The sequence below is a fragment of the Daphnia pulicaria genome, chromosome 1 (assembly GCF_021234035.1).
Source record: "Daphnia pulicaria isolate SC F1-1A chromosome 1, SC_F0-13Bv2, whole genome shotgun sequence".
NCBI classification, from domain to species: Eukaryota; Metazoa; Arthropoda; class Branchiopoda; order Diplostraca; family Daphniidae; genus Daphnia; species Daphnia pulicaria.
In genome coordinates this window covers 454,773-513,226 of record NC_060913.1, presented here as the reverse complement: position 1 = coordinate 513,226, position 58,454 = coordinate 454,773, and the positions used below count along the sequence as shown (strand labels likewise).

Below are 58,454 nucleotides of genomic sequence, written 5' to 3'. Positions count from 1 at the left end.
TCTTCTATTTTTGTTGAATAGAGAATTCTTTTTTTTATTATTTTTCTAGGAGATTCGAATTTCTATTTTAAAAAAAAGAGAGGGGGGAATGTTCGTTCATTAACTATTGTGTGTCTATTTCGCTGACTAATGGTCCGGCCTTGGTGCTGTGCATATTCAAAAATACAAAAACGTTTTTTTATTTTATTTGATAAGACTTTATAATAATATAATTTAGTTTGACTGGACAGCTTTGGATAACATCATTTCACCTCGGGACTTGATTCAGTCGCGATCCTAGTTTTGTATTGTTCCTATAGCGCATGCTATGTATATAATAACGATTGCTGTTTATTCTTTTTTTTTGGGGGGGGGGGGGGGGGTTTGTTGCGAATGTTTTCGATTCCTTATGCATGTACATCTATTATGCATAGACATCGTTAAAAATGGAAATAGCCTGCAGCCGTTGGATGACATGTCGAGATCAAACGGCGGCAACCCAAAAAACCAAAGAGAGGGGGGGGGGTTGCATGGAGAAAAGAATGAATTGAACTGAAACATATTTCTAGCTCTCTCACTCTCTCATCCACAGATGGATCTTATCGATCCCATTGTTCTATTACAACACGCTCTCTCTCTCTCCTATATAGCTATCTTCTTTTCTCCTTTTGAAATAATAATAATGTCTAACAGCAAAATCTGATTTCTTATAGATTCTTCTCTCTTGGTCGCATCTCGGCGTTTGAATTTCCCGCCGCCTAAATATTTACATTCCTCCCAGTTTTCTATCTCTCCCCCTCAATTTTTATTTTTACGTGTTGGACGGTTATAAATATATTTTCCGAAAACGTCTTGTGTGCGCCATTTCTATTGACGTCACTTGTATAAGAGTATCAGATGATGAACGAGATTGCCTCACACTATTATACGTATGCCGAAAGAATCGAATGAATCATTTCTGGCGTGACAAATATCAATTTATACATTCCATCGCGCGACGGTGTTTAAAAGTTTAAAATGAAAATCGAAAATATATTTCACAGGACGCCATTGGAAAAATCGATTGGTCGAAAATATAGCCTTACAAAATAAATAGACAGTTATTTGGCCGTTATTTGATATATCCCCCCTTATATAATAAGAAAATTCTTGGTGGTTTTTCTATTTATTTTTGAAATTCAAGTAGTTTGATTTTTTCCGTAATATTACGTCTAAACCACCCAGAACTTGATTGTAATTCAATATACACCTTGGCCGTTCTCTAAAAAAAAAGAAAAAAGAATTATATAATGACTTGATGGTCAGCATCGAATGCGGTTAGAACATCAAATGATGAGATTCGTTAATCCGCACCGGCTTGGCAGCAGATGTTGTGCACTATATATCCATTCTTTCTTCTTTTCTTTTCTTTTTTTCCATTCTTAACACATGGGGGATGTGGATAAGATAGACAGGCATCAATAAACAGGCCCAAGTTCTATATTTGCTGGACTCGCGTGTATATACACAAAAATCAGAGAGGAAAAACATACACAGTCTAATATATAGAGAGCAGCTCTCTTGAATGAAATAAAAAGGGGGTTATCAGTGTGATCCTTCATTCTCTATCCGTTCGTATAATAGAAGAAGATGAAGAAGAAGAAGAATCAAAGGATATAGAACTTTTTATTTTTTAGCCCTCTCCGCGTTCTTCTGTGCACATGCAGCAATAGCCGGGCATCATTATTCCAATCTGACAATATACTCATTGATGAGGAAATCTCGCTCGTATACACACACATTCGGCCTGGGTGTAAATACAAAGAGGAGCAACCCCCTCGGGCTATTCATTTTTTTTTTGATCCAGTAAAAAAAAAAAAAAAATTCTCCCCCTTATATAAGAAGAAGAGGGTTGCGCAACATCAGGGGGGTGCACCCTCTCGATCTTAGGGCTGATTGAAACCGCTTTTTTTTCACCCCCAACTTATTCCACCAGTTTTTTTTTTTTTTTTATTTCGAGATGGCCTGCCCATCATAGGAGGACCGCGCCCCATATATACAATCTATTCCCATGATGATGTACACGTCATGTAAGCCTTTTTTTATATATATAAAAATATATAATGCCGCAGCAGCATTTGATGTGTAGTATATAAGGAAAAGGGGGGAATTTCAGAGCCACCCCCACAGCACAGCACAACTTGATCGCCATCGCAACCGACGAAAAAATCTATTTCGTTTTTTTTTTAGACATTTACGTACGTCTATGTAACCCCCGCATCGAATAAAAGGGGTGTGTACAAGAGTGGGGGGCAGCTGTGTGTGGATCAAATTGTAGTGATCCTAGCTGTTATATATTATTATTATATATTTTTCGGAAAAAAAAATATTGTGGATTATATATCATAACGTGATGGCCGATCCCCTTTAGAAGAAAGATGAAAAACTGGACAAATATCTATATTTATATTAGAGCGCGTCGATGGGATTTATATAACTCGTCGTCGGCCGCCATGTCTGTCATCTGCCGTCGCTCTTTGTGTTTATCTAAAGGTGTTTGCTGTGTCGCTAATTGCCTAGTTTCTCTCTATAGAGGATGGCCTATACGCGGCTGCTAGTCATCCATCACACTGATCATCATCTATGCTGCTGCTGCTGTATAGCTCGGCTGTGATTTATTTTAAGACATTTGGAAATTTATTCGAATCGCTAGACGTCGCCACTGACGGACAATATTAATAATAACCCGTTGATTTGTCTTTTAACACATCCCTGGAGGCCGAAAATCCCGCGGCCGCTGCCATCATCATCATTGCTATGCGCTTATAATCGCTGCCGACAGTTATATAATGGAGAATCCGGAAGCTGCTGGCTGGCTGGCTGCTGTCTATATAGCAGGGATTTGGATTATTATTATATATACCAAAGGACCATCTGTTGTTCATTGCAGCCCTTTCATCACCATCAGCTGTTATTCGCAGCATTCACTTTTGATGATCACGTCCATTAATATTTTAAAATAAAACAAATTTTCTTTTCTTATTTCTCATCCGACGGCAGCACAGCATTCTTTTTAGTCATATGTTTTCCGACCTATTAAATGACCCCGACCCACATTTTTATCGCTTATTATACAAGGCCCCGTTATTACACACATACTAGACACTTAACAAAGAGGAGGAAGAAGCGGTTCTAATGTAGAAAAATTGTGTAATTTTTTTAAAAAGTGGCTATACAGTCGTGGCTGAAAGTTTGTATACCTTGTGCTCAAATATACGCCTTTTTACTCTGTATCGGCGGGTAGTGTGAGCCTATCACAAGAGAAAGGGGTTGTTATTTGTCCGCATTTTTCCTTGTTAACCCAAACCCCTGTACCCCCTCTTTTCTTAACTCTACCCTTTAACATCACTAACTATTTTACCGCGAAACGGGAGACGGTTAAGCAACCCTTTTACGGAACGCAAAATTAAGTTTACGAACGCTTGATTAGCAAGAGTTCTAGAATTAAACGGTGGCGTGACAGAATAGTGGCAATTAATAGAATCTGTCTATCAGCCTTATTTTCTATTCATTTAGCGTCAGGTAAAAGGGTTGCATAACCGTCTCCCGTTTCGCGGTAAAATAGTTAGTGATGTTAAAAATAATAAAGGGTAGAGTTAAGAAAAGAGGAGGGTAGAGGGGTTTGGGTTAACAAGGAAAAATGCGCACAAATAACAACCCCTTTCTCTTGTGATAGGCTGACACTACCCGCCAATACAGAGTAAAAAGGCGTATATTTGAGCACAAGGTATACAAACTTTCAGCCACGACTGTATATCTCTGTAGTAGTAGTAGCTATAGCTATAGTCTATTTAGTCTATGTTTTTTAATAATAAAAAGTAAAAAGGTGGGTTTTTTCTTTTCTTTTCCCCCCCTTCTCTATATGGCAGAAGAGGGGGTTGGGTATACATTGATACAGAGGGTGGGGTGGGTTATAGAAAAAGGGGGGAAGATATACACGGGAGGAATACAATATCAAGGGGGGTCGGGCTGCGACCAATTAAATCGCTCCGCTCGCCATCTTGCCACCTTTTGTCATCGGCTTCCTCATTGGTTGCGCTTTAGCTCCGCCCAGGCGTCGCCGGGTGGAACTCTGTCCCTCCCACACTGCCTCGATGTCGTCTATACTACTGCACTCTGTATACTCTCTGATGTTGATGGTCATTTATATATGTATGGGTTATGCAACCATTTCGCGCACCTTTTGCAAAATTCAAATCGGTTAATTCTTTAAGCCAAAAATTATTTCTAATAAAATTTTTCTAAATTATTTTCGACAAGAAAATTGAACAAATCATTTTTATCATTTTGGCAGACTATTTTCAAATGAAATATTAAAATGGAAGAGCAAAAAATTGAAAATGATTTGATTTTCATTTGATTTTATAAATTTCGATTGGAATAAAATTTTGATTCCATGTACTCGATTGACGCCTCCTTTTATATCTTTATAGGGGATCGACGTATAAGTAATAGCTGATTAGAAAGGGCTAATGAATCTCCCCTTCCCTCCTCCGTATAACATCGCAGTGTCAAATGCCAAAATGTGATACCTATAAATAAAATTTCGCCAGAATTCTACGGATTTTATTATTTACGATCGTAAATACCAGACGACATTCGCGCGCGCTGCTGCCGATGCGCTGCTGCGCTACGAGGCTTGATAAAGTGGGCGGTACCCTCTGCTGGGTATATAGCGAAAGAAAAACGGAAAATGAAAGAGAGGTGGTGGGGGAAAAAGAAAGAGGGAGGAAAGAGGGTGGGAGAGGCTGGGGAGGAGTTGCCGAGTTCCGTGACCGGCGCGGCAACAGTTGCGTCTGCGATCGTGTCGTGAACGGATGGAGGCCCCGATACGCGGCGGCGGCATTTCTCTTTTATATTTCATCGAAATTTAAAAAAAAATTTAATTTAAACTAAAAAGAAAAAGAAACAAAAACAAGGAGTATATATACATTTTATTTGTTTAATATTTAAAGAAATAAAGACAAATTCAAATCATCTCGACCCGGTAAGTTTGAAAAAACAAAATTTTTCTTTTTAATTGTTTAGCCTAGAACCAATTTAAACCCCAAAAAATGGTTGAAATGGGAATTTTATTTTGCGGTTTTGTGAGTGTGCTGTGTGTGAACGTTTTCAAGTGAATTTTTTCATCGGAAGAAAGAACAAAAATCGAGGCCGTTCCATCGATTTCCCAGCAATTCCGTCTGTTTTATATATTTTATTTTATTTTCTTCTTCTTCTTTTCGATTTCATTTATTTTAAAATGGCCGGCTCTTTGTCGTTTTATTAGTCGCCTCTATATAGCGAAAGAAAGAAAGAAAGGGACCCGCCTTTATTGGATTTCTTTGACGCTCTTTCCTAGAAACAAAACAAAAAAAAAGGAGGATTTTCATTCTCTTGTGTGTTAATAATTAGCAGGATTGAATGATCGCGCCCTTTTTAATTTGCTGGCTCCTCGGCGACAATTCTTTTCTCCATTCCTTGCATCATATATGGAAAACAAAAAAAGTAGCTCATACAAATTTCGTGTGGGTGTATACCCTACTACGTCAAATTCTCTCTTTCGACTGATGTCGTGTGGGCTAATTATAATCTGCGTATATTAGTCAATGCGTGCTGTATACATATAGATCCCGCCAGTGTTTTTCTAAGGTTTTTTGTTCTTTCTCAACCAACAAACAAATCCCGCAGGACATTTTTTTTTTTTAATCCCCAGCTTGTTTTTTTTTCAGGCTATTACGATTATACGATTATTTTATTTTCCAAAGCTTGTTATACAAGGAAATGTTGATGAAAAGAATTGGCTCGATATATATATGTATACGTCATGCAGGCCTACTTATATATAAGCTACCACCATCTTTTTATGATAGGCCTATTAAACCTAAAATGATTTAAAAGAGAAGCCTAATAATACATAATAAAAAAGGGAATTTTTGGAGGTTTTTTTTTCTATTTGAATGAATTTTAAAAAAGGGGGCATGAAAAAAAATGTTTTTCGTCGCGGTTCTGAATGCAATCAACCATCCGGAAATGAGAAACAATAATTTAAAAAGAAAAGTTAGAAAAAAAAGGAACTTTTTTATTTTATTTTATTTTATTTTCCAAAATGGCGCTGACCGCCGCCAGCCACAAGACATTAATTGCCGCATAGAACACCTTTTCTCTCTCATCCTTTTTGCCTCTCTATCATAATCATCAGGCCTTATAAGAAAGAAAATAAAAGGGGAACCAATTGCATTCCATGACCATTTCAAGAAAAGACCCCCCTCTTATATAATACATATATACGCCCGGGCCCGAAAATATCTAATAATATAATATAAAAGATAGTCTTTAATGAGGTGTGGAAAATGGTTATCATATACTATACACGTCGTCGTCGTTTGTTCAAATCCCGCCGGATATACGATGGATTTCATTTTTCTTTCTTTATGTATTTGTAATATGTGTTGGTTGACCCCAAAACTGTTCTGTTTGTTCAAACACAGCAGCAGCAGCATAAATGGTTAGTCCTTTTTTTATCTCATCTGTACAGCCACCAAAAAATTGAAACCGCACAAAAGCCGCGATGACGATGATGCGGTTCGTTAGTAGCGAAACGCGCCGTCTTTTCCGACAAGATTTAGGCGACGGATATTGCGACAATCGAGTCAGAGGTTATAATAATCATCTCTAACGCAATCTGTGTCCTGCGCTGCTGCTGGGGGGTCTCATTCTATATATACTATATATACTCTCCCCGTCATCTATGCATTATTGCATTAGATTTATTAGATGCAGCATCCGGCTTTTATACAGATCAATTTACCGGCATTATAAATTGAGTAAAAAATAGAAATAAGTTCTTTTTTCTTATTATATCATATCGTTATATTCCATTTATATTACATCAAAACTTTCTTGTAATATATTTCCCACCTGCGTCAAGTTGCCAAGTGTTAACAACTTTTTTTTCTTAGATTTTGTGTGTGTAGCCCTGTGTTTAAATTGCAGTGTATTATAAAGCCTCGCCTGTATATACACCCCATCATTAATTCCTGACTACATAAAGATATAGCTCGGGCCTATAACTGCCATCTTGTTTTAATGTATAGGCTACGTGCTATTACACAACACACGAGAGACTTTGTTGGTTCACAATCTCTATAGCTCTCTCTCTCTCTCTCTTTTGATGATTAGTTATATGGCAGATTTGTCTTCTTTCGATGGCGTTTTTTATAGACGCAATCGGAGAAACCCCCTTGATTATAGACGAGGTACAAGGTGAGCAGGGAATTATTTTCGATTTTGTGTTAACCGATGATTTTTCGGGGCTCTCTGCTGTGTGCATGTGTGTGTGTGTGTGCTGGGGGTCTGTCGTTATGGAAGGGAAATTTCTATTTCTGAACTTTTTGGTGTGTGTGCAAGACGAGAAGAAGAAGAAGAACAGTTGGGGGCGGGATAGGACGCTCAAGAAAGTTCATCTTCTTCCTTTTGAAATGGGCGCGGTGCTGATGGTATATAGGACTATATGGACTCCCGCTGCTTTCTCACAAATGATTTTTTTCTTTCGATTGTTTGGTTTATATAACTATACGTATATGTAGAGTTATACGAAATTGAATTTTTGTGTGTTGTTTCCTTTGGTGTTTTATATCGAGTTGATGGAGTGCGTCCAATCATAAATTCGGATAAGGACGAAACCCAAAAAATTGGGATTTCCCCACAGCGCAGCGCAGCACACAGGAAACGGAATGTTTTAAGTGATTGAGTTCCAAGGGTGGGGGTAATAAAAGTTAATTGGGAAGAAAAGGTTCTCTCTCTCTATATATATGTACTCGGCCGATAATGGCTAATACACAAACAGCCCCCACGCTGAGGATTTTTTGAAAAAGGAAAAGAAAAAATCCTCCGACGCAACGCGGCACCCCCACCAGCACACACAGCACAACTGTTATATACAACAGGTGTCGATGGTGTCAAGTTACGCCCCTCCTGTCTCTCTCCCACCCCCCGTTTGTTCTTACCTTCTTCTTATTCCTTTGAGCACAAAAGATACAAGACATTTATTTCATTTTGTTCCAGGTTATATAGCCTATATACACAGCACAACGAAATCCAACTGTAATTTTCGCAGCTGTAATGATGCAACTTTTCAGCTCGAATTTTTTTCAATTTTTTAATTGAATGTATAGTTTAAATTATATGGAGGCTACTGGTATACTGGTGGTGTAAATTTATAGTTATATGGAGCTTTATAGGCCTCGGGGCTATCTTGGATATCAGTTGTCGTTCTCGTAGATTGAATAACATCCGCAACGAAATAAAACGATCGGGTTCTTGTTATATTATTCGGTGAAATGCGATCAAATTCTATCCTACTGGAGCCCAAAAATTTTATTTTTTTTTCTCTACTGGGCGGATCTTTGCCAGTGGAGAATGTGGCCGTTGTGGGCGCTGCGCCGGTTTCTTTTCTTTTAAATATTTTCACGCGTGAGAGATGATGACGTCAGAGCTGGTCCCCCGCAGAGAGTTTATTTCTCTCGCGCCCCCTGACCCCGACAGCCCAGCAGCGCAGCAGCTAGACTCATTTGTAGCCTCTTCTTCTTCTCCTGGAATATAAGAAAAATTTTCAAGTGTTGTCTATTCCACCTACTCAGCACAGCAGTCCAGGGGAAAAACCTTTTTTTCTTCTTATTCCTTCGAGTTACATAGAAACGGCCATCATAGGGCGAAAATGAATGTATACGCACACTCTCAGTTTTCAGGGGATATTCTAACCCTCTACGACGGATATTCCAGCTTCGAATACCCTTGCTTAGAATAGGTCTAGAATAGGTTCAACCCTATTCGAAAGCTTCGAATACCCACAGTAGAACCCTTATGCGATTCGATTTTCCTTCGAATACCCCAGTATTCGAAGAATCGAATACCTTACCCCATATTCGAATAGAATACCTGGGTGGGCGAATGTTTCATTTGCACATACGGCGTCGGTGTATCGAGTTGCCTCCCAGCACACTTTTTTTAATTTTCAGATTGAAAATTTATCCGTCCCAACAAAGTCCCAACTCCAAAAGTATCAAAACGTATAAATAACTTTATCGATAATACAGAAAATTGATACAGTCAGAACAGCCGTATGGAAGAAGCTCTGATTAGAATGCGGGAGACCCGAGTTCAATACCCAGACGCTCCACACATTTTTTCTAAACTTACACCTCCCAGCAAAACTCTTAGAATAGGCATGGAATAGGGGGTATTCGGGGGATATTCGAACCCCTATTCTAGAACAGGTATGCTACTAATAGAATACCCCCCCTATACTATTAGTAGCAAAAACCAAAACGCTACTAGTTCGAATACCCTCGAATACCCCCAAAAAACTGAGAGTGCATAGCTCCTTGTGTAATATCTCGCGCTAGCATACACACAGGATATCTTAAAGCTTCTAAACTCTCTATAGAGAGACGACATTTTTCTGTCTGGTCACGATGTTTTCCTTCACACAACTGAAAAGAAGTGTTGGCTGCTATAGCTGCCCTTGATGACGAGATGCTTTTTCCTTCCCTTTTGGCTGCTGTTGGAGCATCTTCTTCTTCTTCTTTTCATAATATACAACAACATTCAGGGCAGCAAGCAGCAGCACAGCTGGCCGCCCAGGCACTTGACCGTTTTCTTTCTTTTCTTTTTCTTCCATGAGAAATCGGTTCCCCTCTCTCTCTCCTCTATACAGCGCACATTTTCTGTGTGTCTTTCTATTTCCTTTTCTTTGGTGTTGCGCTAAGAAATCAAATATTAGACAGCACTTATTATTTATGAAAATAGTGCCGACTCATTTTCTTCTTTTTTTTCCCTTCTCAAACAGCTTTTTATATTATATTAGATAGAGAATTATATTTTTCTATACACAGCAACAGCAGCACAAATCTTATATAAATATATTTTTCGACGAAAATGCTGATGCCGGGGCTTTATAAATGTAATGTAATTTCCTATAGCTTAAAATATTTCTTTTTTCTCTACTCTGCTGGGAATATATTTATATGTTTAAAGGTGATTATTATTTAGACTTTGAAATGTTCTTATTGCTCGAAAAGATAATAACAACGAAAAAATAAATTCAAATGTCAATAAAGTTTGGGAAGTTTGAGCGACGTTATCGCAATCGGATGATCCAATGTACAACAAAACGAAAAATCAATGACAGCAGCAACCAAAAAGAAATAAAAAAATAAAGTTTCCAAAAGTTTTTTAAAAGATTAAAAGCCAAATATCACGAGGCCTAAACTGTATAGACTCCGTCTACATCACAGACGACTGAAAAGTTTTCTCTGCAGCGTGAAAAGAGGTGACTGGTATGTCTGGGCGTGGTCTGTGAAATAAATCAATACTTTTTGGCTCTCGTCTCTAAACTCTACTCTATGCTCTATACTACACAGCAGCAGCAGAGAGCCCCTTTTTACATTAACATAAAACCCCTCCGGCTATACACTATATATATACTGATTCCAGCAACTTAATTTTTGGTTCAATTTAATTTTAACAGCGTTCCGGTTCGAAAAATGATTAGATTCTCTTTTATACATGTAGCCGCTTTTGAAAACGGCGCGTTAATTCTTTTTTTTTTAGGCCTCTGCACAGCACAATAGATAATAAAAGTCACTCCATCTTTCAAAAGTTTTTCGAAGAAAAAATATTAAAAATATTTTAGACACATAAAAGAAATGGTTCAAAGCTTCTGTTTTTCCAGGAGCTTCTTTTTTTCTTTTTGTTACTAATTATTTATCCTAAGCGGCTTGTTTCTTATTCTTCTGCATAATGATTTGTTATGTATAAATAAATCGCCATCACGTTTATTATATTAGTTGATTAAATCAACTTATCTCTCTCTTAACAGGAACGGCTCGATAGGCCTATACTTATAGCTAATATGTGCATCTATTATTTTTAATACATTTTATATGGATGCGTGATGTATAAGAAGAAGGTGAAACTTTGTTGGTCGGGTGGATATAAGTGAAATGATTTATTGATGCCTAGGGCGGCGTGTCTATTGAACGATCGGCAGCGCCATCTTTGGTCTCTACTCAATTTTTCATTTCATTTTATTTTTTAAATAATAAGAAAAAAAGGAATAAGAAAACCCCGAAACGCCTTTCTATGCACAATCGTGTGTGTCGATGATGCCGAATGATTTTTCATTTTCTTCACCGGCGTTTCGTACATGTAGCCTATAATAAAAGATTTTAATCACCTAAAGAGATATAGCCTATATATTCGTTTCGTTTTCCTTTTTTCTGTCTGTGAGCCGCCTGCTGTTGTTCACAGCACATTTTATGTATTTCAACTATCGATCGATGACGTCGGCAACAAATAATAAAAATAAATAAAAAATAAAAAAACGACGGACGCGGCAGAAACTGGATCCGGTGACGCGGCCCGGCCGGCAGCGATTTTTTTTTTCTTCTTTTCTCTGCCGGCCGAATGTTGACACATAAACAGAGGCCCGTCGAGTCAACAAAAAAAAAAAAACCGTTGCCTTGTGTGTGTGTGTTTGTTAAGGTTTTAGATTGGATTTCTCTCCGCGTTTGGAAAAATATATAAACGTCGGACTTTTTTGATTTGTACAAATATAGCGCGGGGATTTTTTCTTCAAATGATTTAGACTTGATTGTGATGCGATTAAACAGTCAACATTGCGCACACGGGTATTTAGTGACGGGAAAAAAGAAATCAAACGAATTAAGTTTTTTGATGATATGCATCACGAGAAGTGGGCGGAGAAATATTTTTCAGGGGAAAAAAAAAGTGGGCGGGGTCATTTTATGAGGGGAACAGCGCCGACGCCATAGTCTCCATTCCGTCGACGTTAATATTATATATATATATAAAGTATATATATATATATTTCTCTCGCGTGTGTGTGTCTCGCCCCGAGTGTATGAGAGCTCGGCGCGCCGGTATAGAGGTGAAAAGTTGTTTTCTTTTTTCTAATATATTTTATGCTGTGTCTAAATAAAATATTTTCTCCATTTTTATTTTGTTAAAAAGGAAACGAAAAAATTCTCGTTGCGTCATCATCAGCCGCCAGCAGCAGCAGCCGCTTTAGTTTGATCGATGGATAAAATTCTACTACTACGAATACAAAAGTTTGTATGGTTTGGTTGCTGTGTGCTGTGCTTTTCTATGTATGTGTGAACCACGTGGAAATCTACACAGCAGCACAAGAGATGGAAGCTTTTTTTATATATATACGTCTGAAATCTAGTGTCGTGGGGGTGGGGGATGGACTGGGTATTGTGTGTGATGGTCGCCGATGGATGATGGATCATCTCTATATGATCGGAGACGAGTGTCGCTTCTGAAAATTCTTCAATCAACTGATGTGGATGCCGCGGATGGATATGATGGGTGTGACATTGTGTGTGTCGCCGCTTATATTCTGCTGCATTATATAATAGCTCCCAATGTTTTTGATTGTTGCTCAGAAAGCCGTGCCATTTCACATTTTTGGCTGACGTCAAAAAATCACAACTGGCTTTCGAGAAATAATCAGAATCACAAAAGAGCCTCGAATCGACCGTGTCTAATATTTGTGTCTATTTGATTTTAAATGTTCTATTTGATCGATTTGTGTTGAAATTATATTTATGAAAGTATTCAAAATTAATGTTTCTATATTTTTTCCCATTGCAGTTAAACATTTGGACTGGTTGTCTACTTACAACAAAGTATAGCGCATACAGAAAAGATAAAAAGGAACAAAATTGACAGTCACATGCACTGCAGCAATGGTGGAAAATCCCGTCCGAACAAAGTCGACCGATAATCCACGACGATTGACTTATTGACACAAATAGGAAGAGATTGCGCTTATCTGATTATCTCTTATTTATTATATAGCCGAGTGCATGTTGCGCAACAACTATTTAGGCCATCAGCACTCGACGCCAAATATTTTAAAGGAGTTTCAGATATTCGAACCTAAAAAACGCGGAAATTGAAATGAGAGGAATATTCACACGATATTCTTCTTTCCATATAGTCTCGTATTATTATTGCCATCGCTCGGTGATGTAATAATGTGAAAACGCCATTTTGGTGGTGTCTATATCGAATTGGAATATGATGGGAAATGCGAGTTGATTAACGTGCCAATAATGAAACAAACGATATCGCAGCAGGCGCCATTTGTATGGAAATCTTCCAGCACGAGACCCGAGAGAAAACTGTATACTCGTCAAAAGACCATGCCGCTAATGGACATCACGCGGGCGCCGGAATCACGAAATGGATTGTCGATGCCGAGCTCGTGTATAGTGTGGGTGCCGTGTTTGCACAAATTGCTTTTTAATGAAACGTTTTTATTTTTTAATTTCTTCTCATCTTCTTTTTCTCTCTCCCCGACTAATAACGAAGCGCGTGAGAAATGAATGTTAAAAGAAGAAAACCGGAAAATGCCGTCACCAACGCCATCTATTTACAGCTCCAAGTAAATTCTTCAACGCCATCTAGTAATCAAAACTACAAATTCAATCGAATTTCTCAACCAATTCGGGAATTATAAAAAGAAACAAATCGAAATGAATTAAAAATTGACTTTCTAATTTACAGAATGCTGATCAACAATCTCCGATTTAAAAAACAAATCTTACTCTGATTAAATGTATTTAACAAAAACAAAACAATAGCGTCTAAAACGTTGTCCTACATTTCCCAGGGTGATAATAAAAAAGAAAAATCTCAGAGTCTAATAATAATCTTTAGGATGAAGCCACCCGTTAAGTTTTGAAGAAAAAAAAGAAAATGTATTAGGGCTGAAAGGGACTTTGTTTCCTTTCATCCGAGAAAAATGACGATGTAGAGTTGATTCATGTTCAGCCAAGCGCGCGGTGCTGTGTGCTGGGCCATTCATTATCAATGTCTTTAAATAGGATTATATATCAAAGTTGTGAATTCACACTTTGTAAAGCTTCTGAAGTCGGTGGTGGTGGTAGACAGCAGCAGTCACGCCTTAAGCCTCTCCACAGACATGACCAAAAAAGAGCACGACCCAACAAATCATTTCGCTCCGCGTGTACACATATTATGTATTACGGCAGCAGCAGGAGCAGCATAGAGCGGGCCAGCAGCAAGTAGGGCGTGAAATGTCGACCGCCTGTATATATACGTGTAGCATTAAAGACGTGGAACGGCCAACATTATTCCACTTGAAAAGGAGATAGCCTGGCTGACACCTGCAAGGCTAACCAGGTAATCAATTAAAACCGGGACCTTGTGCACAGCACACAGTCTTGAACGTCAGACCGTCTATAGATCCGTATTGCCAAAACATATATATATCTGCTTTGCATAATGTGTGCAAACTAGTGCTACTACTACATATCCACTCGGATGGTTTTTCGTATATGATGTGAAGCCAAAATTCGTTGCACAACCCGTCAGATAAAGCAAACAGGTTTTTCCTATTTATCACAAACAAACAGCGCTCTGTTTTGATGCACAGCATAAAGGTCTCGCCTTAATTGTATTTACTGTAGTTATAGCTACATGCACGACTGGCTTGTAGTTGTCTTACTTATGGATTTATATAATTGTTCGTTTTTTCTTATATTGCGAAAGAAGAAGAAACCTTGGAAATGTCGCCGTTGTCGCACACTCTGACTTGTGTCCTTTGATGATTTCAGAAGAATTTATTATTTATCCCAGCTCGGTGAATTCCGGTGAATTCTTATTCTACTTTGTAAAGAGTTCAATGTTGTGTCTAGTGAAAGGATAATTGAAAAGTACAATGACGTAATAAGTGATAGAGTAAGTCTGAAATATTGTCGATGGTAAGATTCTGTGACAAATGTCCGCCAAATTAAAAAAAATGTGAAATGACTTTTAAAAAATTAATTATCATAGACCACCATCAACACCCATGTACGGAAGGTATTGAATGTCACGTCAGCGAACAAGAAAATACTAATAAATTCAATGAATGACACATAACGTAAACGGAAGAAAATAAAATAATAATAATTTAATTTCTGTCACGCTATGATTATAGGATAACTACTATAATTATTATAAAACGATAAGGTGCTTGTCAGAAATGTTGACCTTTAGAATGGGAAAGAAAAAACCGTCTAGTCATCGGCCATTTTGTGATGTTCAAGAAGAAAAGAAGTCGGATAATAAAAGAATTTACTTGGAAGTCGAAGAATCATGGTCATGGAATTGCTATTGATGTTCTCCAACGATGGTAAACCTGACCTGAAAAGAATTTGAAAGGTGGTCATTGTTATGCATGCTCACTGCGATTATATGAAAATCAAAGGAGCGCCAAACCATTGCGCTCCTATCGTCTTTCCCAGAACTTCCAATAGATGGCCAAACTACCCCGTAGCATTCAAAAATGAAAGAACTACAATATGAAAAGAAGAAAAAGAATCCTTGAACGAAATCCAAAGAACCCAATGACACCATTAACAATACATGCATAAGTAAGTAATCATCAGACTATAACGGATGGATTTCTGAAATCATCAAAGCAGTACTATACACGTTGTTGGATGAATATGAATGCTTCACGTTGAACTTTGAAAAAGTGTCTGCGGATGTTTCCAGGAACAAAATGAGGTTTATAATAAATACTTTCATTTTCCAGTATAGCGCCGTATTCAAAATCTTTGATGTTTTTTTGTTTTTTCTTATTTCGCCCAACTTGATTGAACGTTGACGAGCTGCTGCAATAGTTTGACGTTCGCGGTATATCAATTCATTTCGGTCTCCCGCGCTCGGCGACAAATTGAGTCTTTCAAGATGTCGCTGCACGTCACTTGAGTTCTCTTTTTCGATCGCTGCAAGTCGCATGAATAATTTATAACATGCAAATATAGTCCAATGTTATGGAGAGAGATGTGTTGATTTCTCTTTTTTTGATTCGGTTCACAATGTTATTTGTATCATAAGTCACGTTTTGGATTTGTGAATAATATCTACGCGATTCAAAAGTTCAAGAGGCTGAACGATATAGTTGTGATGTGTACACCTTGCATCATTTACTGTGCGATTTGTGTCGACTTCAATCTCTCCCAATCCGTGGCAAAGTTAGAGCGGACAAACTTTCATTAGCTTTCCTGTGTAGTACTATTGCAAATATACGTCGAGACCTGAAATTTCTGTTTGAAAATCAAATCCCTTTTTCTATCTGAGAATTATATAGTTGGATTTTCCGTTTTTTTTTTAACGATACTCAAAATCCGAGGGTTTTTCCACTTGGTATTTGGGTGAACGAATTAAAAAATAAAAATGTATTTTTTTTTTATTTTTTAATTTGCCCTTAGGCTATTTTTTCATATTTTTTACTAGAAAAATGGGGGTTCGTATTTTTTTAAGTTGAAAAAGATTGACAACCCGCCGGTTCAACACTTAACTTTTCTTTTACAAATTGAAAAAATTCATTACTATTAATTTTATAGAAGAAGAAATTTTTTTTGAAAAACTATTATAGAAATAAGTCAAATAACTCAATTTCCAGCTTAATTTTTGTTTGATTCGATTTTAACGAACCCGGGTAGTTTTTCACTTTAAGCTCCGCCTTTTCTCAATTTCCTTCCATGGGGACTTTTGAGCTGTATAGAACCCTTTTTGGAGGCCCTCGGTAGGCTAAAAGCCTTAGCCTCAGGGATAATTAAGAGTTAACCGCACTTCCATTCGAAAGGAAACAGTTGTTTTCTCGAAAGGAAATAGCTGTTTATTTGGCCAAGAGTCGACGTGGTGTTGGATCCAGCATCAGTCGAGTTGTCAACACTATTAACAAGACGGGGACCCGGGCCCGGCCGTCGTCCAGCGATCAAAAGGTAGGCCTACAGTCCTACAGCCATTCTGATCCGATTATTCGAAAGAAGAGATGCAAACGGAACGACACTCGATGATATCACCGACTGCTGGCAATAGCAGACGTATTAGTAGAAGAAGCGCGTTATTGTTTGGTTTCCTGCTGCTGCTGGTGGCGATTATGGCAGCGGCAGTCAACACTATTCGGCATCAGGCGATCCAGTATCCAGATTTTGGAAACCAACTGTTGGATGAGCTGGAACAGCAGCAGCAGCCGCCTCTCTGTGTGGGCAATCTGTTGAATGGACGGGCCTACGACGGGGTAGCCGATGAGGGTAATGTCAGCATCAGTCGACAATCGCTGCTCAAGAGTCGTGACGACGGAACGATCTGCCGCCTCATGCGCTACACGGCCCAGCCCATCGCCACCTGTTTGGACACTCTGTTTCATCATCAGGCCCAGCAAGCCACCGCCAACATCAGCAGCCCAGCACTGATGCCGGGCGAATTAATTTTCGTCTTTATGGGCGACTCGAGAATTCGCCAACAGTTTTTCAACTTTGTCAAGGTACTGATTTATGCTATACACACATTTCAATTGTGCTCCTGTATAGGCCTACTATAGATGATTTTTCTGCAATTATTGGTGAGATTTATGATGGTTACTGCCCCTGCTGTGTTAGATCATTCCAAACTACGATCGGGTAACGGTGCCCAGTCCCATTCCCGCCAAATATCACGGCGACATTGAAATGACCAGTCGCATCCTCAGACTGCGCGTCTCTTTCAAATGGCAACCGCTCGTAAACGACGAGTTGATCAAAACCCTGCGCCACATACGCGAAACGGCCGCATCTCATCCAAGGAGACGACCCCAATTTATTCTTTTGAGTATTGAGTATATAATAACATTCAGCAGAGTCATTTAAACTATATCTAGAAACTATACGGTATGATTTGATTGGGCCATATTATGTGCTCAATAAAAAGGTATGGCGGTGTGGCATATGCTCAGGGAACACGGGGCCGACATCGGCCTCTACCAGAGAAGAATGACCCAGCTGGGACCCATCCTGGCCTCCATGTCGGACCATTGCGGCCGCATCATTTGGCTTCGCCAGTACACCTCAGTCGACTCTTACGGCGACAACAACAAGTCCAACACGCTGGTCGTGTCCGACAAGCTCCGCAACTACAACCGAATCGCCGTCCAGCGTTTAGTCATCCAGTCGGATGCCGATTCCAGTCTCAGCAGCCGTCAGCGCGGAGTCTACCTGTGGGATTCCAGCGATCCATTTGCCGACGAATACGTCCGCGCTTGCGCCATCCTCAAACGCTACGAGCATTCCGGTTACAACACCCAGGAATATGTCACGGCCTACGCCAACTGCTACGACTACGTTCACACGGGCTACTCGGCCCTTTCGCAGGCCACTCAGCTCTTATTCAACGACCTTTGCAACGCTCACCTGTCGTAATACACAATTCATCATTCCCCCAATTTATATGAGTCAAGAATATCTATATGCATTATACAGTCATGCCTGAAAGTTTCTTGAACAGGCAAATGGCTCTCTATGTTTTCAGTTTAATTTGACGGAAGGGATACTACGGTGCCTACCGTACCCCCGATATTTTACGCCCTTTTCTCTTTTTCTTTATATTCTTCTCTTCCTTTACCTACGAAAGAAAAAGAGAAAAAGGCGCAAAATACTGGGGGTACGGTAGGCACCGTAGTATCCCTTCCGTCAAATTAAACTGAGAACATAGAGAGCCATTTGCCTGTTCAAGAAACTTTCAGGCATGACTGTATAACGGACATGCGACTGGCTTTGACCCCAAAGTACTTTCCCGCAAATCGATTGATGTTTTCATCTCCATACTTCGCAACATGTCACACTACTTCATCAGAATGCTATACCAACCGCTCGATATAGCCAAGAGAGCCTAGAACTTGATCGTCCGAGTCCATTTTATATTCCCCTCGGTTGAGCAGTCAGGAGCAGGTGGAAGAATTTTACTCAAAGTGTAGGTGATAGCGTATAGTTGTGTGTGTAAACTTTGCATTTGCTGTGCGATTCGTGTCGAACGTTTTGCTTTCGGAATAATTCAAACATATTCTGTCAAGTCACTGAACTTTCGACAGCAGAGGTGGTTAGGTCGTGTGGCGGCTTGATGCCTAACAATCATATACCGTTCTGAATTTCCATAAAGTCATGATGGATTGCCAAGCTGTGATGCATGCACATTTTCTTGCATCTGCTGTTTGGCTGATGCCGAGCTTTCGAAGGAGAAGTCAATTGTCTATATAATACAACTGCTGTTACTACAATGGATTAATTTTCAACCATATACGACTCCCGTACGGGAGGTAAAAAGTTTGGATTAAAAATGAACGACTGCTGTAGTAAATTGTGAATGCTGTCAATTAAAAATACGATATAATAATAAATTTGCATTTTTTTTATTGCCCGTATTGCTAGAAGAGGCTTCTCAATATTTCAATCGACGGGCGTTTTTTGGCATGTCAATATTTTTTTGTCAGAGTTGATGACAGAAATTGTTATTTTCGTCTGCTACAGAAAATGTGTACGTGATATGGTGGACGTTGAAATTTAACGATGCATCAACGTTGGTGGACGAGTCAAATAATATTCCACTCGTTATCACAAGTTTTGTAACTAGAAACTAGAGCAATCAAAAACAAAACAAATACTGCCTGGTGTGATATTCCAGCGTAAAATGCTAATGTCGTTGTTTAGTATCGAAGGTGTTGGTGAAGAGGTCATTCTCATCACACTCGCCTGTGTGATCGCTCTCGTTCTTTTTGGATACTACATGATGAGGTTTGTTGATTAAAAGTAACAGAGTTTTCCTTTGCTCGTGGTGTTTGATGTGTTGGCACTTTGGTTATCAAGATCTGAGAGACGAGAACAAACTGTCCATCCTGAGGAGAGGGAAAATGTGAATTTACTTCGTGAAACCATGAGAGGTACCAAAAGTTTCCTTGTCTATTAATAACAATGAAATTTACGCCAAGTGTGACATGCATGTAATTCATAAAGTCCAACCGAGAAGAAGGTACGGTCAACAGAATCAATGTCCTGTCTGCCTCAATGACATTGAGTATGAAGTGGAGACCAACTGTGGCCATATCTTTTGCTGTAAGTGTGAAACCTTCATGTCAAGTCAACATTTTTCTTCTTTTTTGGTTAAAATTATTAAAGACAGACCTGTTGTTATTTCCAGGTAGGTGTTGGCTTGCCTACAGGGCCCATGGCAGTTTTTTGGGGGCAGTCCGTTGCCCTGTTTGCAGACAGCAGGTGAATATAGTCACACAGATGCTGCCAGATGGGATGCAGTTGAGTTACAGATGTCTTTTCATTTCAGGTTACGATCCTCTTTCAAGGTTTTAGCGAGAATGAATTGAATCCCGCCAGCGGGTCAGATGAAGAGCCAGATTTAACCACTTTCATCCGTGAAATCAATAGCTACAATCGTCGCTACAGTGGCGAGCCCAGACCGGTATATTTCATTTGAAATCATTATTATTTTAAAATAACACGTCTTAATAATATCTAATCGTTTCCCAACAGTTCTGGGAGAATATTCGCGAGCTTCCTGTTCTATTCCGTCACATTTTAAGCGAAGTCTTTTCAGAAGGAGGTTTCCTTTACCTGTATCGCCTTCGTGTCAGCCTTCTCGTGATTGGCTGTGTGATTTACCTCCTTTCACCGCTCGATATCATACCGGAAGCAGCCTTCGGCCTGTTGGGCCTTGTCGACGATCTTTTAGTCCTCCTCGTCGTCGCCGTGTTCATCACCAATGTTTACCGCACTTACATCGCCAATGGCGGCAATATTTTCGGCAGTTATAATCAACCGCCAGCTGCAGCAGCACCGTCAGCAGATGCCTCGTCCAATTGAAAAAATGTCAAATTAAAAAAAAAAGTGCCGTTCCTAATTTTAAAATTAAACTTTTTCCAAAAAATAATTAATTATGCACTGTATAATCTAGCTAATTAATAATATTTTACGTGCTTGCTGCTTGCTCTATTTGCCAGGGCTTTTAAAAAAAAACTCAATTCAAGTCCTACCCCCTGGACACTCATCACTTAATCGTTTGTTTGTTTCTTCGTCCATCCAAGAGAAAGGAATTTTGTATTTATAGAAAAATACCGACACTCGAAATAGACATGTAAAGGAAATAAAACTGCGGCAGCCATTATTTCAGCCAGTCAGCTGACGTATAAGGTGGGAGAAAGGATGGTGGTGGTGGGGCAGTTACAAATGGTTTCTTCTTTCTATGTATATGTATATATATAAATCCTGGGTTTTTCTTTTTTTTTTAAATAATGTCCGTGCTGTTTGTGGTTTTTTTCTTTTGGAAACTGGGTTTGATGTAGAGCTAGGCAGTGCGGAAACGTGAAGATTTTTGTTTCGGTTTTTCTTCTTTTATTTTTGCGTCAGGATTATTTATAAATTGTTTTTTTGTTTGCCGATCTCGGTCGTTATTAAGTCAATAAAGGAGAGGTGGGAGGGAGGGGTTGAAATTAAGGAAACACAACCACGTCAAAAATAGGGAGTAAAATATAATTATAAGAGTGAAGTTTTACACACACCAACACACACACAAAAAAAAACATAATTTTTCGCTTCTTTCCAAGATTTCTTTTTTTTTTTAGGATTTGTCCTTGGTACTAGATATATAAACACAACATACTGTATATAATAATAAATCAATCGAGGAGGAGAAGGGGTGGAAAAAAGGCCATCTAAATCGAAGAGAAAAAAGAGGCACTTTTTCTTTTTGCAAGAGAAACAGAAACACCTTCACTGTTTTTTCTTTTGCGGAAATGGATATAGATATATATAAATAATGAATCAGGAGTGCAAGTTGTCTGTCATATATTCAAAGGGTGGTAAAGTGATGATCCATTCGTAGAAATAAAATAAAGAAAAGTTGAATTTCAATTGAGGGAAAGAGAAAAAAAAATAATTAAACAGCCACACACACACGAACACTTTTTTCGTATATAGTATTTCACTCGGCTGGATCACTCTGAAACACACCCAAAAGAAGAAAGAAAAAAAAAATTGTTTTTAATATATAAATGTGGTATAATATATGCACACATTTCACATCGATCCAGTTTTTTTTACAGACAAGCAGGAGGCTCGATTGTCGGGTGGGAGGAAAAAAAATCAATCGAAATGTCTTTTCTTCATTATTTGAAAGTAGAAACAAAAAAACTGTACGTGGGAGGTGTTCGGGACAACTTGTAAATGTTATTAATGGCCGGCTGGAGAGCGCGACTGCGTTCGATGGTTGCCCGGCAATGGAGAGGAAGACGACTGTTGGCCTCGGGGACTTGGGCTAGCCATTGCTCCGCCTATTCATTTCCAAAGAAAAACACATTTAAGTGACGGATGTGAGAGAAAAACTCGCGGGTGAGAATACCGGTTTTTTCATGATTATTTACGTCATAATAGGTGCGGTTTAAGAATTAGTTGTGTTCCATTTTTTTTCTTACCGAATTGCCCGTTGTACTCTGTCGAATCCATGCGGAGGATGTAGGGAATGACCGAGTCGATGTGGACGGTGCCGATCAGAGCGGCGAAAAAGAGCTCCTCCATCAGTCCCGGCTGGAGTGAGCGGAGCGGCGGAAGCCGCAACAGGAGCCGTGGGAATCGGTCCTCAGCCTCTTCGTTCCACGTTTGCGTCACGTACGTCCGCAATTCTTTGACAGCCTTGTCCTGGAAACGCTCCACCTGACGGCCAGTCGACCCCGCGTGATCTACAGATTTGAAAAATAAGACGATGACACAAATGAAAAATTCTCTTTTGATATCAAAATCGTTTTTCTTTTCTTTACCTGGACTAAAGAGGGCAATGGCTTTCAAGTAAGCGTATTCGTGCTCGTCGACCTGTAGCTTGGACATGGTGTTGACGTAATCTTGCAACTGCAAAACGTGCTCCGTCACCTGGGCAAACAATGGAGAGATGAACGGTCGTTAATAATTCTTCTGGTGAAAGGTTTTTTTCTTCTTTTTCTCGGTTCAAGGAGAGAAGAAAAAAGAGGAGCCTGTACATACCAATTTGACTCGCTGTGCAGAGACTTTGTCCTGGGCGACGGAGGCTTGAAGGTGGGTGATGATGGCCGTCAGAATGGCCGGCAGGGACATGATGTGAGAGCACTGGGCCATGCCCAGGGCAAAGAGTTCGGACCAGCAGCCGCGAACGAGTTCGATTTGAGTGTCGGACGAGAGCAGCTGGAAGGCGCCGATGGATCGTGCCCAGTGTACCGAGAGGAACAGGAGCCGCGAGGCACTCTCGCAGATGAAATGAGCATTGAGGAAGACGGGCATAGGTGACGGCGTAGTCAGCTGGAACGAGACGTTGCCGTCAGACAGTAGGGGACCATCCAACTCGTAAAGGCCGTCATCTTCGTAATCGGCTCCCGTGCTCGACGTGTCCCCACCATTCATGTTCTATGGGCCAATCATGTTAAAAAAGAAACAAAATAGTAACAGAAGGCTTCATTTTAGCTTTTCGTCCAACATTATTTCCCAGCCACGAGCAGCAGCAGGTTCAAACATCTCAATGTGCAACAGGTGTTGGACGTTGAATGAGCTTTTTGGGTGGCACGACAGTTTGCATTGTGTGACCAAGAAACAATAGTCAAAGGTAAAGGAAAAGAGAAATCATGTGAGCTGCATTCTAATAAAAACATACACAAAACAGGTTCTTTTTTCAAAGGGAAGTCCCCCCAATTACTTCAATGGAGCTCAACTAATAACCCCAGGTTATTCGTAGAGTAGATAATGGCTCAACAAGCATGGGCAGAATGTTCCACTTGATTATCAACAAATATATCTGGCCAAACAATTCAACGAGGTCATCTACTATGTGTCGAAATCTCGAATAAAGCTTATCGAAACGACAATTTTCTATCCCTAAACTGTGTATGTGAATTCCACCATGTGTCTGAATGGCCATTCTATTATTGAGCAGACGATGTTGATTTCGCACCTCGGGCGAAATCGCAATTACAACGTTTCCAAATTTTGAATTGCGACAAATTGCGTCAATTCGAGTCAATTTTTTTAAGTTTTAGTTGGTTTTTTTACCTTGGCCATGGTGTCAAAGGCTTTTGAAATGAGGTTTTCTTTCGCCAAGTGAAGTGCGTTGGCGACGGCGGCTTCGTCGTTGGTGGTCGACGCCGAATCTTCGTCATCCGAATCATCTTCCTCCTCCATTTTGACATTTTGGCCGCCACCACGCTCGTGGTGGTGGTGGTGATGATTGTGTGAATAGGCTACGAGAGCATTGCCGCTGATGGTTCCACGATCGGGTCGATCGGCCGGCGAGGCTCCTCGATGGTTCATCGCATTGGCGCTGACGGCGCCAAAGGCCTCGGCTGAGCGCATGCCGGCCAACGACGTCACCACGCTGGCCAACGTGCTGAGATCCGCGTTCCATGCAAAGGCTAATTTAGAATCGAATTTTTTAATTAAATGGTCAATTGAACGAAATATTAAAAAAGAATTAGGTTATACGTTTGAGGAGGCCTGGCGATGAAACGTTTTGTCCAGAGGCTGAAAGAGCGGCGTTGGCCGCCGATGAGAGATCGCCGCGCAGTAAAAAGTTGGCCGACGTCAACAGCTGAGACGACGGCGACTCGGATTTCTTGTCGCCGGCTGGCTTCCGCTCCGATTGAACCGCTGGACGGTGAGAGTCAACACAATTGAAAATATAAAAATTGAGAATTATGACGCATTCAAATCGGCCATTTGTCCATTCAACTCAAAAGACAATTCATTGTGAAATAGACCAAATAGAAAAAAGAATATTATGGACAATTATTTACAATCGCTTCGCATGCCCATGGAGAGACATTTCTGGAGTCGGCAGTACTGGCACCGGTTGCGGTGGTGTTTGGTCACTTCGCAATCCTTTCCGCCGCGGCACGTGTAGCCCAACTGCTTCCGGATGGAGCGCTTGAAAAAGCCTTTGCAGCCCTCGCAACTGATGGCTCCATAATGGCGCCCTATTTGAATTTAAATTTTTAAAAATGTTCATTCTGTCTGTTCTATTTTCTGTCAGATGATTTTATTAAAAATATTTCACCTGAGGCTCTGTCACCGCAGACGACGCAGTACTCGACGGAGAGGGCCATGGCTCCACGCGGCGTCTTGTCCCCCGCAACGAGGTTGATCGCCGAAGTGGACGTGTCCATCCTGATCGCCGAAGTGGACGTGTCCATCCTCATCGGCATCCAGTGGCACCTGATTCGAATTTCCCCAACTTGGCTTTTCTTCTTTTCTTCTTTCTTCTTTTCTTCTTATTAATTCAATCGAAATTTCGGTTCTCCCGTTTTATTTCCTAATGGCTGCCGGTTGGAAAAAAAAACCCAAAAAATCTTCTCACGACCCTCGCCCACACACAATCGAGGAAATCGACCGGTTCACGCTCCAATCATCATCTGAAAAAAAAAATCGGGATCAAAAAAAAAAAATTAATACAAAAGAAAAAAACTGATAACAAAAAAAATATGTTTATTTATTTATTTGGAAATAAAAGAAACGAGTCCGGTGGAAAGTTCAACCGGATATTCACAACAAGTTTTTTTTTTGTCTATTTTTTCGAGGACGGAAAAAGGACGCGCTAGGGGGGATGCGGTCACGCCGGACAAGACAATAAACAACCCCGACGAAGAAGAAGAAGCTATAAGAGTTGTTTCCCCTTTTTCGAAATGAAAAAATCCCACCAAAGACAAAACGACGAAAAAATTGGGAGAAGGAGAACCGAGACCTCATCATAAAAAAATTTGGTGGAAATAATAATAATAAAAGGTTTCGGAAAAAGAAAAAGGTAGCTGCTGCTGCTGCCGAATGTTGTCCAGTGTGGAACAAGGACGAACGTGGGGGGGGGGGAGAGAGAGAAACGGACTCACCTTGACACCCCAATGGCCACCACCAAGACAGTCGAGAAAAAAAAAGAGGTTCCTTTCAATATTATTTCTTTCCTTTTTTTTCCCAACACAACAACTGGGCAACCGAGCGAAACAACCAACCAACCACCCCCCACCAACCTTTTTTCCTCAATTTCCAGGAGAGCGCGACACCTGTTGCTTGCGGCACAACACACTTTTTTTTTCTCTTCTCAAAACAGTTTTTTAATAAATAATCATCAAAGTAAAGGGGGGAAATTAAATAGAGAATAATCAATGCCAATCGGTCACGAACTCCCCTGGACTTATTCAGTTCAAATCCAAAGTTTTGATTTAATTTTTTGGGTTTGTTTTTACCTTTTCTCTGATTGGGAAAATGCACCAACTTTGACACAACACCACCAACAACAACACAGTCGATTGCTAAAGTTGTTTCCCGGTGTAGTCGAAAAAATAATTCGTGTTATTATATAATAAGAGCAGAGCAGAGAGACACGGATCAGAGTGGACCGTCTTGATGGCGACCTGGTCAGCGACTGTTGGTGTTTTTTTTCTCCCGCTCGCCTGTGAACCTCACCACACACACTCTCTCTTGAGTGACTCGCAACGTGAGCGTGTGTGTGTGTGGTGCTCACGGCGCTACTGGCTACTGGCCGCTGCTGGCCGCCCAACCACCTGGCTCTCTCCCGTGTCTTCTCAGCCGCGGCCGACAACAGTGCGCTGACCCTGTTGCTGGAACGTGAACCCCCGCGTCACATGTGGTGGCCGGCCGGTTGGGTTGTTCCAGCAGCTCCCGAGCTCACAAGAAGCGAACCATGCGGAACCCGTAAAAAAGAAAAAAGAAAAATAGAAGAAAAGCAGATGATTCCTCCACCACCACCATCACCGCCTCCTCTAGAAAGTCTCTCACACGCAGGTTGATTGCATCTTTTGATAGGAGAGACAACCATTTTCGCTGACTCACCCCCAACAGAAGCTCCTTGTCACACATCTATTCCTTACTACTACTACAAGAATTTTTCATTTTTCTCACATTGACACGCCAGATGGACGCAGGGGGGAAATTTCTTCTATTTGTAAGAGAGGCCAACACCTTTTGTAGTTTTATTTTTCTATCCCGACACAATGGACGTTTGACCTGCAAGGAATGTCTATGACCTTTACTACCAACATTTGATAAAAAAAAGTTAAAAGATTTGTTTTTTTCAAAAAGTTGGATTTGCCGATTAGACTATTTTCGGGGGAGTAGTAGCGTGAAAAATAAAAATAATAAAGTGGACGGTGGAAAAAGTTTTTCTTCTTTCCCATCGACGGTAGGAATCCGACGACAGATGGCGTGGCAACAGCTGTTGGAAAACGTACTACTACTACTTACTTTTAGACTTCTTCTTCTTCTTTCTTTTTGTACATGAAAAATCGTAAATAATAATAAAAAGAGGGCCGAGGGTTCAAGTTCCGCACGGCCGGGCACCTGTTCATCCAATCAAAGAGAAATGAATTTTTTTTTTCTTTTCCCAAAGTTTTTCGGGGGCTGCTCAGCTACTCCTCGTTCGCTCTCCCCCGCCTACCACCACCTTGTGTAATGACGAGGTTGGCCAGAGGTTTCAACCGACTGGTCATCATCATCCGCCCGCTATGTACCTGAGAAATGGATTATACCTTGAGCTGCTCACGCGGCCGTGACGGGCTCCGGTCTAGAAATAGACGTCGCTACACGACGGAGCGTCCAGCAAAAAAACAACCCAAAAAATGTGAAGAAGAAGAAGAAGAAGAAGAAGAGGTTCAAGGACCAAAACCAGAAAGAAAAAATAATAATACGATGGCTGGGAATCTATCTGAAGGGGGGAAATGAGGAGAGAAAAGCTACTGGGCCGGAACTACTTGCTGGGGAGGCTATATGACCACCGGGCAATGGTTTCGGGGGGTTGCAAACGAATAAGAAGAAGTCAAAAAAGAAAGCTCACGGTTCGATAGGGTTGACAGCCCACTAGACATCCCTTAGAGAAGAAGTAAAAAAAATCCGTTCAAACAAAGTTCAGGTCACGACTTGTGTCTACATTTAAAAGGACTTCTTGTGCTGCAGCAGCAGCAGCGATGACCGGGCAAGTTTAGTTTTTTGTAAATGTCACTGAAAGAAAATGGCGTCCGTCACGGTTTCCCGAGTTTTAGTTCGCCCTTTTTTTTCTATTTTTTCGGGTTCCCCTCAAACGGGTTGCGCTACATTCCCGAAAAACTAAAAAATTTCGGTAGGCTACTGCCGCAGAAAATAAACAACTTATCATAAAATATACCGTCAGATCGGAGACCTGCTGCTGCTGCTGCCGACATCATTTGGGCGTGAATGTAGCAAGCGGGGTAGCAGACCGTGATTTTGTTTTCTGTTTCTTGTTGCCATAGGAACAAGCGACAGATGTGCCCTGCTACAATCATTGTTATTACATTCCTTTTTTCTTCTTCTTTAAAAAGGAAAAAAAAAGAACCTCCTGTTTTTTTTTACTTTTTATTGACTTGTGTCTATTTTATTTTGAAGAGAAAAAAGTTCAACAGCAGTTGGGCAAGTTAAAGAGCAACTCGTAAATGTCCCTCATTTCCAACAGGAGGAGACAAGACTCAAAAAATGAAAAGGAGATCCGGCTGCTGCTGCTGCTGTTGAATTTTGTTTAGAAAAAAGTTTAATTTTTTTCAAATCACCCGCTCGTCAATCAAACACCTGTGAGTGTGCGCGCGCGCGATCGACCGCAGCCGTGAGTTGCCCCCCTTTTGAGTTAAAAATATAGTTAAGGTTGATCCCATTTCCACAACGTTAAACGGATAATCTTTTATCTATTAGCCTAAAGCCATTTCCCATTTTTGTGTGTGAGTTGAGGTTTTTGTTTGTTTAGTTTTTTTTTTTTGGCTTTTTTTTTTTTCGTATTGATGAACGACCTGCTGTCGTGACAGGTCGCTAGTCACGACTCACCCGGCTACCAAGCAAGAAAGAAAAAAAAACAATCTAGGAATTCGAAAGTTAATTGGATCGAATCGACGACGACGTCTTTATTTGTTCTGGAAAATAAAATAAAAAAGTTGATCAATTGGTCGAGAAAGGTTCGCACTCCGCCCACTCGTCCATCTCGACATTGTCGTGAGCGTTCGTGATTCCAACCGAGACGCCATCTATCCGTCGCAGTTGGAACCTCAAAGTCCAATTTTCCCGAACAAATAAATTTCAAAAAGTCAAATTTAGCCAAAAGATTAAAGTTGGCCAGGCACACACACACACTCACACAGGATGACCGTGATGTGCGTGAGCGTGGTTATCGGGTTCGTTCCGAACGAAAAAAAAAGAATAAAGTTTGCGTGATAAGCCCCTGGAGAAAAAAGAAAGAACAAATCATATCTGTGTCACTGGCAATAGAGGGGATTTCAATTGGTTGACAAAATGATTCACTTGTTCTCGTGATGATAAGTCTAATCATCAGACATTATTGAATACAAGTCATAATCGTCATAAATTATGAGCAATCACATTATTTTCTAGTCTATTTGACTGGATCGAATGTCAATCGAGATACGGTGGCACCTGAATGAAACAAAATCACAAAAGAGCCTTGACCGAGTGACCAAATGGCTTTTTTTTTCAAAGTTGAAACATTTTCATTTGTTTCTTTCGATGGTTGTAAAATAATAGAAGAAAAATAAAAAAGGCCAAATGGAAAAATTGAGAGAGAGAGAGGACAGTTCTTCCCACGGTTTGTGTCCTTTGGGGACGGCCAAAAAGTTTGTTTTCGGTTATTTTTTGGGGGCAATGAAGTTGGTGATCCCTTTTGGAAAAAAAAGAACTCGGCTGATGGTGGATTGGGCCAAACTAGGTCAAAGCGGCAGGGCTTTTCAGGTCGCTATTACCGCAACCGGTTTACCCAGAAACAACATATAAAAAACCTCCAGCTGACTATTTTTTTTTAGGTCTGTGGGGGATCGACTGGAATTACAAATTTTCTTCTGTCCCGAATTCAACCCCCTTTTTTAAAAAACCCAAAAATTCATTTCTCCCGAACGATTTTTTATTTTAAAATGAAATCAAAAGATGGTGACATCAAACAGGTCAAACCGGTTCAAATGGCAACGTCGTCCCGAATAAAAGAAAACAAAAAGTGAAAGTCATTCTTGGAGGTCACGACACAACATCACTCGCCAAATGGACTAAATCATTTTTAAAACCCCTGCAACTTAAAAGAAAACCGCCGCCAGTTACACGTACACACAGAAAAAAGTGCGTGGGGGAGAGAGCAGGCGCATGAACGAGCGCCGGTAGCACCTGAAGCTACGAATTAACGATCAAAAGAAGAAAATGTCTCATTAGATAGAAAAAGCCGAGCCGCCCGCAAAAATGGCATCTGTCATCATCGCCTGGATTTTAATGACATTTCCACCATCTTCTTCTTACCCCCCGTCACACCATTTCATTTGTCGTGCACACATTTCTAGCTCCCTTTTTTTCTCCTTCATTGTCCGAGCTTTCGTGACTCCACCCCCTTTTGACTGCCGATCGATGACCCGGGTTCACCGTCCCCCCCTCAAACAAAAGAAAAAGTCGTCCCGCGTGTCCGATTCGTTCGTGAGTTCAAAAAAAGATAAAATGTTTTTCTTTTAGTGTGAAATGGATGACGAAATAAATCCTTTAGAAATAATAATACTAATAAAAAAAGCAGGTCTTTTTTAGCGTTCACCTTTTTTCTAACAAAATTCGTTTTTTTTTTGTCTTTTCTGGTACCACCAGTTTTCTACCTTTAGACAAGTGTGTGTGTGTGTAACAAGAAGAAGAATTTTTTGTTATTTTTTCCCCCTTTTTGAAATAATAAAATTAAAAAAAAGAGACGACATGGTCGAAAAGGTTGGCCGGGGGTCACCGACCGGTCACGGGGCATTAAATCTCGTTCAGGTCGCCCTGCACCGATATAACGCGTCGTGTGTGTGTGTGTCTGATGGAGGTGGTTTGGTATGATTGTTTTGTTTTTTCTTTCCTTCTTTTTCTCTTTTTATGACTTTGACTTGTACTTCTGGAGGCAATTTTTTTTTTTCTCCAACAGCTCGGTCGACTTGACCATCTGCTTCTATATCTGCTCCGGTCCCGGCTCGGTGTACATCATCATTTTGCTCATCTGGCGTGCGGGAGAATCAAAAAATAAAAATAAAAAAAAAAAGGGAGGATTTTTTCTTCTTTTTGTAAAGGTCACGAACCTCTGACGACCTCCGCGGAACCCGGATGAAGCGGAGCGCCGGCGGTCGATAACGCGCGCGCGCTGAATTATTCCGTCGTGGCGCTCCGAGGGATATTCTCCACCACACTCACACACACTCACATCTTTTTTTTAGAGAGATATTTAATATATTGTTTTGATTATTCCCAAATGGGGTAGAGAGAGAGGTGCTTCTCCCGCATCCATCGGGGCCAGCAGAATACACAAAAATTACGCGGCCCGCATCCATCATCTTCCATCTCCCCCCACAACCCAAACTCCCAAAAAAGAAAAATTTTAATTCTGTAAATGAAAATCGATTGAGAGAAAAATGATAAATAATAAATAATAAAAGTATTTCCGGTGTTGGTTAATTTTTGTTGTTGGTTGGGGGGTGGAAAACCGTTTCCTGAACTTGTCACCCTTCAACATTTTTTCACCAAAAGGGGGGGGGGGGGGGTTGTTGTAAGAATCTTTTTTTGAAAGAAAAACCGGTCGGTAAACAAATTTTTATTTTTTTAGTCTCCCCTTCCTGCCATTTGTATTCTATCTCCCCCCCCCCTCTCACCCCACCCACCTCCCAACAAACAACAAGGTTACGGGTTCATATTATAAGACTACACACACACGTTTTCACCAGATATTTTTGAGAAAAAAAAAAGGGAAAAGGTCAGAAAAACGACCCCTCGGTGGAAAAATGGGGAAACAAATATAATAGTTATAGTCGACCTTCTCTCGACCCCTCGATTTTTCTGGGTTATTCTCGTCATGTGGTGGTGGTGGTGGGGAGAAAAAGAGAAAAGGAACGAATCACACAAGAGTAAACAGGCCACTACTAGATGGCCACCCGTTAAACGTGACATCTTTTTCCGTCATTCAATTCAATTAAGATATTCAAGAAATGTGAACTCACCCAACAAACATGAATGTGTGTAATCAGTTGCAATCAACGTGAAAAAATAGTCCCATTTGGAAAGTCACACACACACACACACGCAGAGAGAGAGAAAAGGAGGCGGAGCTTGAAACTGAAAACAGCAGAGCCTCTCGCAGTCACGACCTGTCCCGCACTCCGACCCTTGTAACACTGTGCCAAGCGCGCCCTCTCTGTCGTTTTGGGGCTTGCCTACTTATTTTTATCCGACCTTTCGTTCTCCCCTCTTTTCCGAAGGGGGAGAGAATGCCACACAAAGATAGAAAACCGGGAGAGAAGGAGAATGGAGAAGGAGAGAGAGAGAGCTGCTGGGCGCGCACAATATACCTGCTGCAGGGGGCTTGGCTTGGGCTAAACAGTTTCCAAGGTAACATTGCCAAGCGTAACCTAACCTAAGCCCCCTTTTACACACACCCCCTACACCCAACCCCGCCGCAACCTATCGATCGCTACCTACACCAATCGATACTATGGCCCCCTACTTCTTCTTTTGGGTTGAGATTTATGACTCTTTTATAATGGTGTCGTCGTTCAAAGGCCTTTAAAAATATTTTTATTTTATTTTTTCTTTGGGGGCGAAATTTGGACGCATTCCACACACAACTCTGGCGGCATCCGCCGAATCGGATTTCTTTTTTTGACGTAATGCCGTCGATCAAATGTTTCCCGTCACAGCGGCGGCGGCGCTGGTGGACACTCCAAATGTTTTTAAAAAGTAAGCCGAGAGTGTTGTGCGACCGTTGTCCTTCCTGTCTCTTGTTACCCGTGTGTTTCACGTTGACGTGCTTTTTTTCGTGTGTGTGTGTGTTGATCCCGTTGAAAAACTGTTTTTCAACCTCGAAACAAACCTGCACACACGACTGACACGAGTGTAGGTAAAATAAAAAAGGAAATCTTTGAGAGTTGTTTTTTCTTTGCCCAATGATTGGTCGGCACTTTATCGGGGCGCCACACGTTTCCAAGGTGACCGCACCCCTGAACCAATCTTTACCTTTGACCTTTATACTTTTTTCAACGACGACGATTCCAGTTTTGGGTGGGCAAATATCAATTCTTCAACAAATTGGAACACACGCACGTTCGTTTGGCACAGCTCACAACCTTTTCTTATTTCTAGGTCAGCTCGCCATGGTAAAAAGATCACAGAGGCTTTCACTTTCGCTTGTTTTCAACCTCGTTTTGGCCTTGGGAAAATCAACTCGCGCATGCACACACACGACAGTTGGTACCCCCTCCATCACTTTTATTTATTTACTCAAGAGGAAAACATAAAAGTTTTGTCTTTACCTTTTAATTCTTCCGGCTACTCCAAGACACACAAAACCACACAGACACTCTCTGGTATAATTGAACTAGATTCACCAACACACAGACACTTGTAATAAAAGTGTTGTACACGCCCAATCATCTGACAATCATCCGCTTTCAACCGAGACTCGTTGCCCTCTGAGCCCCAGTGACTATGTGTGTCTGCACTCACCAATCTCACTCAATGAACTCTTCGAAAAGACCCACATGACCTCGGCCGGCACGATGGCTATTCCCCCCCCCGACCGAGTGTCCAGTTTGACTACTCATAGGTGGCACCACCTTCTGACTACAATTTACCCCCATCTAGGCTTATCGCCGACGATACATCAACAAACAAAACGACGACTACGACCAAATGTCATCTCTCTTTTTTTAATAAGTTTTGTGGGTTTTTGTGAGTGTTGCCTCCCACTTGACTCGGTTCCATTTAGTTTATTTTTTGGGCGGTCCACGAAATGTCTAGTAAAATCATCAATTTTAGTCCCGGACCGTCAAAGTTACCTGAAGATGTAAGCCACAGTTGTTTGTTTGTTTTCATTCGACACAGTTAATGTCATTTTTTTATTGTTTATTAGGTTTTGTTGCAAGTTCAACGAGAACTGCTGGACTATCACGGAACGGGTATCAGTGTCATGGAGATGAGTCACAGATCCCCAGAGTTTATGAAAATCGTCACTGATGCACAGGAGAATATTCGACAGCTTCTGTAAGACTAGCAGTTGCACAAAATAAAGAATGTAAACATTTTCTCAGTCTCGAAATTTCTCTATAGAAACATTCCTTCCAACTACACAATATTGTTCATGGCTGGAGGTGGCACAGGCCAGTTCGCTGCTGTTCCTCTGAATCTCTTGCCTTCCACTGGCAAAGCTGTCTACCTCAACACAGGCACTTGGTCTGCAAAAGCTGCCAAAGAGGCTTCCAAATATGGTCATGTGATTGAAATTAAACCTGATTTCAAATCTTCATCCAATGAAATTCAGTGGGATCGTGATGAAGATGTCTCATATTTTTATTACTGTTCCAACGAAACTGTCCATGGAATTGAACTCAATTTTATTCCTGATACTCATGGAATTCCATTAGTAGCTGACATGTCTTCAAATATTCTCACAAAAGACTTTGACATAACAAAGGTTTGTTATCAATTTTTGTTATTAAGATTTCCAGTCTTTAATTAATTTTCTTGTTTAAATGCATTGCAGTTTGCTCTGGTATTTGCTGGTGCACAGAAAAATATTGGCCCAGCCGGTGTGACTTTAGTCATTATCCGTAGCGATCTCCTGGGTAAACAATCTGTTCACTGTCCCTCGGTCCTCAATTATTCGGTGATGGCCAAAGAAAACTCGTTGCACAACACACCTCCATGTTTCAAGTATTCCCAGCATTAATATTTTGAAATAGGATTCAATTAATAATTTTTTGTTTGTTACTTCAATGTATTGATTCACAGTCTCTACGTTATGGCACTGGTTTTCCAATGGATCGCAGACCAAGGTGGCGTAAAGGTCATGGAACAACGCTCAAATGCTAAAAGCCAAATGGTCTACGAAGTAATCGATAATTCTAGCGGCTTCTACAGCTGCCCCGTCCCCGCTTCCGTTCGTAGTCGCGTCAACATTCCATTCCGTATTCAAAACGGCAACGAAGATCTCGAGAAACAGTTTGTGGATGAAGCCAAAAGGAGAAATATGATTCAATTGAAGGGCCATCGATCTGTTGGCGGGATACGTGCGTCCCTTTACAACGCCGTCACTGTCGATGAAGTGTCCTTATTGACAACCTTCATGAAAGATTTTATGAAATCAAAATTGCAATAATTCTGTAAGTGATTGATGATCTTAACTTAGTTTACGTTTTGATATTTCTAGTGTTATTCTACTACGGGTATATAGAATATTAGAATCTCAAACGGCGTAGAGTTCTAAAAATTGATATTGAAGAGAGGCAATAAATTTTAGTATCCATCAGTGACCCTGTTGAATCTGTTAAAATCCTGCTTTTGTTTGGTATCTTTATCTTTAAATTCAGCTAATGTAGAGCGTTCCATATTTAGATTGATATTTGTTTTGTTTTTGTTTTTACTTTTCAAACCGACACCAGTTTTGGCGCCACTGATAACACAATGCAAAAAATGCAAAAATTGTGTTAACATCGTCTACAAATGAAACTTCTGCAAGTGAAACAGAGAAACGTGATTGGGTTTAAACCTTCAATGAAAGACCATTATATTTCATTGGAATTCAATTTTTTTTTCATTAGATTTTCTGGAAGAATATAGAGATTGAGAGGATTAAGAGAGGTTTGTTCTGAATTGCTGATATGGTGTTCTCCTTCATGCTGTAGTTATAGTTAAGAGATGCGAGGCCATCCAGGCCAATGAAAACTCGGGGTAGGATTGGATGACGTCACTGTCGGTAGCTTGGAAGCGTTTGCCAATCGACAGTCTGACTGTAGGCTCCAATTTCTCGTTGCTTTCAGCTCTTAATTGGAAAGATTCATTTATTGCGAGCCCGAAGGGCGAAGCTAATAATCGCATACGCAGAAAAAAAAATACCATGTCACTTTGTCTGTCTGTATGTCCCGCTCCATAGCTCGGATGTTTAACGAAAGATTTCGGACTTTTTGGTCTTAAAAATTACAAAAAAAATATGCGGTGCGACCAGAACAAAAATAATTGCATTTACTTAATTAGTTTTCCCGTAATTAACGAAAAACTGTTAAAATAATTGTTTAACGACTGGTGACATCTTGCGGTGGCGACTACAACTTTTTCACCTTAGGTTTAAATTCCACTTTCCATTCTTAACGTGCTTGTCATTTACTTAACGTGTTAAGTTTAAAATAACGTGTTAAGTTTAAAATTAATTCTTTCTTGTCGAATATTTTTTATTTAAATATATTCGTTATGGATGGTTAAGCATGATTAAAAACCACCAGATGTCCATAGCATCGCCGTGATGACGTTATCATTGGTGTATCAACCATGACGCAACAACCAGATTTGCATTTATGTTTTACAGTTATTTGACTAAACGATGGTTATTTTTTAAATTCAATTATTGAACTTTATGTGTAAAAATAGGAACATATGAGTTGAGCAAACTAAACGTTAATAACTTGCAAGAATATTGAACTGTGACAGAAAAATCCTGTTTTAAGACAAAAAAGTCTGTGAAGAAAAGTGTGAATTATGAATAAGTCCGACTAAACAATAGGCCCTGAATTTGTCAATTAAGACAGTTTTCAACTGGCTTACAACTATCCCTTCGCGGCGAGCTGATAAGCTTGCTTTTCTATCTTATTATGAACTATAAGGTTTCGTGGGGGTAGGTATTGCTTATAACTTTAATAGGGAAGCATTATTTCCATTGTAAATGATAAAAAATGCGAATGTCACAAAATACTTCGAGTAAATCTAGTTACGCGTGCACGCACTCTTTAGTAAAACCCTGAAACGCTCCAGGTGAAGTATACTATATTTCTGAGAACAAAATTCCCACTGAGGCGATTACATCACTAGCTAATGAGTTGTGCATATACCTAGGATGAAACAAAATTCGAGGGATTTTCTGCTTTTGTGTAGTCGACTTCCCGTAGAGCGACCAAAATAAAATTCAGTCATTCCATTGAGACTAGAAATACAAGACGTTTAGAGACGAATCTGTGCAGAATTCTACTCCACTTATAAACCTATTGATGTGAGTAAACTAGCTTTCATTAGATTAAAATGTTAACTGTGTGTTTTGTTTTGAATTGTATTTCGTGTCTATTTTGTATTAGTAACATATCATATTTATTTTAGACATCATGCCAAATTTATGCCCCCATCGGCATGGAAGACACACGCGGGATGAAAGACTTCGCTTGTTAGCAGCTCGAAGGCGCTTGCAATGCAGAGTGTCGCTTAGAGTTTTTGACCAGCTACAACAAACTCTACGGCAGGCCGTTTCCGTTGAACTAGAGGGCGTTTTCACACCTGCTATTGCAGCACTATTTGCGAGGCCGATTCGACACGTTGTTGCTGCCTACCTCGGCAGACCTTCACGTCGTTTGGTTGCTTCTCGACTGGCAAGACCACTTCACCGGTCCATGGCTGCTGCTCAGCTAGTGCGGGTGCGGCGAACTGCTGGTGCCCCTAGACGAACTGTTGCTGGAACTTCTCGCAGTGTTGGTGCCGCTATACTTGCTGCTTTAGCTAATTAGCTTCTGCTAGAAACAATGAGTTTCCTTCTTTATTACTATAATAATAAATCGGTTCAGCATTTTTAGTAATTATCTGATTTTTTTTTTATCCATTAAATCAAACTCAGTATAGTTGCACATCAGTTATTATTTATTTTTGAAATTTTAATCCAAATTTCAAGATTTGATTACAGAATACAGAATATTTCGGAAAAAATTCGCCAAGCTAATTAATTCAATCGCTAGTTTGGCGATTTATAATTTGAAAACAAAGGAACCTTTGGTTTGTGAGTTTTCACTATGATGTAAGTCAATTATATTTTAGGAAAACACTCTTTTACCATTGGAATCCTCAAATTTTAAACGCAATTTCCATTGTTTATCGCGAGCTTGCGAGTGCCAATCAGATACGTCAGTCAGTGTCAGATTTTTACAAAAATGTATGTCTATGAGTTCAAGACGGTTACTAGCAACCATTAATGTATCCAATCCTAGCCTCGTGACTGAACCACAATTAAATAACTCTAACAATTTCAGATTTTGGAGTAGAAGTTTTTTTGAAGCTTCTCCTAAAATTTCGTCATTGAATGCGTCACAACGTGATATATTGACGTCTTCTAATAAGGGAGAAGATAAAAAATTCAATAAAATATCGCTTTCAATGTTGTAGCAACCCCAAAGAACCTTCAGTTCCTTGAAAAAAATTCGTCCTTGTTCATTATTTTCCAACTGAATGATCTCTTCATTAGACAAGTTGCTTAAACTTTCGCAATGGCAGAGGAAGGCTAAATTAACTTAATTGGGGCAAAACTTAATGACTGTCCAAATATCGACGAATGCAAAGTAGGTAAGGTCAAGATTTTCTAACGAACTTCCAATAACACCCAGTACTGGAGCGACGCCCATATCGAAGGTAATTTTATCAAACTTTGTGCTAGTTATCCCTAAGATACATAGTGAACGAAGATGTCTTAAAGTCGCCAAGCACTGAAGATCAGTGTCTGTCAACCCTTCTGTAACACAAATTTGGATTTACATAAGCGAAGGGCACATTGCTACCACTAACCCAACGGTACCACTTTTAAATGGCGTATTAGGTAGGACACACAACCGAATAAAAGACAATTTTCGAGTGTCTTTCGTTAGACGTCGATCTAGAGTATTACTAGACTCTACCAAAACTTCAAAGCAATATTCATGCTCAAGGTACTGCAATGATCGTAAATGCTTTACTGCCATTTTTGCTCCCTTACGTGTTACACCGGTGTGGCCAATCTTCAATTCTTGTATGGTCTTGCGTAACTCGGTCAGCCTTCTATTTTTTTTAATTCTGATATGAGCGGTGTTGTAAATAAGCCATTTGATTCCGGCGTCTGTTACTCTGCTGCATTCTTCAATATTTAAAACCCTACATGTTTGTAATTAGTTTCGATCGCATTTTAATTAAAAATATTCTTAGAAGAGCAGTAATAGCAATTGTTGTACCTTAATTTTTCACGCCACATCCCAGTGGTTCTTAAACAAATATCCCCCACGCTAGAATTTCGAAATACTAATGCTTGCAAGTTTCCAAGTTTGGGAAAGAAGTTCAAATATTGCTCGTTGTATAAACCGGGAGCAATCCATTTTTTAAGTTGTGGTGGAATGATTAGCTCGAGAAGAGATATGTTCTGGGTGTTCACATCGTAGGAAGTAACAAGGGAGCTGAAAATAGCCTCCAACAAGACAGTGGCTACAAAGAAAGTTCATCAGTTTACATGGCTACACGTAAAAAAAGTTCAAAATGACATTTAAATTATTATTTTTAGATAACGAAAACACACCAAGTTTCAGTGGTCTCGACTGTACGTAGTTGAAAAAGATTTTTATCGAGTCCGAGCCCCGAGGTCAGTCGTTTGTTCGACGAACCATGGACTACCAGTCCATTTTCCAGTCTGTAATGTTTTCGTTTTCGTCGGAACGTTAAGATTTAAACTGTTCTTAATGCAGTTAACACACAGTTTTAAAAGTGAGTCGACAGCCTTCACCTGAGGCATCCTATTCAGAACTCAAGACACTGTGAGATCAATTCATAACTTTTCAATCGGAATTTCAGGCGAATGTAGGACTTTTGTAGAGACTGACGAAACGGCTGCAATGTTCAGTGAACCAATGGCGAAATTAGAAAGGGATTCAGAATGGTGGAGAAAATAAAAATTATTGTAAATCCCATGGGCGTTAGGTATTCAAAAGGCTTTCCTAGAATGCGCTAGAATGACTGGGCTATGGCAATGAGATGCTTCTCTAAAATCAAAATTATTTTAAAAACATTGCGAGTACGACAAATATACGAACAAAATTACCTCACGTTTCTATAATGTCCATCTGGAATGTATGAATTTAGGTAAGTTAAGCGCTCATATTTTATATTGAATAACATTGAATTTTATTTTCGCTTTTCAAACCGATGCCGGTTTGGCGCCACCGCTAAACACAAGGTTGTTTCATTGGCCTTGGGAAAATCAACTCGCGCATGCACACACACACAAACACACACACACACGACAGTGGACCCCCCCTTCCATCACCTTTATTTATTTACTTAAAAAAGGAAATATAAAATTTTTTCTTTACTTTTTAGTCTTCCGGCTACTCGGCATTACAAGACACAGATTTTATGAAATCAAAATTTCAATAATTCTTTGAGTGATTAATGATTTTAACTTTCTTTACGTTTTGATATTTCTAGTATGATTCTACTACGGGTATATAGATAGAATATTAGAATCTGGAAATGGTGTTGAGTTCTTAGAATCAATATTAAAGAGTGGCAATACATTTTAGTATCCATCAATGACCCTGTTGAATCTGTTAAAATCCTGCTTTTGTCTGGTATCTGTATCGTAAATGTGTATAAATTCAGCTAATGTATAGCGTTCCATATTTAGATTGATTTATGTTTTTACTTTTCAAACTGACGCCGGTTTTGGCGCCAATGATAACCCAATGCAAAAATTGTGTTAACATCGTCTACAACTGAAACTTCTCCAAGTGAATCAGAGAAACGTGATTGGGTTTAAACCTTCAATGAAAGACCATTATATTTCATTGGAATTCAATTTTTTTTTCATTAGATTTTCTGGAAGAATATAGAGATTGAGAGGATTAAGAGAGGTTTGTTCCGAAGTGCTGATATGGCGTTCAAGCGAGGCCAATGAGAACTTGGTGTGGTAGGATTTAATGACGTCACTGCCCATGGAGTCGTTAACGGGTATCTTGGAAGCGTTTGCAACGGCAGTCTGACCGTAAACTCCAATTTCTCGTTGCTCTTAATTGGAAAGATTCATTTATTAATTCATGAACTATAAGGTTCCGTGGGGGTAGGTATTACTTATAACTTTAGGGAAGCATTATTAACATATTTTAACACTGAGTCCACCACTCAATGAGGCCAAAATTGGGGGTTTTGGGGGTTTACAATTTTTTGAAAAGGGTGACGAAGGCATTGCAGCCAGTTCCTGTATAAACCATTTTGTGCAGAATTTTACGAAAAACCAAATGGTGAAATCCGCAATGTTCTAGCTAGTATAGTTTTCAAGTTATTTAATAAAAACTAAGGGACCCCTTCAGAAATTGTTGCGTTTTTTCCGATTTTTGACATCAGTTTTCGGGCAAACCAGACCTTTAAAAACAAATCAAATTTTTCAGAATGAAAGATATTGCCTCCCTCCAGAGAAATCTCGCCCCGTTTTTATTTTAAACGGTTATTAGCAGAGATATTGGCAATTGAAAATCTTGAGAATTTTTCGTCATTTTCTAAAGATCTTCCCCATTGACAGATGTCTTTTCGCCACGCCATCTAGCGGCCGATTTTCAAAAAAGCAATCGAGATCTATTCTTCTGGCCATTAATTTTTGAATGATTGAATGATTGAATGATTTAGAAAGGAATGGAATCGATGTAAAACTGCTGGGCTTGGTTGGGTTCGATAGTTGTATTTCGAAAAAAAAATTAATGGCCAGAAGAATAGTATAGATCTCCCTTGCTTTTTTGAAAATCGGCCGCTAGATGACGTGGCGAAATGACATCTGTCAATGGGGAAGATTTAGAAATTAGAAAATGACGAAAAATTCTCAAGATTTTCAATTGCCAATATCTCTGCTAATAACCGTAAAATAAAAACGGGGCGAGATGTCTCTGGAGGGAGGCAATATCTTTCATTCTGAAAAATTTGATTTTGTTTTAAAGGTCTGGTTTGCCCGAAAACTGATGTCAAAAATCGGAAAAAAACACTACAATTTCTGGGGGATCCCTTAGTTTTTATTAAATAACTTAAAAACTATACTAGCTAGAACATTTCGGATTTCACCATTTGGTTTTCCGTAAAATTCTGCACAAAATGGTTTACACGGGGACTGGCTGCGATGCCTTCGTCACCCTTTTCCGAAAATTGTAAACCCCCAAAACCCCCAATTTTGGCCTCATTGAGTGGTGGACTCAGTGATAAAAACAGAGAATGTCACAAAAAACTTCGAGTAAATAATAGTTACGCGTGCACGTACTCTTTAGTAAAACCCTGAAACGCTCCAGGTGAAGTATACTACATTTCTGAGAAAAAAATTCCAGCTGAGGTGATGACATCACCACCAATCGCTCCTGCCGTGGGACGTGGCCAACATCCACCACCAGCCGCTGCTGCTCCTGCCGTGGGACGTGGCCAACATCCACCACCAGCCGCTGCTGCTCCTGCCGTGGGACGTGGCCAACATCCACCACCAGTCGGTGGCAGGTTAGCATGTCATATGATGGTCATATATGACATGTTCAACTTCCTGACAGGAACTGTCGGGACAGCGGCCATTATAAGGAGTTTCCCAACCGAAAATGGTTATTTATCAACAGTTAAAGTTCCCGGTAAGTAACTGTAATATGTTACATTAATATAACAGTTATTTATTGATTATTTTTAATTTTTTTAGGTGATTTATTTGTGGCCCGGTACGCAACTGCCGACAACTACGTTGCTGATAAAAGACGAGAGGCTGCCACGATTTTTATCAATCATCTTATTGATTTAGGCGTGGTGACCCTAAACGGGCGTAGGGTCACCACAGGCCCAAATTTGCAGCAGTACGTCAACAGCCTGGATATGGGGAGAAGGAGCTACTACAACGTGCATAATGCACGTTGTGCAGTTGAAAAATATCTTGGCCGCAGAAATATTTATTCCTCTGAAACTGGAGATGCAGGCAGATACACCTGGAGCCTGCAGTATCCAACACACGGAAGAGGTAAAAGGATTAAAAAATTTAATTTTTTTTTTCTTAATATTTTTAGATAAAGTATGCGTTGACGTTACTGCAATTACCAAAGATGAAGCTAGGAACTTGGCCTACTATAAATTTGCTAAAAAGCTTTTCGTCGCCGGCAAAATTCCATCAGCTCAACGTTATTTTTTTTTTTTTTTTCAAAAAATCTAAACTGTTTGAAATACCAGAGCTATAGACTAATAATCTATAGCAACTCATTGGTGGTGAACTCACCACTAATGAGTTGTGCATGCTAGGATGAAACCAAATCCGCGGGATCTTCTGCTTTTGTGTAGTCGACTTCCCGTAGAGCGACAAAAATGAAATTCAGTCATTCCATTGAGACTGTAGAAATACAAGACGTTTTAAAAGACGATTCTGTGCAGAATTCTATTTCACTTAAACCTATTGATGTGAGTAAGCTTTCATTAGATTAAAATATTAACTGTGTGTTTTGTTTTTGAATTTCGTGTTTTTGATTTGAATGTTATTTCGTGTCCATTTTGTAACATATCATGTTTATTTTAGACATCATGCCAAATTTATGCCCCCCATCGGCATGGAAGACACACGCGGGATGAAAGACTTCGCTTGTTAGCAGCTCGAAGGCGATTGCAATGCAGAGCGTCGCGGTGGTTTTTTGGCCAGCTACAACAAACTCTACGGCAGGCCGTTTCCGTTGAACTCGAGGGCGTTTTCACATCTGCTATTGCAGCACTATTTGTGAGGCCGATTCGACACGTTGTTGCTGCCTACCTAGGCAGACCTTCACGTCGTTTGGTTGCTGCTCGACTGGCAAGGCCACTTCACCGGTCCATGGCTGCTGCTCAGCTAGTGCGGGTGCGGCGAACTGCTGTTGATACTAGAACTGTTGCTGAAACTGCTGCTAGTACTGTTGCTGGAACTGTTGCTAGTACTGCTTCTGACAGTGTTGGTGCCGCTTTACTTGCTGCTGTAACTGACCGGTAACTGATTCTGTTGCTGCTGGACCTTCTGCTAGAAACCAAAATTTGCGGAGTAACTTTATCAGAGCTATGCTGAATTTGCCAACTCTTTTAGAACTTTCAATGAATGAAAGGCGAGCACAAACAAGAGAAAACGAAGAAAAACCCTTAGACCTTTCGGTCCCCCAAAAAAAGAAGAAGGAATCATTTTGAATCAATGTCACCTATGTCGGAATGATTTGCAACTCTAATTTCCTTCTTTATTACTATATAAATAAATATCAGTTCAGCATTTTTAGTAATTATCTGATTTTTGTAATCCGTTAAATCAAACACAGTATATAGTTGCACATCAGTTATTATTTATTTTTGAAATTTTAATCCAAATTTCAAGATTTGATTACAGAATATTTCGGAAAAATTCGCCAAGTTAATTAATTCAATCACTAGTTTGGCGATTTATAATTTGAAAACAAAGGAACCTGTGGTTGGTGAGTTTTCACTATGATGTAAGTCAATTATTGCGAGCCCGAAGGGCGAAGCTAATAATCGCATACGCAGAAAAAAAAATACCATGTCACTTTGTCTGTCTGTATGTCCCGCTCCATAGCTCGGATGTTTAACGAAAGATTTCGGACTTTTTGGTCTTAAAAATTACAAAAAAAATATGCGGTGCGACCAGAACAAAAATAATTGCATTTACTTAATTAGTTTTCCCGTAATTAACGAAAAACTGTTAAAATAATTGTTTAACGACTGGTGACATCTTGCGGTGGCGACTACAACTTTTTCACCTTAGGTTTAAATTCCACTTTCCATTCTTAACGTGCTTGTCATTTACTTAACGTGTTAAGTTTAAAATAACGTGTTAAGTTTAAAATTAATTCTTTCTTGTCGAATATTTTTTATTTAAATATATTCGTTATGGATGGTTAAGCATGATTAAAAACCACCAGATGTCCATAGCATCGCCGTGATGACGTTATCATTGGTGTATCAACCATGACGCAACAACCAGATTTGCATTTATGTTTTACAGTTATTTGACTAAACGATGGTTATTTTTTAAATTCAATTATTGAACTTTATGTGTAAAAATAGGAACATATGAGTTGAGCAAACTAAACGTTAATAACTTGCAAGAATATTGAACTGTGACAGAAAAATCCTGTTTTAAGACAAAAAAGTCTGTGAAGAAAAGTGTGAATTATGAATAAGTCCGACTAAACAATAGGCCCTGAATTTGTCAATTAAGACAGTTTTCAACTGGCTTACAACTATCCCTTCGCGGCGAGCTGATAAGCTTGCTTTTCTATCTGGAAAAAAGCTTTTCTAAGGAAAACACTCTTTTACCATTGGAATCCTCAAACTGTAAACGCAATTTCCATTGTTTATCGCGAGCTTGCGAGTGCCAATCGGAAACGTCAGTCAGTGTCAGATTTTTACAAAAATGTATGTCTATGAGTTCAAGACGGTTATTAACAACCATTAATGTATCCAATCCTAGCTTCGTGACTGAACCACAATTAAATAACTTCAACGTTTTCAGATTTTGAAATAGAAGTTTTTTTGAAGCTTCTCCTAAAATTTCGTCATTTAATGCGTCACAACGTGATATATTGACGTTTTCTAATAAAGGAGAAGATAAAAAATTCAATAAAATATCGCTTTCAATGTTGTAGCAACCCCATAGAACCTTCAGCTCTTTGAAAAAAATTCGTCCTTGTTCATTATTTTCCAACTGAATGATCTCCTCATTAGACAAATTGCTTAAACTTTCGCAATGGCAGAGGAAGGCTAAATTAACTAAATTGGGGCAAAACTTAATGACTGTCCAAATATCGACGAATGCAAAGTAGGTAAGGTCAAGATTTTCTAACGAACTTCCAATAACACCCAGTACTGGAGCAACGCCCATATCGAAGGTAATTTCATCAAACTTTGAGCTAGTTATCCCTAAGATACATAGTGAACGAAGATGTCTTAAAGTCGCCAAGCACTGGAGATCAGTGTCTGTTAACCCTTCTGTAACACAAATTTGGATTTGTATAAGCGAAGAGCACAGTGCCACCGCTAACGCAAAAGTACCACTTTGAAACAGCGTATTAGGTAGGACACACAACCCAATAAAAGACAATTTTCGAGTGTTTTTCGTTAGACGTTGATCTAGAGTATTAATTTGACTCAACTCTACCAACACTTCAAAGCAATATTCATGCTCAAGGTACTGCAATGCTTGTAAATGCTCCACTGCCATTTTTACTCCTTTACGTGTTACACCGGTGTGGCCAATCTTTAATACTTGTAGGGTCTTGCGTAACTCGGTCAGCCTTCTATTTTTTTAAATCCTGGTATGAGCGGTGTTGTAAATAAGCCATTTGATTCCGGCGTCTGTTACTCTGCTGCAGTCTTCAATATTTAACACTCTACATATTTAAAAAATGAAATAAGATTGCATTTTAATTAAAATATTCTTAGAATAGTAATAACAATTTGAAATACCTTAATTTTTCACACCACATACCAATGGTTCTTAAACACATATCCCCCACGCTAGAATTTCGAAATACTAATTCTTGCAGGTTTCCAAGTTTGGGGAAGAAGTTCAAGTATTGCTCGTTGTATAAACCGGGAGCAATCCATTTTTTAAGTTGTGGAGGAATGATTAACTCGAGAAGAGATGTGTTCTGGGTGTTCACATCGTAGGAAGTAACAAGGGAGCTGAAAATAGCCTCCAACAAGACAGTGGCTACAAAGAAAGTTCATCAGTTCACATATAAAAAAGTGTCAAAATGATATTAAAACATTTGTTTTTGAATAATGAATGCACACCAAGTCTCAGTGGGTTCGACTTACGTAGTTGAAAAAGATTTTTATCGAGTCCGAGGTCAGTCGTTTGTTCGACGAACCATGGACTACCAGTCCATCTTCCAGTCTGTAATGTTTTCGTTTTCGTCGGAACGTTAAGATTTAAACTGTTCTTAATGCAGTAAATACACAGTGTAAAAAGTGAGTCGACAGCCTTCACTTGAGGCATCCTAAACTCAAGAAACTGTGAGAACAATTCACAACTTTTCAATCGGAAATCCAGGCGAATGTAGGGCTTTATAGAGACTGACGAAACGGCTGCAATGTACAGTGAATCAATGGCGAAATCAGAAAGGGAATCAGAAGGGTGGAGAAAATAAATATTATTATAAATCCCATGGGCGTTAGGTATCCAAAAGGCTAGTTCCTAGAATGACTGGGCTATGGCAATGAGACGCTTCTATAAGGGATTCAGAAACTACAATCAAAATTATTTTAAAAACATTGCGAGTACAACAAATATAAGAACAAAATTATCTCACGTTTCTATGATGTCCATCTGAAATATATGCAATTTAGGTAATTTATTTAAGCGCTCATATTTTATATTGAACATTGAATTTTTTTTTTTCGTTTTTCAAACCGATGCCGGTTTTGGCGCCACCGCCAACGCAAGGCATGTGTTGTCGTCTGGCTGACGTCTAGAGTCTAGACTTCATCAGTTCAACTTCTGGCAAACTTGGTGAACGATGGCTCCTTTCGTAGCACGTGGAAACTTGATTGCAATCGGCTCAGAAGTTTCTATATTGACTCTAGATACAACGTAGGTGTTCTTGCATATGTGTTCCTTCATACGTGGGTGGGAAAAATGTTAAACGTGTTTGCTTATTTACTATTTGCAGGACTGGTATTTTGAAACATGCCTCTATACCACTTCTATCAGAAAGCCATGCTGAGAAAACCAAGCAAGAACCAAAAACAGAAAACAAACAACCTGATAAAATTTCTCAGTCAGTAAAAGGATACTTGTATATTTTAGAACACTGTAACACAGATTTTTTAACTTTAGGAACACACATTCAGAAGACTACTCTCATCTAAAAATGGGTACTTGCCTTGCATTATCACCGTGTGCCTCATTCTTGGCTGTCTGTACATCAGATAAAAATCTAACAGTCTGGAAATTATCCAGTATGGATGTCTTGAAACAGTGGAAAGCAGCAAGGAAAGTTTCGTCCCTCACATTTAATTCTGACAGCAGTCAGCTTTTAGTGGCTGGTAATAATGTTTATATTAGTCAGATCATTATATTCAAAGGATTGGATTATTGCTTACCTCATATAATTTCTAGACAAAGCTGGTGATTGCTTTACTTACTCACTGAATGAACCAACTGGTCAAGGAAAGCTCATTCTGGGACATCTTTCCATGCTATTAGCTGTGGTATTATTTTTCTTGAAGTATTTTACTTGGTTAATAAACTTACTAGTTTCTTCTTGTTATATTTATTAGGTTGTCTCATCTGATAACAAATTTGTCATCACTAGTGAAAGAGATGAAAAAATCAGGGTTTCTTGCCTACCCAATGCTTACAATATACATTCATATTGTTTGGGACACACTGAATTTATCACATCTTTGGCTTTTATTCAAAATAATTTATTACTATCAGGCTCCGGTGTAGGTTTTTTTCTTTATTTATCCTTTAGATTCTTGATTTAATTTCTTGGTCGTTCAATAGGATGGGACACTAAGAGTCTGGGATTACCTGGATGGTAAGATGTTGCATACTGAGACCTTGAAGGAAACTTCAGATGAAGAAATGGAAAAGGCAGTTCGATCTGTAGTAGTGTATAATGCCTCAGAAACCATGAGTATCGCGGCTGTTCTGCTTGATAGGTGAGTCTTTTTTCCCCCCACATTTTCGCTTTATTCAATACTCATGGTGTTTTAATCTCACAGAATCAAGACGGTGTTCTTATTCAAAATTATCGGTGCCGAGACCAAATTTCAGCGGCAAACGCTGCCGTTCGTTGCCCAACCTTTAGAAGCTGCATTTACCGAAAGTGGAAGCCTTTACGTGTTAACAGACAGTGCCTCAAACCCTATTGAATATTTTGGCAAGGATGAATCTTTCCTGTATACCCTTGGAGAATCCGCTGTAGTTGGTAACCTACTAACAAACCTCAGCCATCTCAAGATCGTTCAAGGTAGTCGAATTGTTTTTCCTCAAGTTTCCTTTACTATTAAATAATTTTAAAACTTTCTAGAGTGTGTCCAGACGTGTAACGGCGATTTGAAACCGTTGTTTAAGCGATGGTTCGATAACGTGCAAGTGTATCGCGAACGTAAAATAGAGCAACAAGTTAAACCAAAAGCTGAAAATTCAGACATCTCGTCCAGCCCCAAACGATTACGAGTTGAATGAATAATATTACATTCCTTCATCTCTGTAAATTCAGTTTTTCCCTTGAATAATACACAATTAAAAGTGGCATTTGGCTTTTTTTTTATTGTTTCACCAACCAATAGAAGATGACCATGGGTTACTTTTCATTTTACAGTGTGGGACGTAGGCATAGTATAACGATCTCTTCTTATTTACTCTACTACAAAACTTTTGGCTCTGATGGATGATGAGCGATGCGTTTTCGACTTGGGTTTTTCCTAAGAATGCTGGTCTAGTTTTTGGTTTCCAGAGCAGCGGCACCGGAGATGATTTCAATCAACTCTCGAGTGATGACAGCTTGACGGGTACGGTTGAATGTCATCGTCAGTTTATCAATCATCTCACCTTAATAAGGGATAAAGTGGATCAGTAACTTTTAATACAGTTTGGATTTAAAAAGGGTGGAAATTACCCGCGTTTTTGCTAGCATTGTCCATGGACGTCATACGAGAGGATTGTTCAGAAGTGGCGTTCTCCTTCATGCTGTAGAAGAGAAGCGAGGCTAATGAGAACTCGGTGTAGGATTGGATGACGTCGCTGTCCAGGGAGTCGTAAACGGGTAGCTTGGAAGCGTTTGCCACGGCAGTCTGACTGTACAATGGCATTTCAGTCGTACGGAAAGATACAACTGTTCGGAAAGCGTTGAACAGGATCTTTCCTTTGCTGAACTCTAGACCGGAGTTGATGATGCTTTGCGCAATAATGGCAGCATCACCAAAAACAGCTGGTTTGCGACCAACTTCAGTAACTACCATGGCGATGTTATTTCCATACAGCCTAAAAACAGAATAAAAATGATTACATTTTTGTGTTTACATAAATTGTATAATTCCATACCTTTGCAAAATGTTTCGGACTTTGTCACCAACAATGACTACTTTGGTGTTGGGATTGGCGGCAATATCGGCTTTTACAATACGGCCAATCGATGAGTGGACTGCACCACACAGACCACGATCGGATGAAACGGCGATGATCAGTTGTCCCTTATCACCCTCCTCATCTTCACACAAAAACATGAGCAAAATTAGATTTTCCTTTTGAAATTCACTTAAGTATTTGATAACCTACCTTTGACTTCAGCCTTTTTGTAAAACTCTTGTGCTCCAATTCCATAGGGGCGAGCTAATTTCAATTCCCTCTCAGCCTTGGTGTATTTAGCTGCTGAGACCATCTTCATGGACTGGGTGATCTTCTGGATGTTCTTAACCGACTTGAGACGGATGGAGATCATCTTCAATGTAGCCATGCCACGCACCTGCTGGCTGCTGAGGATAGACAAAAGGAAATATAATCAATAACTCGTTTACAATGAGATTCAACATTCTTAGCACATCTCAACTAGTTCATAAAATACATCGCGATACTAGTTTTTAAAAAATATATGGAATACGTTCGTATTATATAACATTGATAAAAAAAATGAAATTTCGATTCTGATCACAAAGTTTAAGATTATTTGTGTTGTTTCGCATGCCGGCTGTACCTGAAAAACTATGACTATCATTCGTATTTTAAGATTATAGTTCCACGGATTGAAGCACAGTAATTTTCGAACACGTAAATTTCTGCATACTTTAAAATACTTTTAACTAACCATTGTGGAATAATTGCTGCTGTTCGGCTGAACATTTTATCGGCTGATTTTCTTCACTCGCAATATGGTGGACGAAAAGACCTGATCACAACCTCTGTCTTGAAAAGACCGGACGAGCCAACTCACTTCTTTACCACAATATTACTGGAGGGTGTACACTAGCGACCCTAGCGGGATAATTCTTCTAAACCGCTGGCCTCGATTGAGAAATTTATTTTGAGCAGATATACTTTAATAACATCGTAGAAAAACGATCAAAGTTAATGAAAGAAATCATTTTGTATGATTTTAACATGTTTATGTAATGATGCACAACGTACAATACGGTTTCAGGAATTCATAGATGGCGTTTTGCAACGCTAGAGAGGGGGGTAAGAAACAAACGCAGAGTCGCAGACGAAAATAAATTTCTGGGCCACCAAAATCGAATCTTGATTATTACAGCACCAATGCCAGCTTGCCATAAACCCGACTTTACGGAATGAGCATTGAAATCAATTTGAATCCAAATTCTTTGCTTGAATCAAATTTGAATTTCACAGCATTAATGAGAACATTTATCCAAAATTTAGTGTGTTTGAAAATTACGGGATCGAAATTTAATGGCGGAAAAATTCAAATAACTGGAAATGTGGAGTGCCGTTACCGAAGAAGTTCCTATAGAAAAACAGAATTGTGTGTTCTTTAATTCAAGTACAAGTTTAAAAATATGTCGGAAATTACTTCGTCATCACTGCTACTGGTAGGTGTGTCGTCACTCATGTCCAGATGAAATTCGTGATCTTCATTGGCCTCCGAGGATAAGATATCATTCGCTGAAAGGGTGACCTCTTGATTCAATGTAGTATAATGACAAATCACTTCTCTGAAAACGAAATTTGCTATTAGAAATTAATTATCACTACTGCAATAACAAAACAAACAAATTTACCTGTTTGCGTAACGATATCTCCTCCATAGCAGCAATAGTCCAGCCAGCGTGAATCCTACAAAAATCGTTATGGCCAGTAGAGTGGGCGCCGAAGAAATGTGATCACGATGATCTACAGCCCGGTTGGTGTAGTGGGCCAAGTTCCACACAGACGAAGTGTTGGTGTCATTGTTGTTATGGAACAGTGAAGACGACAGGAGCAACGGTTTAGTGTTACTCCGATGTTCAAGAGTTTTCCTGATAAATAGTGAAATGGAATTCCATTAATATTACATTTTTAGCTGGAAATAACAGACGATTGAATTGATAGGACACCATTATGTAACGGTGAACTTCCTGCTATAAAAAAAATGTTTAGAAAAGTTGGAGGAAAAGTTATTGACACCCATCCGTCACGTAACGAACAGTGTAACTTTTGTGTTAAGTTAAGATATTTATCGGAACTATGCATGAATGAGTAAGAAGAAATGGACGCCACCTAGCGCCCTGTGAGAGACAGAGTTTATAGAGCCATCAATTTACCCGCTTGTAGAATTGCCTTTTGCGATTTCAATCAGGTTCGACGCATTCACAGAAGTCATGGAACAATTGGATGCGGCGAATAAACAGAGCAAAGCAACAACTTGCATGACTAGGACAGAAAACGCCATCTTGAAACTCTTAACCACGGCCGTTTCCTAAATAGGTGAACTAGCTGCGCGCGACGCTAGTTGCCAGGATCTTTACTTTCTAATCGATATGTACCTGCTCACGCAAAAGTCCTGATTTATTTGACTAATGTATTTATAATACTATCACCAGCTTTTGTTCTGCATTACATACCAAATGCATTGGAAAGTAAATGAAATCAACCGTTTTTATAATCATTCACAGAAATTCGTGACTGTTAAAAAGTTTCGGCAGTCGCAATCGAAACTATTCAAACTCCTTTCTCTATTTTTACAATTGCAACGGAATTGAAACCAGAAAATCTATATTTAAACATATCAGTACCTTGAACTTTCAATTGTGACTGTATATGCATGCATTCAGGTACACAATTTAAGTGAAATAAGAGACAAGGAGCAGTTATTGTAAGCTATTACAATCAGTCCAACACTATTGAGTGATCCACAATTGTGGGGTTTTCAAGTGGGTTATAAAGTTGCATCATTCCGTACATCAAGATTGGTCTTTTTACATATACGACACCAACAATAATTTTCAATGACTGTTGGGTTCAATGAGAAAATACATACAATGACGCCAGTTTTAACTAACTATCACATGTGACATTTTAAGTTTTTAGAGGGGCGTATCCCATGGTGATGCGCATAAGAATCCGGCTACTGACGCTACACAATCAGTAGGAATTACTTGTGCATTTTGAAAAGGGAAACTGGTTTTAGGCGTATACGGACATTTCACCTTAAGACAAAAATAATAAAAAAAAAACCTTAAAACAATCAACTAAACGTGAAGCGAAAACAGTCAATCTCAGATTTCATTTTCGCTTTTTAAAAACAGAAATAAATAAAAGTCGGCATTATTATTATTATTATTTTTTTTTTTTAAAGATTACTATCCGCTTCCGTTGTTCCCTTCATTGGAATTTCTTCTTCCTTGCGAACTTTTACAATATCTGACTTTTCTCGATGACTCAATTGCGGTTCAAGTTCTTCGGCGGTGACGGCTTTGTCTTCGACATCCGGTGGTGCAGCCACATCGAATGGAGCTGGGCCGACTAAAGAAAGAACAACCGGGAAAAATAGTAATCCGTGGAATAGCCCGTATGCAACGACGAGGACGAATATCTGCAAAAGAAATTTAACTTGAGAAACTTGAAGTCAAAGCTAATTATCAGAATCTCAAATACCTTAAAAAACGTGAGGAAAACGTGCGAATCGGAATTCGCAAGGAAAATAAAGGCCAAAAATGTGCTGAAACCACCATGAAAAACGGCCGGGCCGATAGAGGAAATGGTGGCGGCAGCACGTTCGTTTCGGGTTCCAGTTTTGGTCATAAAAGTGTGAGCGACATGGGCAGCGTAATCGACGCAAAGTCCGATCGCCAACACCAAGTTAATGCAAGACACAGTGTCAATTGTAAGTCCCCAAAAGTGCATAGATCCGTTCACGCAAATCTATAAAAAAAGAAATGAATAAAAACATTTAGCAAAATATTTCAAATCAAAAACAAGAAATAAATTTTACCAAGGTTAAGACAACGCAAAGGAGAACCAGTAGACACGCAAACAAGTTTGCAATGAGGATAAAAGTTGTAACAAAGACACAGACCATGGCTATAGCCAAATTTCGATAAAGTTCTTCCATGATAACCTGATAAAAAAGAATTTAAAACATTGTAGAAACTAGAAATCTTTCAGGTGTAAAATTTTAAAAAAATTACTTCATCCGTTTCCCAAGACGAAAATATCCGGGCGGAGGCAAACACATGACTACCGAATTCAAGCGAATATTCTTCCGCAATTTCTTTAATCCGTCTCATGGCGGGGATGTGCTCTTCTCTGCCAGAAAATGGCCGAAAGACAAAATCAAAATTCGTAATCTGTAAAGAAAGATTGAAATAACATTTTTAAAATAATAATGCGCAAAAACCAACAAACATAACGAAAACTTACCGAAATAGGTGGAGCGATAGACGAACGGCATTCCAAAGATTTTTCAAATTTAAAATTACTGCGAAATTTCGCTCCCTTTTGGGTGAACAAATAATTCTTCAGGTACGTCGAGAATTGCTCGTCTGTCATATTCTGACTCGACCAGTCTGTAATGTGAAAGTACGAATAACAAAATATAAGAATGCCCTGAGAAGAAACTCGTTTAGAAACTCAAGTTTGGCTTACCAATAGCGTGCCGCTTGGCCGTGAAGTCCTTGAACCCAGTAAACCAGTCGTCTACTTGACTCACGATTAGCGTTTCGTTCCTCACGGTGTCAATTAAGGCTTCGAGCTGGTCCAAGTTGCTGGACAAGTTTTTCGTTTGAATGTAAATCGAAGCCAATTGCCCGTTGTCAGGATAGTGGCTCTCAATGGTCGAAAAGTATTGAGACAGATATGTCGAAGTTGGAATGAACCAAAGCGGGTTGAACTCTTGACGCATAAGGACTGAGCCCCAGGTATTAACACCCAACAGAAAGGCGGAGACGATCAAGATAAAAACCTGTTGAATGGTTGGTCAATCGATCAGATGAATTGAACGCCGCCTATACGGATAAATGGTACAGTACCTTGGCTGGCCATTTGAAGAGATATTTGGCCAAAATGCGCGAAAAGAAAACCTGGAGAGGTTCGATCCTTGACAAAGTGCTGGGTTTCCAGTTACGGTGGACGAAGCAGGGAAGCATGCCATCGCGATGGCTTTCAATTCGTCTAAAGGTTGAACAAAACCAGTTAAGAATGCTATTCAATGACTTTTCGCAAATAAAAATTGAAACACCTTTGGTCCAATGTCAGCCAGGCAACGAAAAAGGACGCCTGGAATAGGTAAGTAGCTAAGATCCCCACGGCAGAGTATATGCAAAACGATCGCAGCGATGGCAAAACCTACAATCAAGACCCCCCGGTTAATTAAAAGTCGCTAAATTAAAAGATACAAGAAATTTGCATAATTACTGTTGTGGCCCCAACGGCGAAAGCTGCGAAATCAGTGACTGATGTAATCGTGATGCTCACGCCGGCGTGTTTCATGGTGATGCCGATTCGAACTGGCAATGATCTCTTCATTTCTTCCTTGCTCAAGTTGCTCCAACATTGAACGATGACGAACATGTCGTCGATTCCAATGCCCAGCAACAAAAACGGCAATATGGAATGCACGGGCCCGTAGAAGACCCCGAACGCAGAGCAAAGGCCGTAGCTGACCAAGATGGCCATAGCAACCGAAGCTATTCCAGTTAAGGAAAGAAATGCCTGGTAACAGAAATACAAGTTAGCGTTACAAAAAATCCTCCGCCGGCAAAAGAATTCATCATGGTTCTTCTCTCCTTACACGTTGTTCAACCAAATTGAATTTGCCCAGCATCAGCTGAACGTAGATGAAAACGACGCAAATTCCAGCGGAGAGGAGTCGCACATCACCAAGGATGGTAGCCGAACTAATATCTCCGAAACTGATTAAAATCAAGAGAATTGCATAAGTAAAAACAGCCAAAAGCTATAAAGAATAAATTATGTCTCGAGTTACATTACCTTCTGGAAGCCATGTAAAACAAGTTTGAATTGTTGAGAGTGACGGTGAAATTGTGGAGCAGGTTGACAAAGGCTCCTTCCCATTCAAGACTAATGGGATCAACCTATAAATGATTGCAAATTCTATTCATCCGAGTAGCAGATAATGAAATCGTATAAAACGAATTCGCTTACAAGGTCACCCGTTCCGGCGTCGTTTGACGTTGCGTCATTGGTGATCAGTGAGTAGTTGACACGCGTGAGTAATTGCACGAGCACCGAACCAGCTCCGACGATATGCCCCGATTCGTTGTAACGCGGCTAAGGCCAATACACCGCAAATGAAATTAAAGTCGGACAATCAAAAAACCTAATAGAGGGAGGAAAAACTTACTTGGCCGATCAGATTGCTGTACTGGACCCTGGTAAGGTTACTCCTTTCAACAGAGTTGATGGCATTGATGATATCCTGTCTGGAAAGTTTACTGATGACTTCCTTTTTATAATTCCAGATATCTAAAATGTTGTTCTCTAAACAAGCTTCTTCCAGCCCTTCCACGATGTCGCAGAATATTCCTATTTTTAGGATCAATGGAAATTATATACATTTTTCGACAGCCATTTTTAGTTTTTGAATTTGTTTACCAATAGGCAGATCAATGGCCGGTTCGAAATTGGGATCGAGGGCAGGAGCTGAAATATCTTCAAAATTTGAATCAAACCCGTCAAAATCGAAATCATCGAAACCAAAAGATTCGATTTCACTGCTATTGGCTTGTCGTTTCCTTCTTCGCTTGGTCTCTGGTTCAGTTACAACTGGGACCCTTATTGATCAAATAATTTTTTTAAATTAATTCGATGATTCACCACGACACCACCCACATGGTTACTCAATCTTACTTGAAACAAACATCCTTCCATTTGTATCCGTTAGTTGAAGCAAGTTCGCTTATGTTATCATGAAGCTCGAGCATCTATCAAATAATTTTTTAAATAAATCAATTAAAATTAAAAAGGTTGTAGTAGGCCTGGCTTAATTTAAAAAATGAAGAATAACTCACCCATAGAAAAGTCGCAGGCCTCAGTACATCATCGTCGACCAAGACCCACGATTGTATTCGTATCTCGTTAGGGAAATGTTCCTGAAGCCATTCCGAATTGTGTACGAAACCCGAATCTTGCGGGATCCAAAGTTTGGTGGGCCTGTTTTCGGCTGTAAAGTTCAACAACCCTATCGAACATGTAGCTGCTATCACAACACTGGCGATGATGTAAGTCCACGGGTTTTTGGCTACAGTGATACCCCATCTAAAAAGAAACAAAAGTAAAATTCAATTTTCTTTTAATCTTTGACCATGTCCAGCTTTTAAAAATGTGCATCATGGCCTTTGGTTAAAGCAACCTTGTTTAAAGGCTATTTAGCACTTGTTGACCTAACGGTTGCCGTAACCGCACCGAGGAAGTGCGCAAGTGCAGATTCATGATAAACACATCACTCGTGCAACACAAATGTAAACATTTGTTTCAGATAAACGATGCAAATGAAAACAATCTTTGAATCTTAACCTACTTAAGCAAAATACCAAAGAGACTTATTGACACTGGATTCTACTGTGAGGAAACGATTTTGTATACACAATCACTTCAGGCTAGATTCATGTCCGTGTTTGTCGATTATTTCAGCAATAATATTTTCACGCTTTAAAGCGATTAAAATGAACTTTCTTTAATATACAAGTCACGGAGAGAAGGTTCGTCGGGTACGATATCTCAGATTATGGATGTTGATTGTACGATTTGAATCCAAAGACGCCTAGTTACACAGCAGGTACACGTGAGACACCCTCAAAGCCTCAAGTGAAAAATGATGTTCAAAGTCGTTAGAAGGGTAATCAATGTTGGCCAAAAGAATTCCAATTACATCATTAAGCCCATAGCAAAAATAAACACATGACGTAATACGGATCACATGAATAGAAAATTCTGGGTGTGTAACCTACTAGCAATTAGCGAATCAAATAAATCTGCTCTCCTCCAAAATTATTTTAAAAACAATATCGACGTTATTAAACCAAAAAAGAATTCATATTTGTATTTTCTGCAGTAGGGGATTGCGCAAGCAGACGACTATTCAACCTAGCCTTGAAAAGAGTAAAAGTTTGTGAAGTGGAAACTGTTTTCGTGCACCGTAACCATGTATGAAATGTGTGTTGGTTTTTTTTTGCATTTACAGCACCGAGACAGTCTCAAGGTCTACAACTGCTAGAGAAAAGTATGAATTCAAATTACTAACCTCAAGAAGAAGTTTTCAAAATTGGCCATGAAGACAAAAGATGCCCGATTCACGCAAGATTTGGCCTGACTCGACGTGTTTTGCTTATGACATTGATATTCGGCATCGGTTACATCCATGATGATTGGCAGCAGATGTTATACAACACACAGTTCACCTTTTCAACTTTACCAAAGATCGGATGTACTCAATGACTAAGGAGAATCAGAGCCTGTCTCAAGTTTCACTCACGCAATCTCGCCACGCGATGGGCACGGACTTTCCGACTCGAGGTCTGAAAACAAACTGTAAATTGCTGAGCTACACCACCGGTTTTATTAAGCAACGAGAACACACGAAGGACGACTACGCGTTCAAGTGCCGTAAGAAAATGTTTATCTACTTTTTAATTTTGACGTTTGAGAATATCTGGCAACGCCATCTAGCGGTGAGTGTCAAACCTGTACTTACTTTTACATTATTCCCATTTGAAAATGATTCGTTCATCTGAAAAAAAAAAAATTCTAACTAACTATTATTTATTTAAAATTAAAGGGAAAGTCGAGGAGTAAGAGAAATTGAAATTTGT

The 58,454-nt window shown here is 39.6% G+C and overlaps 7 protein-coding genes and 2 long non-coding RNA genes across 12 annotated transcripts; 6 read left to right on the top strand and 3 right to left on the bottom strand.

Moving 5' to 3' along the window:
- Positions 1-4,823: 4,823 nt before the first annotated feature.
- On the top strand, positions 4,824-13,728 carry LOC124311333. The gene is made up of 2 exons (XR_006909794.1): positions 4,824-5,005; positions 12,034-13,728. It is a non-coding gene; the product is annotated as an uncharacterized LOC124311333 (long non-coding RNA).
- Positions 13,729-16,775: 3,047 nt separating this feature from the next.
- On the top strand, positions 16,776-18,333 carry LOC124310807. The gene is made up of 3 exons (XM_046774813.1): positions 16,776-17,374; positions 17,490-17,697; positions 17,797-18,333. Exons 1-3 carry the CDS (start codon positions 16,880-16,882, stop codon positions 18,282-18,284), a joined length of 1,191 nt encoding a protein of 396 aa, XP_046630769.1. The 5' UTR covers positions 16,776-16,879; the 3' UTR covers positions 18,285-18,333.
- Positions 18,334-19,341: 1,008 nt separating this feature from the next.
- Positions 19,342-20,919, top strand: LOC124310967 (E3 ubiquitin-protein ligase RNF170-like). Its single transcript, XM_046775168.1, has 6 exons — positions 19,342-19,652; positions 19,725-19,798; positions 19,872-19,970; positions 20,056-20,129; positions 20,197-20,331; positions 20,403-20,919. Exons 1-6 carry the CDS (start codon positions 19,549-19,551, stop codon positions 20,730-20,732), a joined length of 816 nt encoding a protein of 271 aa, XP_046631124.1. The 5' UTR covers positions 19,342-19,548; the 3' UTR covers positions 20,733-20,919.
- On the bottom strand, positions 20,882-33,365 carry LOC124352640 (orphan steroid hormone receptor 2-like). 4 transcript variants are annotated; one of them, XM_046802203.1, is made up of 9 exons: positions 33,200-33,365; positions 24,937-25,291; positions 24,677-24,856; positions 24,366-24,545; positions 23,937-24,295; positions 22,902-23,297; positions 22,682-22,790; positions 22,340-22,603; positions 20,882-22,198 (listed from the first exon to the last, which is right to left on the bottom strand). In XM_046802203.1, exons 2-9 carry the CDS (start codon positions 25,082-25,084, stop codon positions 22,098-22,100), a joined length of 1,737 nt encoding a protein of 578 aa, XP_046658159.1. In that variant the 5' UTR covers positions 25,085-25,291; positions 33,200-33,365; the 3' UTR covers positions 20,882-22,097. The 4 variants fall into 4 exon arrangements, with proteins under 4 accessions (XP_046658159.1, XP_046630589.1, XP_046658168.1 ...); XM_046774633.1 differs by having other exon boundaries at positions 24,366-24,530; positions 33,200-33,362; XM_046802212.1 differs by lacking the exon at positions 33,200-33,365 and adding an exon at positions 31,892-32,202.
- A 91-nt stretch (positions 33,366-33,456) lies between these two features.
- On the top strand, positions 33,457-35,193 carry LOC124310847 (phosphoserine aminotransferase-like). Its single transcript, XM_046774930.1, has 5 exons — positions 33,457-33,732; positions 33,799-33,929; positions 33,996-34,359; positions 34,429-34,598; positions 34,677-35,193. Exons 1-5 carry the CDS (start codon positions 33,679-33,681, stop codon positions 35,041-35,043), a joined length of 1,086 nt encoding a protein of 361 aa, XP_046630886.1. The 5' UTR covers positions 33,457-33,678; the 3' UTR covers positions 35,044-35,193.
- Positions 35,194-36,531: 1,338 nt separating this feature from the next.
- Positions 36,532-37,225, top strand: LOC124311316. The gene is made up of 3 exons (XR_006909790.1): positions 36,532-36,689; positions 36,771-36,924; positions 37,029-37,225. It is a non-coding gene; the product is annotated as an uncharacterized LOC124311316 (long non-coding RNA).
- Positions 37,226-44,990: 7,765 nt separating this feature from the next.
- LOC124311081 lies at positions 44,991-46,713 on the bottom strand. The gene is made up of 3 exons (XM_046775372.1): positions 46,497-46,713; positions 46,143-46,389; positions 44,991-46,066 (listed from the first exon to the last, which is right to left on the bottom strand). Exons 1-3 carry the CDS (start codon positions 46,675-46,677, stop codon positions 45,982-45,984), a joined length of 513 nt encoding a protein of 170 aa, XP_046631328.1. The 5' UTR covers positions 46,678-46,713; the 3' UTR covers positions 44,991-45,981.
- A 430-nt stretch (positions 46,714-47,143) lies between these two features.
- LOC124310795 (tRNA (guanine-N(7)-)-methyltransferase non-catalytic subunit WDR4-like) lies at positions 47,144-48,941 on the top strand. The gene is made up of 8 exons (XM_046774774.1): positions 47,144-47,271; positions 47,351-47,458; positions 47,518-47,726; positions 47,800-47,891; positions 47,961-48,128; positions 48,190-48,347; positions 48,411-48,658; positions 48,719-48,941. Exons 1-8 carry the CDS (start codon positions 47,198-47,200, stop codon positions 48,874-48,876), a joined length of 1,215 nt encoding a protein of 404 aa, XP_046630730.1. The 5' UTR covers positions 47,144-47,197; the 3' UTR covers positions 48,877-48,941.
- On the bottom strand, positions 48,941-58,176 carry LOC124311207. Its single transcript, XM_046775592.1, has 24 exons — positions 57,887-58,176; positions 56,655-56,901; positions 56,494-56,567; positions 56,239-56,417; positions 55,988-56,169; positions 55,789-55,914; positions 55,615-55,718; positions 55,415-55,535; positions 55,039-55,335; positions 54,863-54,969; positions 54,654-54,795; positions 54,271-54,586; positions 54,046-54,191; positions 53,814-53,972; positions 53,618-53,743; positions 53,281-53,547; positions 53,052-53,218; positions 51,426-51,662; positions 51,218-51,359; positions 51,141-51,151; positions 49,969-50,165; positions 49,735-49,900; positions 49,310-49,674; positions 48,941-49,242 (listed from the first exon to the last, which is right to left on the bottom strand). Exons 1-24 carry the CDS (start codon positions 58,003-58,005, stop codon positions 49,130-49,132), a joined length of 4,110 nt encoding a protein of 1,369 aa, XP_046631548.1. The 5' UTR covers positions 58,006-58,176; the 3' UTR covers positions 48,941-49,129.
- Positions 58,177-58,454: the final 278 nt, after the last annotated feature.

What these genes read in the sequence shown, in the direction of transcription:
- LOC124310807 (XM_046774813.1), top strand. Translation starts at nt 16,880, where the DNA reads ATGCAAACGGAACGACACTCGATGATATCACCGACTGCTGGCAATAGC. An exon ending in AGTTTTTCAACTTTGTCAAG is followed by an intron (nt 17,375 to 17,489) that starts GTACTGATTTAT and finishes CTGCTGTGTTAG; the next exon opens with ATCATTCCAAACTACGATCG. An exon ending in ACCCCAATTTATTCTTTTGA is followed by an intron (nt 17,698 to 17,796) that starts GTATTGAGTATA and finishes CTCAATAAAAAG; the next exon opens with GTATGGCGGTGTGGCATATG.
- LOC124310967 (XM_046775168.1), top strand. Translation starts at nt 19,549, where the DNA reads ATGCTAATGTCGTTGTTTAGTATCGAAGGTGTTGGTGAAGAGGTCATT. An exon ending in ACTTCGTGAAACCATGAGAG is followed by an intron (nt 19,799 to 19,871) that starts GTACCAAAAGTT and finishes TAATTCATAAAG; the next exon opens with TCCAACCGAGAAGAAGGTAC. An exon ending in ACAGTGGCGAGCCCAGACCG is followed by an intron (nt 20,332 to 20,402) that starts GTATATTTCATT and finishes GTTTCCCAACAG; the next exon opens with TTCTGGGAGAATATTCGCGA.
- LOC124352640 (XM_046802203.1), bottom strand. Translation starts at nt 25,084, where the DNA reads ATGCCGATGAGGATGGACACGTCCACTTCGGCGATCAGGATGGACACG. An exon ending in CCTTTGACACCATGGCCAAG is followed by an intron (nt 23,298 to 23,936) that starts GTAAAAAAACCA and finishes ATTGGCCCATAG; the next exon opens with AACATGAATGGTGGGGACAC. An exon ending in CATTGCCCTCTTTAGTCCAG is followed by an intron (nt 22,604 to 22,681) that starts GTAAAGAAAAGA and finishes TCAAATCTGTAG; the next exon opens with ATCACGCGGGGTCGACTGGC.
- LOC124310847 (XM_046774930.1), top strand. Translation starts at nt 33,679, where the DNA reads ATGTCTAGTAAAATCATCAATTTTAGTCCCGGACCGTCAAAGTTACCT. An exon ending in AAGACTTTGACATAACAAAG is followed by an intron (nt 34,360 to 34,428) that starts GTTTGTTATCAA and finishes AATGCATTGCAG; the next exon opens with TTTGCTCTGGTATTTGCTGG. An exon ending in AACACACCTCCATGTTTCAA is followed by an intron (nt 34,599 to 34,676) that starts GTATTCCCAGCA and finishes ATTGATTCACAG; the next exon opens with TCTCTACGTTATGGCACTGG.
- LOC124311081 (XM_046775372.1), bottom strand. Translation starts at nt 46,677, where the DNA reads ATGCCTCAAGTGAAGGCTGTCGACTCACTTTTTACACTGTGTATTTAC. An exon ending in TAAAAATCTTTTTCAACTAC is followed by an intron (nt 46,390 to 46,496) that starts GTAAGTCGAACC and finishes CTTTCTTTGTAG; the next exon opens with CCACTGTCTTGTTGGAGGCT. An exon ending in ATGTGGTGTGAAAAATTAAG is followed by an intron (nt 46,067 to 46,142) that starts GTATTTCAAATT and finishes TTAAATATGTAG; the next exon opens with AGTGTTAAATATTGAAGACT.
- LOC124310795 (XM_046774774.1), top strand. Translation starts at nt 47,198, where the DNA reads ATGGCTCCTTTCGTAGCACGTGGAAACTTGATTGCAATCGGCTCAGAA. An exon ending in CAGTCAGCTTTTAGTGGCTG is followed by an intron (nt 47,727 to 47,799) that starts GTAATAATGTTT and finishes TATAATTTCTAG; the next exon opens with ACAAAGCTGGTGATTGCTTT. An exon ending in TATTACTATCAGGCTCCGGT is followed by an intron (nt 48,129 to 48,189) that starts GTAGGTTTTTTT and finishes GTCGTTCAATAG; the next exon opens with GATGGGACACTAAGAGTCTG.
- LOC124311207 (XM_046775592.1), bottom strand. Translation starts at nt 58,005, where the DNA reads ATGGATGTAACCGATGCCGAATATCAATGTCATAAGCAAAACACGTCG. An exon ending in ACAGCAATCTGATCGGCCAA is followed by an intron (nt 55,915 to 55,987) that starts GTAAGTTTTTCC and finishes TATTGGCCTTAG; the next exon opens with CCGCGTTACAACGAATCGGG. An exon ending in TTTTCCTCACGTTTTTTAAG is followed by an intron (nt 53,219 to 53,280) that starts GTATTTGAGATT and finishes TTTCTTTTGCAG; the next exon opens with ATATTCGTCCTCGTCGTTGC.